At 35.8% G+C, this 70,811-nt stretch overlaps 8 protein-coding genes across 11 annotated transcripts in view; 5 read left to right on the forward strand and 3 right to left on the reverse strand.

The window, feature by feature from the left end:
• The first annotated feature begins 3,512 nt into the window (after window positions 1–3,512).
• aqp1a.2 (aquaporin 1a (Colton blood group), tandem duplicate 2) lies at window positions 3,513–13,657 on the forward strand. Its single transcript, XM_051095328.1, has 5 exons — window positions 3,513–3,894; window positions 5,403–5,567; window positions 5,721–5,801; window positions 6,870–7,047; window positions 13,389–13,657. Exons 1-5 carry the CDS (start codon window positions 3,529–3,531, stop codon window positions 13,406–13,408), a joined length of 810 nt encoding a protein of 269 aa, XP_050951285.1. The 5' UTR covers window positions 3,513–3,528; the 3' UTR covers window positions 13,409–13,657.
• A 2,098-nt stretch (window positions 13,658–15,755) lies between these two features.
• LOC127153961 (zinc finger protein 271) lies at window positions 15,756–20,379 on the forward strand. Of its 3 annotated transcripts, none has more exons than XM_051095290.1 (4): window positions 15,756–15,805; window positions 16,505–16,584; window positions 16,808–17,014; window positions 18,371–20,379. In XM_051095290.1, the coding sequence occupies exons 3-4, from the start codon at window positions 16,957–16,959 to the stop codon at window positions 19,624–19,626; spliced, it is 1,314 nt and encodes a 437-aa protein (XP_050951247.1). In that variant the 5' UTR covers window positions 15,756–15,805; window positions 16,505–16,584; window positions 16,808–16,956; the 3' UTR covers window positions 19,627–20,379. The 3 variants fall into 3 exon arrangements, with proteins under 3 accessions (XP_050951247.1, XP_050951253.1, XP_050951262.1); XM_051095296.1 differs by having other exon boundaries at window positions 15,760–15,800; XM_051095305.1 differs by lacking the exon at window positions 16,505–16,584 and having other exon boundaries at window positions 15,771–15,805.
• A 1,203-nt stretch (window positions 20,380–21,582) lies between these two features.
• On the reverse strand, window positions 21,583–22,692 carry LOC127154002 (heat shock protein 30). The gene has a single exon (XM_051095351.1). It carries the CDS (start codon window positions 22,597–22,599, stop codon window positions 21,952–21,954), a length of 648 nt encoding a protein of 215 aa, XP_050951308.1. The 5' UTR covers window positions 22,600–22,692; the 3' UTR covers window positions 21,583–21,951.
• A 1,587-nt stretch (window positions 22,693–24,279) lies between these two features.
• On the reverse strand, window positions 24,280–25,138 carry LOC127175106 (heat shock protein 30). The gene has a single exon (XM_051125973.1). The coding sequence runs from the start codon at window positions 25,038–25,040 to the stop codon at window positions 24,393–24,395; it is 648 nt and encodes a 215-aa protein (XP_050981930.1). The 5' UTR covers window positions 25,041–25,138; the 3' UTR covers window positions 24,280–24,392.
• A 1,914-nt stretch (window positions 25,139–27,052) lies between these two features.
• Window positions 27,053–27,927, forward strand: LOC127180184 (heat shock protein 30-like). The gene has a single exon (XM_051134158.1). The coding sequence runs from the start codon at window positions 27,152–27,154 to the stop codon at window positions 27,797–27,799; it is 648 nt and encodes a 215-aa protein (XP_050990115.1). The 5' UTR covers window positions 27,053–27,151; the 3' UTR covers window positions 27,800–27,927.
• Window positions 27,928–28,755: 828 nt separating this feature from the next.
• Window positions 28,756–43,631, forward strand: thoc1 (THO complex 1). The gene is made up of 21 exons (XM_051134138.1): window positions 28,756–28,908; window positions 29,348–29,421; window positions 29,514–29,574; window positions 29,696–29,765; window positions 29,866–29,984; window positions 31,467–31,515; window positions 31,749–31,844; window positions 31,948–32,030; window positions 32,162–32,235; window positions 32,364–32,472; window positions 32,643–32,777; window positions 32,891–32,991; window positions 36,545–36,611; window positions 36,706–36,756; window positions 36,905–36,975; window positions 38,442–38,537; window positions 38,629–38,694; window positions 38,776–38,859; window positions 38,948–39,095; window positions 40,936–41,020; window positions 43,258–43,631. The coding sequence occupies exons 1-21, from the start codon at window positions 28,858–28,860 to the stop codon at window positions 43,533–43,535; spliced, it is 1,968 nt and encodes a 655-aa protein (XP_050990095.1). The 5' UTR covers window positions 28,756–28,857; the 3' UTR covers window positions 43,536–43,631.
• A 34-nt stretch (window positions 43,632–43,665) lies between these two features.
• usp14 (ubiquitin specific peptidase 14 (tRNA-guanine transglycosylase)) lies at window positions 43,666–53,855 on the reverse strand. The gene is made up of 16 exons (XM_051134150.1): window positions 53,670–53,855; window positions 51,963–52,108; window positions 51,841–51,873; window positions 49,881–49,985; window positions 49,673–49,776; window positions 49,520–49,578; window positions 49,256–49,386; window positions 49,067–49,147; window positions 48,847–48,929; window positions 46,700–46,814; window positions 46,546–46,611; window positions 46,351–46,443; window positions 46,126–46,257; window positions 45,973–46,033; window positions 45,753–45,860; window positions 43,666–44,462 (listed from the first exon to the last, which is right to left on the reverse strand). Exons 1-16 carry the CDS (start codon window positions 53,683–53,685, stop codon window positions 44,326–44,328), a joined length of 1,470 nt encoding a protein of 489 aa, XP_050990107.1. The 5' UTR covers window positions 53,686–53,855; the 3' UTR covers window positions 43,666–44,325.
• A 10,973-nt stretch (window positions 53,856–64,828) lies between these two features.
• rock1 (Rho-associated, coiled-coil containing protein kinase 1) overlaps window positions 64,829–70,811 on the forward strand; it is a 68,432-nt gene continuing 62,449 nt past the window's right edge. Inside the window, exon 1 of one of the 2 annotated variants that reach the window (XM_051126438.1) lies at window positions 64,829–65,697. In XM_051126438.1, the coding sequence (XP_050982395.1) occupies window positions 65,605–65,697 (93 nt within the window). In that variant the 5' untranslated portion in view covers window positions 64,829–65,604. The remainder of the gene's footprint in view (window positions 65,698–70,811) is intronic. The other variant, XM_051126446.1, reaches the window with a different exon arrangement.

Raw genomic sequence — 70,811 nt, forward strand, 5'->3', positions numbered from 1 at the left:
ATTTTGCCATAACATTTTGATGAAAAGTTACAAAGGAGAGAACAGTATCAGTGAAGAGCGTGATTGAGATATGTGACATGCAAAGTAAACAAAGTAAAATTAAGGTAAATAACTTGTGAACAGAATGTTTATGACATCAACAGCTCTGAAAAAAGACTCAAATCAATGCAGTTTATCCAAAATGTATTTCTTATCTGTTTTAATCCAATAATAGTGTTTGCTTGATGCCTTTGTTCCCAAGATATAGATGTTAAATCTCTTTGTTTTTGTTGTTGTTGTTTTGTTTTTCATTTTCCTTACACTGTAAGTGTAGTATGTTGACAACATCTTAAATATCATAGGGTCTAATTTATTTTTGGATGTCCTAAAGGAGATCAGAACATTTTGTCCACGAAAGTGTGAAACAAGTTTCTTTTGTCAACTACTGCTGTTTAATCTCTTATCAGTGTCTAGATTTGTGTGTGTGTGTGTGTGTGTGTGTGTGTGTGTGTGTGTGTGTGTTCCCTTTTCCTAGGTCTACAGAGGTAGTCCTTTGTGTGGTGTATTTGTTTTTCTAAATGTAAGAGTTTTCCTGGTTGGCCCAAAAGTCTTGTTTTGTGAGATAAAAATCTCAGGCACTGAGACAAACCTTACTTTAAAAAACCTGGTGTGATAAGAAATAAAACTAAATAAAAAGATAGCTGAGGAAATGTGATGCAATGTTACATGTGTATCTTGTGCTTGAGTAAATAGATTAAACTTTGCACTTTTAAGTACCCGACCAGTGGGTGCAATGAAGATGCAGGCCCACTTTTGCAACCAGGGTACAACCTAACAATCATATTCACTTAATAAAGTAAGTTCATTTTGTGCAAGTACTACTGAACGTTCATTGTACTTAAAAGAAAAAAAGTTATATCATTACAATTCTGTGAAATTTTTAGCATGTTAATGGATATGACATTGTTAACGTATTTGGCCTTGGCAGAATAGATCTGCTACGCTGCTGAACTGCTGCGCTGTTGGTTATTGCTGTTGCTGTAGATTATTGCTGCTGCTGATGCAAAACAAGTACAGAAACTTGCTACTGCCAATACATTGGCAGACACAGTGCTGTGAGTGTTTAAGACACACTCCTGCTGCACAAGTAGCATATATAATAACCTAGCAGATATATACAGGTGGAGCTGGGGAGGAGGAAGAGCTCTAAAAAGCACACTGCGAAATGTTCTAGTAGATGCTAACCAGTCATGTAACCCTTGTGCATCAATAAAAAAGTTACACATAGGTCCTTAGTGGACAAAAATGTCCATGTCAAAAAACCGTCATAAAAAATTAAGGCTTAGGAGCACAGAGTTAAGTTTGGTCTCATTTTAAAGAAGACCCATGGCAGATTATTGTTGAAGTAGAAAAAGTTTAAAAGATGAAACCAAAAAAAAAGTTATAGAGGTTTAAGTTTATGAAAATGCTTTATGAACAATATTTTATATAAAATATATATTTTATGAAATGTTGAACTCGAAACTTGCCAGAAAATCAAAGCCATAAATCTAAACAAGTTGGATTCCAAATTTGAGGTTGATATCTCAAAAAATTAGCTTTCAGGAAGATTTTGTTTGGGCGCAGTACCAAATTTTCCCCATTAGATGCCAGCAAAACTCCTCTGGTGCACACAGAGTATTTCTCTCTCAAATATGTGACCCTGGTTCACAAAACCAGCCATAAGGGTCATTTCTTCAAAAGCTGATTAAAGAAGCTTTCCGTTGATGTATGGTTTGTTAGGATAGGACAATATTTGGCTGAGATACAACTATTTAAAAATTAGGAATCTGAGGGTGCAAAAAAATCAAAATATTGAGAAAATTGCCTTTAATGTTCTTCAAATAATGTTCTTAACAATGTATTTGACTAATCAAAAATTAAGTTTTCATACATTTACAGTAGGAATTTTACAAAATATCTTTATGGAACATGATCTTTACTTAATTTCCTAATGATTTTTGCCATAAAAGAAAAATCAATAATTTTTACCCATACAATGTATTTTTGGCTATCGCTACAAATAAACCCCAGCGACTTAAGACTGGTTTTGTGGTCCAGGGTCACATATTATAAGCACACACGCAATTGTTTTTTTTTTTTTTGTTTGTTTGTTTGTTTGTTTTGTTTTGTTTTTTATGACACACATGCAAACCACACTCTGACATCCATACCAACACACCAACACAATTTTAGCTGCATTATTTATCCAACTGGCTCTATTATACACAGCAGAAAACAGGAATAAAGCAAGTATATGCTTTATTGGCCACAACCTAAAAAAAAAATGACACCATCTGGTAAAAAATAGTAAAAAAAGAAATACAATTTTAAAGCTTTGACAACAGAATGAAAGCCTGTTCATTAAAATTGCATCATTTTACAGTTAAATGGCACTGTGATTAAAAACATTTTAATGGGTTTCAATGGGGACATTTTTGTCCTTAAGGTCCTGTGAGGAACAATTTTGTGTACCTGGTGCAAAAAAAAAAAAAAAAAAAAAAAAAAAAAGAAAATGAAGTTTGGGAGCACAGAGTTAAGTTTGGTCTCATTTTAAAGAAGACCCATGGCAGATTATTGTTGAATTTAAAAAATGTTTAAAAAGTGAAACCAAAAAAGAAGTTATAGAAGTTTATGAAAATGCTTTACGAAAAATAGTTTATATAAAATACATATTTTATGAAACGCTGATCTCTAAACCTGCTAGAAAATCTAGCACAAGCTGTGTTCCAAATATCTCAAAAAATGAGCTTTCAGGAAGATTTTGTTTGGGCGCAGTACCAAATTTTCCCCATCAGATGCCAGCAAAACTCCTCTGCTGCACACAGTGGTTGGATTTGTGATTTGCAGTAGAGTTTTTCTCTCTCAAATATTACAAGCACACACACAATTTTTTTTATGACATGCACGCATACCACACTCTGACATCCATACCAACACACCAACGCAATTATAGCTGCATTATTTATTGGCTGCATATGCAACATAAACCAATACTTGTGCCAAGTAGTTTAACACTGCAAACATCATCAGTTTGCATTAACAACCCATCAGCCTGTGCCATCTAGAGTTTTACACTTCAATTATAAAAAATTGACAGCGCAGCTTTCCATTTGTGACCAGAAAGGAAGACATATAGTATTTGCATGTTTTAAACAGCCGTGTGAACGTCTTAAACCCAGAAACATTGAACAGTGTGTTCATTATGCACCATATACATCAGTGCAGCATAGGATCTTGCAAGTATATGACTCCCAAAAATGCAACATTCAAAGATCTTGATTTGAAAACTGGATCTACTGGATCTTAATCTTCTTGTTATGTGACATTAGCTTTTAGGCAGATAGCAATTAACTACCTTCTTCCTCTTGCCATTTTCTGTTCTAAAACTGTGGTTGCTTTGTTAAAACCAGTTTCCTGTCAACCATCTTTCACCAAGTGTTTATAAGTGGTAGCTTAGCTGGCATTTTCATTTACCAACTAAAAAGCAGAAAAGGAACAACACTCGTAATGGCACGGGAGCTTAAAAGTTGGTCGTTTTGGCGGGCGGTATTGGCCGAGTTCGTTGGGATGACCGTTTTTGTTTTTATTGGCATAGCCTCTGCCATCGGAAACAAGCATAACAGATTTCCCGACCAAGAGGTTAAAGTAGCTTTAGCTTTTGGCCTGGCCATTGCCACTTTGGCTCAGAGTTTGGGGCATGTCAGTGGAGCCCACCTGAACCCAGCTGTTACTTTAGGACTTTTGGTCAGCTGTCAGATCAGTGTCTTCAAAGCCTTCATGTATATCATTGCCCAGATGGTGGGAGCTGTGCTGGCAAGTGGCATTATGCTCAAAGTTAGTCCTGACCCTGAAACAACACTGGCACTCAATATGGTAAGTTGCGTTATACATAATACTGAATCACAACCACTAATAATACATTCAGAATTCTATTACATGGTTAGTTGTCACATGGGGAATTTGTTAGGGGCTGCTATAACACAGACGTATTTTAACTAGCCATGAATTTGAATGTTGGTTTCAAAAATGTAAAAATGTCTTAAATTTGATTCCAATATCTTTTCTTTCTTTCTTTTTTGCTTGTATAACAATAAAACCACACTGGCATATATAAGGGCAAGGTGTGCCAATATAAGGTGTTTTTAACGGCATCCAGGGCAGCAAAAAGTTTTTGGGAAAAAAAAAATGATGACATTTTTTTTTTAGAAAATGTATTTTAAGGGCTGTCAAGGCTAACATGTGCATTTAAAATATAAAATATGTTTAATATTTTTTATACATACACTACCAGTCAAAAGTTTTTGAACAGTAAGATTTTTAATGTTTTTTAATGTGTTTTTTTTTTAATGAATTCTCTTCTGCTCACCAAGCCTGCATTTATTTGATCCATAATACAGCAAAAGCAGAAGAAATTATAGAAATTAATACTTTTATTTACCAAGGATGCTTTAAACTGAACAAAAGTGATGAAAAAGACATTTATAATGTTACAAAAGATTTCTATTTCAGATAAACACTGTTCTTCTGAACATTCTAATCATCGAAAAAAAACAGAGCAAATTCTACTTAGCTTTTTTCAACATTATAATAATAATAATAAATGTTTTTGAGCAGCAAATCAGAATATTAGAATGATTTTTAAAGGATCATGTGGCTAAAGTAATGATGCTACAAATTCAGCTTTGAAATCACAGGAATAAATTACATTTTAAAATATTTGAAAACAGTTATTTTAAATATATTTAAAAATGTTAGTGTTTTTGCAGTAATTTGGATCAAATAAATGTTTGGTGAGCAGAAGAGACATTAAAAAACATTAAAAGTCTTACTGTTCAAAAACTTTTGGTAGTGCAATATTATTTCATAAGCTGTTAACTTAGTAAACAATGTAAACATTTTCCAGATGATATTTTAATACTTTGCTTTAGTGCAATGATAATATAAAATGACAATAATCTTGATTTAAGAGCACAGTTAACAGTTTTTTTCTTGTCTTTTCTTTTAATGTTTTAATCACAGTTTCCGTTTGCAAAAACAACTGTTTGCTGTTTGTGTATATAATCTTTTCTTTTTTTGCTCTTTTGTGAATTTTAATTTGCAAGTGTTTAAATTTTGCAATAAAAAGTCTACAGTATGTTACCGTAGGTTCCCATTCTGACAATTTATCCCATGTAGTGTGATTAATAAGGTCAGTGTTTGTTAAATGTCTTTTTCTTCTGACAATAATGGTGCAGTTGCTCAAAATTCAACCAAAAGTTGGGACGTATTCTTGAAACTGCATTTATTATCCTGTCTTGCTATTGTAATATGACTGTAGTATAATCTTTTTTTGCATCTTCTCAATATAATCCCACTATTTATATTTTGTTATTTTCCTCTAGCTCAGCAACGGGGTGAAAGCGGGTCAGGGATTTGCCATTGAGCTTTTTGCAACCTTTCAGCTGGTCCTCTGTGTCTTGGCCTCAACAGACAAACATCGAACTGATGTTGCAGGCTCTGCACCCCTAGCCATTGGACTGTCAGTTGGTTTAGGGCACCTGGTTGCAGTAAGCACTCGATAATTTACTTTTCATCAACCAAAAGTAATGACCTTGGAATTAGATGAGCAGACTTCAAACCAAGTTTAGTCAGGTCTCTATTCTGCTTTGTGTCAGCTTGCTCATCATAAACTTATATAAGCTCATCATTCCCGTCCCCAGATCAGTTATACCGGGTGCGGCATCAACCCTGCTCGATCTTTTGGACCAGCCGTTGTTCTTGAAGCATTTAAAAACCACTGGGTACGTTCTTCCCACATTCTTTGATTGTTCTAAGAACAAATAGTAACATTTTAGACATTCTACTAACTATTCTACTATTCTACTAACTTTACAACTGTCATCTAGCAGTCATTGGAGTATTAATGCTTAAGCTCTGCTAGCACTTTATTTTGATGCTCCCTCAACAGACACTCAACTGACTATAAGTAGGCTAACTTTTCAAGTACATGTCATGCTAGTGAACAAGTAGTTACAAAAGTTATTTATAGTTACTAGTACATCTAAAGTGGACTTTTGAAATCGAAGTTTAACCAGTGCTGGATAGTAACCGATTACAAGTAATCTGGATTACGAAATCAGGTTTAAATAATTAAGTACTAGATTATAGTAGGCAATTAGATTACATTACATTTTAAAAAACATGTAAGGTACTTTTTTATTGACTTTATATTATTCACATGGTCACATGACATGTAGATACATTTTTTAAAAGTTTTTATTAAATGTTTTATTATTGCAATTTTAAAAATATTTATTTAAATGTAATTTTTATGATTTAATTAATTATTAGCTTTTTATTTAACTCACAAACCCCCTGAAGTTCCTTCACAAACTCCATTTTGGGAAACTTTAACGTAATATAGTGTTTAATGCATTTTGTGTTGTTAATAGCAACACATATAATATATATTTACTTTCTCTTTGTATTTTATGTCAATATGATTTAAACCAATGTGACCAGTTAGCTCGAAAGTAATTTAAAAGTAATCAAAAAGTAGTCTGATTATATTACCTGAAATGTGTAATGTAATGAATTACGTTAAAAACTAACATTTTTGTCATGTAATTTGAAATCAGTAACAGACTACAATTTGTAAGTAATCTACCCAGCACTGAGTGTAAATGAACAGATCACAATTGCTTTTTGAATACAATCAAAAATTAATACCAGTTTATTGCTTTATGATTTGATTATATCCTAGGTTAAAATGCAGTGGCAAAAACATTTTTTCTTTTGCAAGAAAGTGCAAAAACAACAATTTCACTGCTTTGTTATCTCTCAAATGTAATAGTTATTTCCTCACGTAGATCTACTGGATTGCACCGATGTGCGGTGGAGTGGCTGCTGCTCTTGTGTACGACTTCTTGCTCTGCCCAAAAAAGGAGCCGTTTCGCAAGCGTTTGGATGTTCTGAAAGGCGCAGCTGATCCAGACCCGTCTGCGACAGAAGCCCTAATCGAACCCCGAACCCCCAGATCTAGTTCTGGTCAGTGGCCCAGGCCCTGAAATGTGTCTTGTAAATACGCCTGCTTGTTATGTCCTTGGTTTTGGTATGTAGATACCTGATAACTATAACATCTGCATACAACACCAAAATATGCAATAGCATTTCTCTTGTCGTTGCCCTAATAACAGTTTTGTCAGCTTCTTTTCTGGCTAAATTGACTACTTGCACAGCTACTTCCGTGTTCTATATAACATCTCAGGAATTTCCTGTAATTCCAGGCACTTACAGATTTATTCATTGGAAGGCTGATTATTTCTGCTTTAAGGACTGGTAGATGATTGAATAAATTAATCTTGTTTTCAGCATTAATGTGACTTATCTTGACTTTTGCAGCCCTATACTGTACATACAGTTGTTGTCTTACGTTCACATGCACCTTGCAGAATAAAAACTGTTTTTCTCTCAATAAGCTATTTCACATCATCCCATCGTGTGGATTCTGCAAGGTGTATGTTAACTTAGAAACAACTTATAACTATATATACAACCGGTGAATAGTTTGGAATAATTATTTTGGAATAATTTGGAATAACTGTTGTTGAAAGAAGTCTGTATTGATCTGATCAAAAAATAACATTGTGAATTATTATTGCAATTTGTAGAATTTAATTTATTTCTGTGATGCAAAGCTGAATTTTCAGCATCATTACTCCAGTCTGCAGTGTCACATGATCCTTCAGAAATCATTCTAATATGCTGATTTGCTGCTCAAGAAATATTTCTGATTATCAATGCTGAAAAAAGTTTCTGCTGTGAAATATTTTTGTGGAAACCATGGTATAGAAAACGAAATAATTAATACATTTATTCTGCATTAAATTGATTGAAAGTATCAGTAAATATATGTATAATGTTACAAAAGGTTTACATTTCAAGTAAAAAAAAATTTTAACTTTATAGTCATAATGTAAGAATCCTAGAAAAATGTACCACGATTTCCAAGAAAATTATTAAGCAGCAAAAACTGTTTCTCAAAATATTCAAAACATTAAAAATCTTAATTACTCCAAACTTTTGACTGGTGGTCTGTATATATATATATATTCTATGAAGGGATGAGTTTCGATCTTCTGTTCTTCTACGAAGCAAACCACATTATGTCAAACTGGAAGTACGTAGGTTATTGAGGCACTAGAATACCGAATTTGCAAAAAACGGTTTCCCTAACACTATCCCCATTTGCAGTTTACTGAACAGCTGGTCCAACCAGGCTATAGGGAATGTTGTTGTGTTTCTGGATATTATATAGAGGAAAGAGTTTTAGTAGAACCTTGATAGAGTTACACAACTGATCTTTAAGCATTTGCAAATCTGTAGCAAAATATTCTCAACATCATACTGAGTGTTTTATGAGAACACTTCTGCAAAGCAGAAGTACAAACCGACCTGATGTCAACTTCTGTGTCACCTCCAGACTAACTGATATTAGAGTCAGCAACTTGTTGACTGTCACAACTTACAAATAATTTAACAATGCTGGCTGCTGGACGATGTCACGACCTGAATGTCTCTCTAACTCTTAACATCATTTAAAAATATAATATCCACTACAGTTTGAAAGGAAGGATTTGGTTTTCTTTTTGGCACAGTCAGAGTTATTGTATGCATCCACTCACGTATAACAATTTTAATTAGCACTACACCAAACCCTATTATGTAACTGCAATTAAACCTCTTAGGGGACAGCTTTTTGTTAATCAGAATCGATCAACTAGCATCTGTTTTAATGTTTTAACACCACTGAAAAACAAGGGGCCGTACCAAAATGCATTGAAGTGGAACTGCATTGAAAGGATGCAAAAAATTTAATGTGCATGACTAAAATTCTTGGCTGTCATTCAAATAGTAATCATAAGATTTGGCTTGGTTTCATTGGAAAATGATGATTTATGTTCAGTGCATTTTATTGTTCCATGTAGCAGATGAAATAATCAGTGAAGGAGATCTGTATTATTACTATTATTAGAGACGGCAGTTTATTAAGTCAGTGTTAGTCTTATTCCAAATGATTTCTGACAACAGAATGTAAATCTGGTAATCAAGTTTACTGAACATACGTGCCCATCAATTGGATACCAAGAACGATCAGTGTTGGGGAAAGTTACTTTTAAAAGTAATGCATTACAATTCAGCCTTACTCCCTGAAAAAGTAACTAATTACATTACTTTGTTACTTTTTATGCAAAGTAATACGTTATGTTACTTTTACGTTACTTTAAATCTGGACATGGCTTACTTCTTTGTTTTTACTATAAAACAATTCTAATGTAAAAGCCCTTTTACACCAAAAGTGAAATGAATTCACCTCAGGCTGAAAGAAAAGTACATTTATGCTGGAGATCACTCTTCAGCTATAAAAAGAAAAAATGAAGCACAAATGTTAGTTTATCTAAAGTAATTTTTGCTTATTAGTATGGTTGAATTGCATCATCTAGGATCAGCAGCAAAGACACTGGTTAATAAAATGGGATTAAATACATAAAGGATATTTGTTTTATTTAACATATTTAATTATTGCAGGGTTGCATCATATTCTGAGTTTGCATTTCACTGCTTTTATTCATTTTGAGGAATACTGAATCTGTTTTTTTTTTGTTTTTGTTTTTTTTTTGTGAGTGAGATGAATTAATGCATGTTCAGATTTAGTCTAGAATACAGTAACATCATGTTTACTCCCAAATTCCCAACAGGAGATTTGTCAATCAATAAATGGGGGAAAAAGTAACTGGCGTTACTTATTTGAAAAAGTAAATCAGATATTTTCTTAGAAATTCAAAAGTAATGCTTTACTTAGTTACTTGAAAAAGTAATATTATTCCATAACTCGAGCTACATGTAATGCGTTACCCCCAAAACTGAGAACGATAACTTTAAACATGAACTTATAAAAGAAAATAGCAGAATCCACACCACAACTATATTGAAACAATATAGTGGAGCGATATCTTTGGAACATTTTTTATTATTGTTTTTATGAACAATAAAATTGACAGCCCCTCAGAATCCATTCAAATTCAAGGTTAGACGCCAGGCTAGTAAACAAGGTCACATAAATGCAAACTTAAAATATGACGCAAACCTGCAATAATTAAATATGTTAACACACATATACTTTATGTATTTAATCCCATTTTATTAACCAATGTCTTTGCTGCTGACCCTTGATGATCCAATTCATCCATAATTATCAAAAATGATAAACATAAAGTGTTTTTTAATTACTGAAGAGTTTGCGTCCTATTCTTCATGCAATCCAGAAAGGTAGCACAAATGAAAGATTTGTTTGAGCTGCACCCTCTACTGTACAGATGTGAATTTACATTTCCTTCGGTCTGATGTTTATTCATTTCACTTTTGGTGCAAAAGGGCTTTTACATTTGACAAAAATAGAACTTTTTATATAAAAAAACAAACAAGCAAGCCCAGTTCAGATGACAAAAAGTAACACAAATGTAATGTAAAATAACATTACTTTCTATAAAAAGTAATCAAGTAATGCAATTAGTTACTTTTTTAGGGAGTAACGCAATATTGTAATGCATTATTTAAAAGTAGCTTTCACAGACAGACACTAGATAGATTCACTGTTTAGATGTGGTCGCAACATTAAAGCGGTGAAAATGCAACAAGAACAGCAAAAACTAAAAATAATACAGGCTTTTATTATCTTAGGTTATTGCTGGCTGGTGTGGACGCAAATATAGTTATCGTTATAGTTACCTTTATCGTTCTTGGTTTGAATGGGCCTTAATGGACAAGTGCTGATCAAATACCTTATTGGGCCTGATTCATAAAATATGTTGCATGTTTTCACATGTACTCTGAATAGTGAATTGTGATTTCGGTTACCACTGTACTTTTTTTTAATGTATTCTTTTAAATGCATTCAAAGCAATCTGTTTGTCAGACAAAAAAATGAGTTTCATTAAGTGGGTTAGTTCATATTTATGGCATTAAAAGACAACTGGTTGAATTTTAGAGTAGTGTGCATTTGATTAAAGGAGAAGTCCACTTCCAGAACAACAGTTTACAGATAATGTACTCACACCCTTGTCATCCAAGATGTTCATGTCTTTCTTTGTTCAGTCGTAAAGAAATTATGGTTTTTGAGGAAAGCATTTCCGGATTTTTCTCCATATAATGGACTTCATTAGTGCCCCAATTTTGAACTTCCAAAATGTAGTTTAAATGCAGTTTCAAAAGGCTCTAAATGATCCCAGCTGAGGAAGAAGGGTCTTATCTAGCAAAATGATCAGCCATTTTTTCCGAAAAATACAAATTTGTATACTTTTTAAGCACAAAAGGTCATGTAGAACAGGCTCTGGGATATGCGTCCACGACACTACGAATCACGTCTAAGTTCATTGTCTGTGTACTCCGGCTCAAAAAGGTAGGGTATGGTGAAAAACTCATCTTATTTTCTCCTACAACTTCAGAATCGCCCAACATCGTTGTACCTTTTTGTTTGTAAACAGCGTTTGACTTACTTGCACTTCCTTAGTCTGCGCGTTCGCTTTGTAAACACTGGGTCTGTAGTTCCGCGTGACCTTTCGACGTGATTCAATAGTACGTAGCGTCGTGGACACGCATCCCAGAGCCTGTGCTACACAAGCTTTTGTGTTTAAAAAGTATAACATTTTTAATTTTTGAAAATAACGACTGATTGTTTTGCTAGATAAGACCTTTCTTCCTCGGCTGGGATCATTTAGAGCCTTTGAAGCTGCATTTAAACTACATTTTGGAAGCTCAAAATCGGGGCACCAACGAAGTCCATTATATGGAGAAAAATGCTGAAATGTTTTCCTTAAAAACCATAATTTCTTCGCGACTGAAGACAGAAAGACATGAACATCTTGGATGACAAGGGGGTGAGTAAATTATCTGTAAATTGTTGTTCTGGAAGTGAAGTTCTCCTTTAAGTATGTTTAGTTTCTGATGGCACGCTCCTGTTGGTCTGTCCATCATCAGACTTTTCACTATTTTTCATTCCGCTTTGCATAATTTCTTCAGAAGCCATGCAGTAATGAAATTTTGTAGATGTTAAAATTAACACAAAAAAACTAAGCCAACTCAGAGATAATATAAATAAATAAATAAAATCATTCAGCAATTGAAATAAAAATGTCAAAAAAATGTGTCATGAAAACCTGCTGGCGTAAGAGCTTTTAACTTCCCCTGTGGCAATCGAAACACATACAGAGAGAGAAGAGTATAGCGGGTGGCTTTGTTGAGGGTGGGGTGACACTTCTGAACAGCAATTATCGAGTGACAGAACTGCAACACCCAAAAGTTCAGTTATCAGTTTCCTCACATTGTGCTGATGAGACATAAACAAACACATGCCGCCGATCTCCTCAAGCCCAGCTGTATTGCCAGACAAAAGCCAATTCTGAAACAAATTAAAGAAGTTTGCTATGATGTAAAAAGGAAAAAGACATCATCTCTGTTAACATCAGGACCGAATGTAAACTCTATTTGACAGTAATGTCTAGCTTATCTTACAGTGTGATTCTTTTAATGTCTGTTAACTACTGGGAATTCTAAAATCAGTGAAGGTTAAAGATTAACATGAAAGTGTTTCTATATGGAAAATCATACAGTTGTATTATGGTAGAGCATTTTTACATTTGAAAATGACATTTTCTTCATTTTACTCTGCAAAAAAATACTTTTCTTACTTAGATTTTGTCTTGTTTCCAGCCAAAATATCTAAAAATTCTTAAATCAAGAAGGATTTTCTAGACAAGTAAAAATTATTGTCTTGTTTTCAGAAAAAAATAAGTCAAAATTAAGTGTGTTTTTGCTTAGAACAAGCAAAATAATCTGCCAATGGGCAAAGCAAAATAATCTTATTTCAAGCAAAAAATAAGATTATTTTGCTGACCCCATTGGCAGATTGTTTTGCTTGTTTTTCTGAAAACAAGACGATAATTTTTGCTTGTCTAGAAAATCCTTCTTGATTTAAGAATTTTTAGATATTTTGGCTGGAAACCAGACAAAAACTTTTTTATGTGCTAAGTGCCAGCTCTTCCAAGGACAACACATCCAGTCATTTTATTTTATAATAGATTACATATGGAATCGGAAAAAGGTGGATTCATACTTGGATGACTGCATCAAAACACCTAACCCACATTCACTATCCTTATTCTACACACCACTATTCTTGTAACAGGCACACACTTTTTTTTATTTTACAGAAATACAATAAAACTGAATTTAAAATTAAAACTTTTTTCTGGGTTCTGACTTGTGTTTGTCTTTTTTCTTTCTTTCTCTCTCTCTTTCTTTCTTTCTTTTTTTATTTATTTATTTTGCAGGAGGTCTGGGAGCTGAGTAAAGCGGAATTACATGCAGAACCACCAGGCAAACTCCTCTCTTGACTTGACAGATATAACTTGACTGGATATTAGAGCTGCAGATCTGTATAATATGTCAATTTTAAGTAATACTGTATTGATGGTGTATGTCAGGTTAATTATATACTATCCTTTAATCATTTTTGATGATTAAAGCTCTGTCTCCATTACCATTATTGTATGATGAACTTAAGAATCCACTGTCTTACTACAAACACATGAAAAAAAACTTCACTTGACCCTGAGCTAAGAAAGTGACATTAAAGTACAGACAAATTACACGTTTTTATATTAGTTTATTTAAGGACAAATTCTCACTATTAACTAGTTGCATATCAGCATGCATATTACTGGCATAATATGGCTGTTTATTAGTAAAGCACATATTAATGCAAGACCATATTCCCTTAATCCACTCCCAAATGAGAAATGAAAGAAATATAAATATATAAAAATAAAATTAGTATTTACATCGACTTTTTAAATAAAAGCCCCTTTGTAATGTCACCAAGCTACCAAGAGTAACCATGCTTTAAGCTTGAAAGACTGACATCTGCTGGACATTTGTAGAAATCCACACAATTCAGGCACAAGCAATGGAAATATGCTGTGGAGTTCGTGCACACCTTCCTCAGTTTATTGATGGTGGAGTTTGGCAAAATACCACAACAAAAGCTGTAGAAAAGATCAGTTTTGAGTAGGTTACTGGTGATGTAGCAATAAAAAATGGGTTAAGATTATTATATTTACACATCATATCACTGTGAATTATGCCTCAGTCAGCTGTTGATTTAATATTGTTGTTTAACAAATTTAAGGCAGCAACTTGTTGCTTTATTGATGATGGTAAGAATGACATTTAATCATGGTTGGGCGTTGACTCTTTTTCAAATCAAATTTAAGCCTTTTTAAGAGTTTTCTGACGACATGCACAAATAAAATAGACATTGCATGAGCAGCAATATCTACTCTAAAGCGACATTACACTGTAAAATGACAGTTAAAAACATGACTTAATCAACTTTACAGTTCAAATACAGGTTTTCACAAAACCAAAAACTTTGATAATATTGTAAACTTTTTAAGAAAAAGCATTAGTCAAATGTATAAGTTATTATACCCTGGTGAAAAAAACAGCATATGCTGGTAGGTATGTTTTAATGTTGGGATGCTGGTTAGGTAGGTTTTGATGCTGGTTTAACTGGTCCTTTGCTGGTTTATGTTGATCCTTGACCAGCAACGTGAGCTGGAGTGAACTAGGAGACCAAGGCAAGAGCGTCCCTGTCCCAAATCGCACCCTAAACCCTTGCAGTCCACACTTTCTTGACGCAATGCCACTTTGACTGCCAAGCAGAAGTCTGCTGTGGAGCTCGCCCCAGTTTAGGCACATAGCGGGCGCAAAGGGGGCGCTCACGATGCTAAAATGATGAATGGGACACCCTGTGGTCTCGTGGACAGGGCCAACATCTACAGGAAAACAATAGGAACAGAAGTACATTACAAAACAAGAGCTCCAAGAGACACACAGGCAAAGACCATAACATTTAGGCTATAATATTTCATTCTATTTCAGCTAGTCATTAATAGACCCTAATTATAAACACTAGCGGTGTTTCGTTTAATTTGCACAGTTTTAAAATGTAAATAAAATAAAACATTAAAAATAAAATATTAATTTATCCATTTCTGATACTCCCAGGTTGCTATGGACACTTTTTACACATTTTACAAAATTATGAATGATGTTTGTCTACATTAGTACAGCTGAATTCTGTTTTATGTGTTTCTTTATATATATTTTTTGTCGTTTTAAATAGAATTTGGGACTTTTTGATGATATGTTCTTTTTTTTTATTGAATATAACAAAAAATATTACAAATTTACAAAACAAAATGGCTTACAACTTACATTCAAGGTCATCCATTTTAAGAGGGGCTTAGACTTAGAGTACAAAACAAACATAAATAAACCAATACAATACAAAAAACAAACAACAACAACAAAATAAAATAAAAATAAATAAATAAATAGATAAACAAACATTCGAAATTTAAATCAACCATATTAATAACTATGAATAATACATAGGGGATACAAAAAAATTATAATAAATTATTTTATTAAATATAAATATAATAAATTATATTTATTAAATAACTCTAACAAGATTCCAGCTTTTTTGTTTTTGACAAAGCTTTTACCCATTGTCTCAAATAATTCTTAAATACTATAAACGGGGGGTGATTTAAAAAATCTACATTTGTGAAGCTTTTTTGATGATATGTTGTTGATCTCGCCTCGCGGCGATGACGTCATCACTAGCGCGCGCTCCCTCAGTCAGCGTCGATTTAAAAAGTGAGCAGTCTTCTGGGGTGAGGTGAGCAGTTTATGGTATTTTTCATATATAACCAACTGTAAAATACATTTTAAACATCTTGCTTTTGTAACAGTGTGCGAGGTCGTTTTTGCATTGTTTTCACCGAGTACAACGCTTTGTGTGTTTTCTGACTGAAACACTTAGAACAAGCGTGTGAGGAAAACATGTTCAGTTCATTCAGCCCTGCGCGATTTGTTTTTGTATGTTCGTGTGAATCATAGTTTCGATGTTTGGAGTAATAATGTTGCTGTTACTGAATGTCTCGTGAAATGTGAGAGGAATGGATGCGAACCGATCGTTACTGCTGTGATTTTATGTTATTTTTCTAACCTATATCTTTATTATTGTTGCTTTACATTGTTAAAATGAAGAACAAATACTGCTAAATACTGTATATTGAGCCTAGATGAGCCACGTGGGACATTTAAAATCTATAAATATGAACAGAATAATAGACACTGCTTGTCAGATTCTGCACATATAACATGTTAATCATTTCATTAATTTATTTCTCTGATTAAAGTTAGGAACCCAAATTATATTTAGATATGTGCTCTAGTGTAGTTATTTACCTGTAGTTTTTAAAGATGAGTGATCAAATTTCTGTTTATGCTGTACTTTTTTCATTCTGTCGCTTATAATTTACATTATATTCTTTTCTGTATTTCTATAAAGATACCTTCTTTTGTGTTAATATAGGGGCAGAATGAAAAATATGGATAGAAATGTTAGTAGAAAGACAGACAAAACAGAAATGCACAGAATGTGAATTTACACAGGTAAGTCAGTGCATTTTTAAATGGATGTGATATTGTGTCAATGCTGTTACTTTAATATAGTAATATAATGATTTACAAAGATGCAGCACTTTGTACTTGTTAGACTGTGGCCTCTTCAAAGATCTCTGCTTTACTTGCATAAATGCTTGAATATGTAAAATAGTTTTTAAAAACTCAGTAAGTCATGTATTGTTGGTTTTGGCAAATCTGCTTTTTCCCACAGAAATTCATTTACAGTGAAGCTCCTGAACAGCAATCACATTGTCAGTGATTTTAACAATAAGTGCTGGAATATTCCCATCAGTTCACAAGTGCAGATGAGCATCAGACCATCAGGAAAAATTAAAGTTTATTAAAGAGGACAGAGAGAACATGAGTGATCCAGAACCCTGCAGATTGCAACACATTGAAGATACTGAAGAACAAACAGGTTGGTGTTTATTCTTGTTTCTTCATTAATAATGCTGAAGGTTATGAAGCTTTCAAAGCTGATTTAGATTTGTTGTAATAGTAAAAATCTTTAGAGCTGCACAATAATATGTGACCTTGAACCACAAAAACCAGTCATAAGGGTCAGTTTTTTTTTTTAAACTAAAATGTGTACATCATCTGAATAAATAAGCTTTCCATTGATGTATGGTTTGTTAGGATAGGACAATATTTGGCCAAGATACAACTATTTGAAAATCTGAGGGTGCAAAAAATCAAAATATTGAGGAAATCGCCTTTAAAATTGTCCAAATGAAATTATATAGCATATAACTAATCAAAAATTAAGTTTCAGTATATTTACCGTGGGAAATTTACAAAATATTTTAATGGAACATGATCTTTAGTTAATATCCTAATGGTTTTTGGCATAAAATAAAAATCGAAAATTTTGATCGGATTTGAATAGCTGTACTAATTAGGACTGGTTTTGTGGTCCAGGGTCACATATAGCATCACATAAAAAAGGACACTTTCTATGGACTGGGTCAGGGGTGCCCAACCCTGTTCCTGGAGATCGACTTTCCTGCAGAGTAGGGCTGTCAACGATTAATCGCATACAAAATAAAAGTTTGAGTTTGCCTAATATATGTGTGTATAATGTGTATAGTTATTATGTATATATAAATACTAACACATTCATGTATATATTTAAGAAATATTTACAAGCATATGTATTTATTATAATTTTTATATAATTTATATTATATATAAATAAAATCATTTTGTATATTAATAACATATTTCTCATATTTATACACATTAATTTGTGTGTATTTATATATACATAATAATTGCACACAGTACACACACATATATTAGGCAAACTTAAACTTTTATTTTGTATGCGATTAATCGCGATTGCCCTACTGCAGAGTTTAGTTCCAACCCTAATCAAACACACCTGTCTGTAATTATCAAGTGCTCCTTGAGATCCTAATTAGCTGGTTCAGGTGTGTTTGGTCAGGGTTAAAGCTGAACTCTGCAGGAAAGTCAATCTCCAGGATCAGGGTTGAGCACCCCTGGACTGGGTAGTTTTTTTTTTTCCAGTAAGATGTATGTTAGATAATTGTGTAGTTGGTCAAACATATTTAATAGTATACAACATGGGATGGTCGGCACCAATAGCCTTGTGGTTAGTTGTATATGTATAAATTACATAGTTAGTATAAATTATAGAAATGCATCAAAATGATAATTTTGTATAGGAATTGTCTTCTTTTTGTTGTTATATCAGGGTTCGTTTTATATCCTTTTACAAAGGTACTGAAAATGAACTTTTTACTTTTACTTTCAGAGTTGGTTGAAGAAAACGAGGATAATGAAGAATTAAGTGAAGATGAGGAGAAAAGAGGTGCTAAGAAATCTTTCAGCTGCACTCACTGTGAGAAGAGTTTCACATACAAACACAGTCTTAATGTTCACATGGGAGTTCATACTGGAGAGAAACGGTACAAGTGTTCACACTGCGACAAGAGATTCAGTTGGTCAGGACACCTGAAAGCACACGAGAGGATTCACACTGGAGAAAAACCTTACCAGTGTTCACACTGCGACAAAAGATTCAGTCGGCCAGGAGTCATGAAAACGCATGAAAGGATTCACACGGGAGAGAAACCATATGCATGTGATCAGTGCGGGAAGAGTTTTACACAAAAAGGACAACTTACGGCACATATGCGGGTTCATACGGGAGAGAAACCATTCACTTGTGATCAATGTGGGAAGAGATTTGCACACTCGGCGCACCTTAAGGTACATATGAACATTCACACTAGAGAGAATGTGTGCATATGTGATCAATGCGGCAAAATGTTTTTGCGGGCTTCAGATCTGGCGATGCACCTGAAGGTTCATACAAAGGAGAAGCCACATTCATGTGACTTGTGTGGAAAAAGTTTTTCATGTCTACAAAATTTAAAAGTACATCAGAAAATACATACTGGTGTGAAAGAGTACATGTGCTTTTCATGTGAGAAGACTTTTATTTCAGCGAACAATTTAAAACTGCATGAGAGGATCCACACTGAAGAAAGACCTTACGAGTGTTCACACTGTGACAAGAGATTTAGTTGGCCAAGAACCTTGAGAAGACATGAGAGGAGTCACACTGGAGAGAAACCTTATAAGTGTTCACACTGTGACAAGAGATTCGGTGGGTCAGGAATCCTGAAAAAACATGAGCTGATCCACACTGGAGAGAAACCTTACAAATGTTCACACTGTGACAAGAGATTCAATCTGGCAGAAAACCTAAAACGACACGAGATGATCCACACTGGAGAGAAACCTTTTAAGTGTTCACACTGTGACAAGAGATTCAGTCAGAGAGCAAATCTTATAATACATGAGAGGATTCACACAGGAGAGAAACCTTACAAATGTTCACACTGTGACAAGAGATTCAGTGATTCAAGAGATCAAAAAAGACATGAGAGGATCCACACTGGAGAGAAACCGTATCAATGCACTATATGTGGGAAGCGTTTCAATAATTCATCTGCTCTACGCAGTCATACAAAAAATGTTCACAGATCATCTTCAGATTCATAACTTTCAGGTCTGATGTCACGTCCTCACCAAATGCACAACAATAATGCATCAAGCAATACAATATCATCTGGATAAATCTGTCCTAACCAGCCATTACAAGCCACATGACATGCCAAGCCAACATTATCTGAAGTTTTGACAGCGAATATAAGTTCATTGTCATCTTCAAATCCAGCACGTTTAACTGTGAGATTCAGACCAACTCAAAGATGGAGTTCCTCCCCAAAGAACAATGTCAAAAACTTTTACTCTTGTGTGTCATTTTGTTTCATGATATAAAGGATATGATTGTGCTTTCTTATAAGTTTCATATCATGTTCAAACGATTCTTGTTCAGGAAGCTGGCAAAGAAGCAGCAACACTTTACGGAGATTAAGTTTTAATTTCAACACTGTTGAGGCTTGATGTATGTAGAAAGATGCAGATGCAAGATATAGGGGCTGTCTACACAGAGACGCATTTAGCTGTATCATAAAAATTTTGTATGATATAGGTGTTTCATCCAGACGGAAACTGCTTTTTTTTTTTTAAAGTGGATAAATCTGAAAACAGCACCCTTGCGTTTTTGTGTGTATAGGCAATCCGTATGTTTTGTGAAACGATGATGTCATCACCCCACGTCTCAACCCTAGTCAGACACTGCTACATCACATAACAACAACATGTCATGAACAAACAATGAACGACTGTATTTTTAATAACTAACATTAACACAGATTAATAATTAGTGTAATAAATGCATTGTTCCATGTTTGTCGTTTTGTTGTTTTGTTAAGTTTGTATACAGCGCACAAGGTTTACAAGTCTTGTTCTCCGTTTTTTGTGTATCTCTGTGGCAGAATTACAGCAATTTAAAGGGGTCATCGTATGCAAAACTCACTTTTATAGGTTATTTGAACATAAATGCGTATTGGCAGAGTGTGTGCACAACCACCCTATAATGATAAAAATCCACCCAGTGATTTTTTTTTTTTTAATCTTTATAAGTAAAATCCCCTTTTTCAAATCAGGTCATTCTCAGCTAGTTGTCGTGTGACGTCACACAGACCAAGGCCACTCCCCCAATAGTTGATTGACATGATCATCTTACCTTAGACCCGCCCTAAATGAGCGAGTTGAGAACAGTCCGAACGGCATTGTGTCGACTCAGGTGCAGGGGAAGACAAGAATGTCTCCGACTGAGCAATTGACGTGTTCTGTTGTTGGATGTAGTAATGAACATAGCAGTCATCATTTACTCCTGACATTGGAGCCACTGAAGACGCAGAGGATTAACATTACTTTCATAATGTGCAACAGAACGGCTCACTCTAAAACTCTGAATTTGACAAGGTAAAAAGGGTGTTTTTTACACTACTACTGAGACATTTTAACCAAAGTATGTTATAGACTTCTCATTTAGACCCTAAAGAATCATTTTCCACAGGTTAATATGGGCATCCGATGACCTCTTTAAAATACCAATTTGACAGGCAGGTCACAGTGAGGTTCTGTATATCTTAATTCCAACATTTTTATTTTTATTTTTCAATTACAACTACATGTTCCAGATATATTTATAAAATGTCTATATAGTATGGTCACATACAAAAAAAAAAAAAAAACTAAAAAAAACAGTGTAGTGATGATTTGCAACAACAAATAGACACAACTTTACCTGGAGGACCATTAGAAGTGCACAGGTGTGGGATTGTTTTGCACACAAATTTAAATGTCTCTGAAAATTCCATGATCCCACAGTAAATTCCCAAAACGCAAATTTTAAAATAGGACTTATATTTTTATTTTTTTATTTTTATAAAATATATATATAGTTGCAGAAAGCACACACTTTCTGCTTAAAATCAACCTAAAATGCAGAGTACACCTAATTACAGTTAAAGATCCGTTTCCAATAGCACAAATATAAAATACCATACATAAGAAACGTAAAAGGTAAAAATGAGGGACAATATATTTGTGTATGTTTTTATTTTTTTAGTTCCAATGTTTATGCAACTAGTCTTACATATTTTGTCTTTTCTTTCCACTGTTAGCAAATTCATTAACATTTTTTATGGTGACATTTGTAAATTGTCTTTTATAGTTTTAGACAAGTATTTAATTTTTTGAATAATTAATTTTGGAGATTTTATTCTACAACATTTCTTTATCATGTAGAGAAGTATAAAAAAAAATCAAATAAAATAAACAAAGAAAAATGTACTTTTATGCTTATTTTTTATTTAATTCAGTGAAGAATATAAAAAAATCCATCTTTTTGTTCATGTAGAAAACAATTAACTAGGACACAAATTTTTTTAAATTAAAATAAAACATGATTGTTTAAGATTGTCCAGCAGAAGGTTGTACTCTGTATTCAGAGCTTTCAGGATTGTCGAGTGTCTTCTGTGCTGCGCTGGCGTCGTGTTGTGTCTCGTCTGTCTCTGGCTGCGTTGTCTTCACGGTTTGACAGTTAATGGGCAGCATCCTCTCAGCTGCTTCAGATGGCTGATTTACTGGTGCCTGTATGTAGAGCTTTCCATCAGCCATGGAGCAGGTCACCGCGTCAGGATTCACTCCTTGAGGCAGATCAAACACTCGTCTGAACTCTTGGATTCTGTAAGAGTACGAGCCTTTCCCATCCTCCTGCTTCTTCTCGCTCTTTCCGCTGACATGCAGCTTCCCGCCCACCTGTCTGACCGACAGCTCTTCTGGGGAAAAGTCTTTAGTGTCCAGCGTCAAAGCAAAGCCGCTTCCCTCTTTCTCCATTGCGCAGGCGACTGGGTAGATCTCCTGTGAGGGTGGCATCTGCTGGATCTCCTCAGAGATCTTGTGCTGAAGTTTCTCCAGCTGCTCCAGGCTGCTCTTCAGCTCCTGCAGTACCTCTGCGTGTCTGTAAAGAGGTGTGATCTCCTGCCAGAGACTGCGCACTGGCCAGTCAGTTCCCATGAATGAGCTGAGGGAAGGCTGGAATCCATGCAGGCACAACATTTTCAGTGGCTTTTGTGGTTTTGTTTTGCTCCTCAGTCGTGTTGTTTCTCTGGTGGTGTTGTAAGGCTTTTAGATTTGACTCCAGTTCTGTGAGTGGCTTAGCTTTATACTGCGTGTTCATCAGCACCAGCAAGTTCATGAACTTTCCAGGCAGTTCCAGATTCGTCCACTGGGGGCAGCAGAGAGAGAACTGATGACACCTCACCAGACACACTCTCATTTTAGACGATGATGAATAAACATCCATGATGTGATGTAATGACTTTCACTAAGTTACAGATAAATACAGAATTCTTTGGAATCTTTTTTTTTTTGTTGTTTGTTTTTTGTGGTTATTCACAAGCTCTCCAGTCTATTAAGTTTAAGTCCATTAAGAGTGAAAAAATTATTCACTCTCCTCATTCTCTTCCATCATGTCTAAAATTAATTTTAAAGAAGTTTAATTTCATTTTCAGTACATTATAACAATTCAAAGAAAAATTTTAAGTGAAAGGACATAAAAGTGATTGATGTTATTTTATTTTACTAAAACCTTTAATTATTAAGGGCCTGTTACACTAAACACTTTCTTCCACTTACTTCTATTCATACGCATATGAACACGGGACACCAGAAACACAAGTGAATTTCTCTGTGAGAAAGAACACAAACATTTTTGAAGTAAAATGGAGTAGATTGTATTTTTTGACATTTTGGAATCTTTATTATTTGTTATGTATACTTGTAAGAAAAAATGCCGCAGAACATCATATCATGATCATTGCAGTGTCTATTTATTTATTATTATTATTACTTTTTTTTTTTTTTTTTTTTTTTTTCATTTTTTTGCTTTTCCTTCATATTTTCCTCTTCTATCTGATGCAGTATGGCTCCCATCATAATCCTTTAAACAATTTAATGTACCAATTTGACAGGTCATTAACAGCGAGGTTCTTTATCTCTTTATTCCAACATTTTTTGTTTCATCAGTTACAACTACATATTCCAGATGTATTTATAAAACGTCTATATGGTATGGTCAAATAAAAAAAAACTAAAAAACAGTGTTGTGTAGTGATGATTTGCAACAACAAATGGACAAAACTTTCCCTGAAGGACCACTAGAAGTGCACAATTGTCATCAATTATTTGTTTCAAGTTTTGCACAGAAATTTAAAGGTTTCTGAAAATCCCACTATCCCACAGTAAATTCCCTACACACATATTTTAAAACATTTTTTTATTTTTATTATATATATATATATATATATATATATATATATATATATATATAGTTGCAGAAAGCACATACTTTCTGCTCAAAATCAACCTAAAATCCAGAATACGCCTAATTACCATTAAAATTTCAAAAGCACAAACATAAAATAACATTTGGAAACATTAAAAGTAAAAATCAGGGCCAATATAATTGTGTATGTTTTTGTTTTTTAGTGGCTATGTTCATGCAACTGGTCTTAGATATTTTGTTTTTTCTTTCCAATGTTAGCAAATTCATGAACATTTTTATGGTGACCCTTCAAAGTGTCAACAAATTGTCTTTGTAGCTCTTCTACTTGTTTTAGGCAAGTATTACATTTTTTGAATAACTAATTTTGGAGTATTTATTCTACAATATTTTGTCATGTAGAGAAGTATAAAAAATAAAATAAAATAAACAAAGGAAACTGTCCATTTATGCGTTTTTTATTTTTTATTTAATTCAGTGAAGAATATAAAAAATCCATCTTTTTGTTCATGTAGAAAACAATTAACTAGGACACAATTTTTTTAAAATTAAAATAAAACATGATTGTTTAAGATTGTCCAGCAGAAGGTTGTACTCTGTATTCAGTGCTTTCAGGATTGTCGAGTGTCTTCTGTGCTGCGCTGGCGTCGTGTTGTGTCTCGTCTGTCTCTGGCTGCGTTGTCTTCACGGTTTGACAGTTAATGGGCAGCATCCTCTCAGCTGCTTCAGATGGCTGATTTACTGGTGCCTGTATGTAGAGCTTTCCATCAGCCATGGAGCAGGTCACCGCGTCAGGATTCACTCCTTGAGGCAGATCAAACACTCGTCTGAACTCTTGGATTCTGTAAGAGTACGAGCCTTTCCCATCCTCCTGCTTCTTCTCGCTCTTTCCGCTGACATGCAGCTTCCTGCCCACCTGTCTGACCGACAGCTCTTCTGGGGAAAAGTCTTTAGTGTCCAGCGTCAAAGCAAAGCCGCTTCCCTCTTTCTCCATTGCGCAGGCGACTGGGTAGATCTCCTGTGAGGGTGGCATCTGCTGGATCTCCTCAAAGATCTTGTGCTGAAGTTTCTCCAGCTGCTCTAGGCTGCTCTTCAGCTCCTGCAGTACCTCTGCGTGTCTGTAAAGAGGTGTGATCTCCTGCCAGAGACTGCGCACTGGCCAGTCAGTTCCCATGAATGAGCTGAGGGAAGGCTGGAATCCATGCAGGCACAACATTTTCAGTGGCTTTTGTGGTTTTGTTTTGCTCCTCAGTCGTGTTGTTTCTCTGGTGGTGTTGTAAGGCTTTTAGATTTGACTCCAGTTCTGTGAGTGGCTTAGCTTTATACTGCGTGTTCATCAGCACCAGCAAGTTCATGAACTTTCCAGGCAGTTCCAGATTCGTCCACTGGGGGCAGCAGAGAGAGAACTGATGACACCTCACCAGACACACTCTCATTTTAGACAATGATGAATAAACATCCATGATGTGATGTAATGACTTTCATTAAGTTACAGATAAATACAGAATTCTTTGGAATCTTTTTTTTTTGTCTGTTTGTTTTTTTGTGGTTATTCACAAGTTCTCCAGTCTATTAAGTTTAAGTCCATTAAGAGTGAAGAAATTCTTCACTCTGCTCATTCTCTTCCATCATGTCTAAAATTAATTAAAAAAAAGTTTAGTTTCATTTTCAGTGCAACACAAAGAACACAAACATTTCTGAAGTCAAGTGGAGTAGATTGTATTTTTGGAAATTTTGGAATCAATGTTATTTATTATATATTACTGTCTATTTATTTATTATTATTTATTCATTTATTTTTCAGTTTTTTGCTTTTCCTTCATTTTTTCCCTGTCTATCTGATGCAGTATGACTCCCATCATAATCCTTTAAACAATTTAATGTACCAATTTGACAGGTCATTAACAGCGAGGTTCTTTATCTCTTTATTCCAACATTTTTTTGTTTCATCAATTACAACTACATGTTCCAGATATATTTATAAAACGTCTATATAGTATGGTCAAATAAAAAAAAACAATAACTAAAAAACAGTGTGTGAAGGGAATGATGATTGTGAAGGGAATGCGCCTCCCGATCTACATAATGTGTCTATGTTCACGTAAATCATTCCTGATTCAACTTCACCTACAGCAGAAGTGAGTATAAGGTTTTTTTTAAGAATCTCTGCAATCACCTTTCCTAATAATGTGCTAGTTAGCAAGTTTTGCCGCTAAAGTAAACAATCTCAGAGAGAAGAGAGGGGCGGGGCGATGATAGCTCATTTGCATTTAAAGGAACAATCCCTCAGAATGTGATTTTGCAGAGCTCATTTTGACATGGTAAAATGTTGTTTTAAACTACCATTGAGAATTTATATCAAAGTATATTGTAGACTTTTTTATTAAGACCCTAAAGAATCATATCAACTTGTGGAAAATGGGCATCCGATGACCCCTTTAACTACCTTTAAATTAACAACTTTTATTAGTATTATCTGTGCCCTGCACATTTCACTCAACCTGTTACTTATGACATGAGTTTCCTCATTTGAAGAAAAAAAAACTTAAAAATTGTGGCACCCAGGAAGTGACATCATCTGGGCTCTTTTTACAGCACTCTTGACTTTCTACTGACATTGCAACGGGCGTGATATGATGTTCTGTGGCATGTTTTCTTACAAGCTCACGTATGAAAAAATAATGATTCCAAAATGTCAAAAAATACAATCTATTTGACTTTATTTAAGCAAAATTAACTTGATCTTGTGTTTCTGGTGTCCTGCGTTGATATGCGTATGAATAGAAGTAAGTGGAAGAAAACATCTAGTGTAATTACCTATTAATAATTAAAATGTTTTTAGTAAAATAAATTAAACATCAATCACTTAAAAGTTTTTTCACTTCATATTTTTCTTCGAAATATTCTGATGTACTGAATATGAAATTAAACTTTTAAAGATTAATTTCAGACCAGATGGAAGAGAATGAGCAGAGTGAAGAAGTTCAAAAAGTTCAGGTTAAACAAAAACAAACAAAAAACTTGTGAATAACCAAAAAAAAAAAAAAAAAAAAAAATTCCAGAGAATTCTGTATTTATCCATGAATGTTTATTCATCATTGTCTAAAATGAGAGTGTGTCTGGTGAGGTGTCATCAGTTCTCTCTCTGCTGCCCCCAGTGGACGAATCTGGAACTGCCTGGAAAGTTCATGAACTTGCTGGTGCTGATGAACACGCAGTATAAAGCTAAGCCACTCACAGAACTGGAGTCAAATCTAAAAGCCTTACAACACCACCAGAGAAACAACACGACTGAGGAGCAAAACAAAACCACAAAAGCCACTGAAAATGTTGTGCCTGCATGGATTCCAGCCTTCCCTCAGCTCATTCATGGGAACTGACTGGCCAGTGCGCAGTCTCTGGCAGGAGATCACACCTCTTTACAGACACGCAGAGGTACTGCAGGAGCTGAAGAGCAGCCTGGAGCAGCTGGAGAAACTTCAGCACAAGATCTTTGAGGAGATCCAGCAGATGCCACGCTCACAGGAGATCTACCCAGTCGCCTGCGCAATGGAGAAAGAGGGAAGCGGCTTTGCTTTGACGCTGGACACTAAAGACTTTTCCCCAGAAGAGCTGTCGGGCAGACAGGTGGGCGGGAAGCTGCATGTCAGCGGAAAGAGCGAGAAGAAGCAGGAGGATGGGAAAGGCTCGTACTCTTACAGAATCCAAGAGTTCAGACGAGTGTTTGATCTGCCTCAAGGAGTGAATCCTGACGCGGTGACCTGCTCCATGGCTGATGGAAAGCTCTACATACAGGCACCAGTAAATCAGCCATCTGAAGCAGCTGAGAGGATGCTGCCCATTAACTGTCAAACTGTGAAGACAACGCAGCCAGAGACAGACGAGACACAACACGACGCCAGCGCAGCACAGAAGACACTCGACAATCCTGAAAGCACTGAATACAGAGTACAACCTTCTGCTGGACAATCTTAAACAATCATGTTTTATTTTAATTTAAAGATTGTGTCCTAGTTAATTGTTTTCTACATGAACAAAAAGATGGATTTTTTAATATATATTCTTAATTGAATTAAATAAAAAATAAGTAGTGCATAAAATAAATTTCCTTTCTTTGAGATTTTTTTATACTTCTCTACATGATAAAGAAATGTAAAAAAAAAAAAAATCTCCAAAATTAATTCTTAACAAAATTAAATACTTGCCTAAAAGAAGTACAAGAGCTACAAATACAATTTACGAATGTCACCATAAAAATGTTAATGAATTTGCTAAAATTGGAAAGAAAAGACAAAATATCTAAGACCAGTTGCATGAACATAGACACTAAAAAACATACACAACTATTATGTACCCAGTTTTTACTTTTTACATTTTCAAATGGATCAGTAATATTGTATATTTTGCATTTTAGGTTGATTTTGTTCAGAAATTATGTGCTTTCTGCAACTATATAAATTTAAAAATAAAAATATATTTTAAAATTTGTGTTTAGGGAATTTACAGTGGGATGGCACAATTTTCTGCACACAAAAATTAAAATTTGTGTGCAAAACAATCCCACACTTGTCTAGACCCTGTAATACAGTACATACAAATAGCATTACTTTAATTTATCCTGAAGAGTAAATATGTGACAATATGACAATTGTGCACTTCTAGTGGTCCTCCAGGTAAAGTTCTGTCCACATGTTGTTCATGTGACCATATTTAACTAGGTTTAACATATCTGGAACATGTAGTTGTAATTGATAAAACAAAAAATGTTGGAATGAAGAGATAAGAGAACCTCACAGTTAATGATCTGTCAAACTAGTATATTAAATTGTTTAAAAAGTTATGATGGGAGCCATACTGCATCAGATAGAAGAGGAAAAAATTGAAGGAAAAGCAAAAAATCATAAATAAATAAATAAAGAGAGCGCAGCAGTCCAGTAGGTGGAGATATGCATGTGTCTCCAATACATTTAAACTAACGAAGAAGAAAGAGAACCGGAAGTAGAACGGGTCAGACAGACAAAGCGCCAGTAAAGATGTCTCCGCCGTCTCACTTCGACTTCATAGAAGCCAGAGATAAATTTACGGTAAATTATCAGTACAAACCTTTCCCGATAAACGTGCTTTGGCATTGGCAGTCGATTTGATAGAGTGTTTTGTTTCTATCTCTTGCCTGCCAAGTCTTTCCTCCAAAGTAATATGTAACGGCAGATATTATCATAATATAGTTAGCATGCAGTAAACATATATGACTACACATTTGTGTACAGTAGTTTGTTAGTGAATGCTTTAAAATAGATGGTGTTTGTGGTACTGTGATGGAATCACATGTTAATACTGTGTTACTGAATGAAAAAAATAATATTACTATGCTACATGAACAAAAATAACGCCCTTTGACTGTACTTTAGTGTTATTATGTCTGGAAACCACCTAATATCATGCTACATGTAGTGTTTTTGTCAATAAATACTATAACCCCGTACTTATTTTATTCCACTTATGTCAACCTAACTTTTTTTCCAGACTGCCACTAAAAGTGCTGTAGACATCAGGAACTGTAAACCTCTGACCAACGCTTTCAGCCACCTGCCTGGAAAGTAATAATTGCTCTTTATTAAGATTTACAGTCAGTTATTGTATATGTGGCGCTGTTGAGATATTCTTTGTAATCTTATTTAATTCTTCACAGTGAAACTGAAAAGAAAGCCACTCTTGATCAAGCCCTGCGTGGAGTTCTCGAAGAGCAGATCGTGAGTCCGCTGCTGCTTCTTTCTGCATTATTTAGTGTATTGTTTATTTTAGAACACTGGTGTACTTGTATTTATTTTACATTTGAGTTATTGTGTATAATGCTTTTACTTTATTTTGCAGGTGAAGCAAAAAGTGAACGTTGAAGATTTCCTTTCTCTGATCTACATCAGTATAGATGGCGTGACTGAAGGTACACGTGCAGTAGCAGCTTTTAATATAAATATTGAAGTGTTAAGAAAATGATTTCCAGATCATTAATCTTTTTGCATTGATTTATTGTTTTCATAAAGGCATCTGTTCTGCTACCACTCCTTTTCTTCTGCTGGGAGATGTTCTCGACTGTCTTCCTCTGGACCAGTGTGACAAAATCTTCTCCTTTGTTGAAGAAAATGTCTCCACATGGAAATCTGTGAGTTTGGAACTTGTAGTTGGTAGGGTGTCGTTTTTGTTGTAGATATGAGTTGGATAAATCAGTAGGAGCAAAGGAGTGTAGGCACCTATTTTAATTGTTACTTGCAGCCCAAAAAACCACTTGCATGAAAGTTATGAAATTTTGCACACAGTTAGAGGACATTTACACCATGGCAAATATGGAATCGCCACCAACAGCTCAAATTCTCACACATATTTATGCTAATAACTTAAGAGCATAGTTGTTTGCTTCTATTTCTATCACTGTTGCTGAATGAACAACATAGTATTGCTATGCTACATGACCAAAATAACCATAAAAACTGGTGTTACTTTGGTGTTAAAGGAGAAGTCCACTTCCAGAGCAAAAATTTACACTTATGTACTCATCCAAGGTGTTCTTGTCTTTATTTCTTTAGTCGTGAAGAAATTGTTTTTGAGGAAAACATTTTAGGATTTTTCTCCATATAATGGACTGATATGGGGCCCGTGACTTTGATCTTTCAAAATGCAGTTTAAATGATCCCAGCCAAGGAAGAAGGGTCTTATATAGCGAAACGATTGGTTATTTTCTAAAAAATATATACTTTGATATACTTTTTAACCTTAAACGCTTGTCTTATCTAGGACTGTGTGTTCTCCCTGTAATCCAGTTCAAGATAGAGTATGTCGAAAACTCCCATCTCATTGTCTCCTCCAAATTCAAAATCGTCCTACATCTCTGCAGAAGTACTGATCCAGTGTTTGCAAAGTGAATGTGCAAAGAAGATCAAACAGCCTTTACAAAAAAGGTAAAACAGTGATATAGGATGATTTTGAAGTTGGAGGAGAAAATGTTTTTTGACATACCCTAACTGTCAAGAAGTATATAAATTGTACCTTTTTTTATAGAAAAAAACTGTCATTTTGCTAGGTAGGTAAGACCCTTCTTCCTCGTTTAGATTGTTTAGACCCCTTTGAAGCCGCATTTAAACTGCATTTTGGAAGTTCAAACTCAGGGGCACCATTAAAGTCTACTATATGGAGAGAAATCCTAAAATGTTTTCCTCAAAAAACATAATTTCTTTACGACTGAAGAAAGAAAGACATGAACATCTTGGAATTGTTGTTCTGTAAGTGAACTAATCCTTTAATATTGTCTAGGAACCATGTGATGTCATGCTACATTTAGTGTTTGAAGTTTCCATTAAAAAAAAAAATACCTTTTTGTACTTCGAGAAGTTTCAGGCAATCTTTACCAAGGTTGACTCACATCATTAGTGTCTTCACTTTTTTGGTAAATAGATATAGCTATGATAAACTGAATGAGATATTTACAACATTTTTAACATTAAGTTATGTTAATAGATTTTGAATCAGCTGTCTAAAACCATCATCAGAATGGTTTGTTTAGTCAGTCTTCTTACTATTAGCATGTTCGACCTCTTAATTGCTGCTTGCATCTGTATTATTAATGTTTGCTCTTTGCTCTTTTTTACAGAATACGTTTTACTCTGCTGGAAAAAATTACTTGTTACGAATGTGCAATGGTGAGTTTTAATTGTCAATTTGTATAACAAAAATGTGTATTATAATCAAAATTTATTATATTTTTTTAATGATATAATGACGTTTCTGCTATAGTTTGTTGAAATGTAAAAATCTAAATCAAATTGTGAATTTTGTCTAAATACTCAGCCCTAATGTGCACATATTTGGGTGCATAATTCTTTACTGCAAATGTGCTGGAGTAGCCTAACGTTACCACTGTGTTTGCCTACAGATCTGCTCAGGAGACTCTCTAAGTCTCAGAACACAGTGTTTTGTGGACGAATCCAGCTGTTTTTAGCACGTCTCTTTCCTTTGTCAGAAAAATCAGGTATGTTTTTTTTTTTTTTTTTTTTACATTTCTTATTTTTCTTGGTTCTTTGTTCAGTGGTTATTTTTACTTTGTTGATTTATGTTTTTCCCTTGTATTACAGGCCTGAACTTACAGAGTCAATTCAACCTTGATAACATCACAGTGTTCAATAAAAATGAGCAGGACAGCACACTTGGACTGCAGGTAAAGTCATGCTGACAGATGATTGATTTAATCTGATATTTTCGAAAGTACATGCAAGCAGAAAATGTGAATGAAACTGACAGACGCCTATAGGCGATTTTGCATTAAATGTCATATTTTTTTTTTTCAAGCACACAGAAGTTAAGGAGGATGGGATGGAAGTGGAGGAGGGAGAGATGGGTGATGAAGATGCACCTGCTCCCTGGTAAACGATATTTGTATTTTCAAAACCTCAAAGTTATAAATCAGTGTCTTGCTTTTGCTATATTTATTCTGTTAGCGAACACTTAATTGCTGTATTAGCGTGTAATTCAGAGGGCTTTTGTTTTGTAGCTCCATTCCTATTGACTACAACTTGTACAGAAAATTCTGGACATTGCAGGACTATTTCAGAAACCCTGTGCAATGCTACGACAAGTTCTTATGGATGACTTTTCTTAAGGTATTTTAACATTTAATTATCTCATGGTTTTATCCGAATTAAAATCTTCCTCCAAGGAAGTCCTTTTGGATTCATTTGAGGTTAAATGTATTTATTAAGGTCAAACTGGTGACATGCTTGACCCACCTGTATCTTGTTTTAATGTCCCCTCGATTGTGTTCTCTGTGCAGTTTTCAGATGAGACACTAGCTGTGTTCAAGAGCTACAAACTGGATGACATGCAGGCGTCAAAGAGAAAGCTGGAGGAGATGAGGACTGCTGCTGGAGACCACGTCTACTTTGCCAAGTTCCTCACCAGTGAGAAAGTTGGTTTTTCCAGTCTTTATTAATCAGTTGTTCAATAAAACAATCTAGCTGTTATTTGTACACTCCAGTCAGTGACCTGGTAACACAAGGCAAATTTCCTTTCTTTTTGCAGTTGATGGATCTTCAGTTGAGTGACAGCAACTTCAGACGACACATTCTGCTTCAGTATCTCATCCTCTTCCAGTATCTCAAGGGCCAGGTCAAGTTCAAGAGGTCAGGGGAAACATCAAGCATATTCAGCATCCTTTTTAGTCATAATGCAGACTTTTCAAGCTGTAATGATAACAGTAAAGTACAGTTTGCCCTGCTGTTTGCCAATAATTGTAAGGTTGGCTTAAGAAAGTTCCGTTCTATGTACTATTTCTAATCCATTTAAACTCATTCAAACTTCCATTCTAATATCTCTAATCTAGACAAGACTATCAACTACAATCATGCTAGTAAGTTGCTAATCATGCTAGTAACATGTTAATAAAGCTAGCAACATGCTAGTAACTTGCTAATGATGCTAGAAACATGTTACTAACTCGTCAACCATACTGGCAACATGCTAGTAACTTGGTAATAATGCTAGCAACATGCTAGTAAGTTGATAAACATAACATCATAACAACATGTTAATAAAATGCTAATCATGCTAGAATCATGCTAGTAACCTGTTAATCATGCTAGAAATAGGTTAGCAACATGTTAAGAACATGGTAGTCATGCTGGTAACTTGGTAATCATGCTAGAAATATGTGAGTAACACGTTAATGCTATCAACATGCTAGTAACTTGCTAATGCTAACAACATGCTAGTAACTTGCTAATCATGCTAACATGTTAGTAAGCTGTTAATCATGTTAGAAACATGCTAACAACATGCTAGTAACTTGTTAATCAAGCTAAAAACATGTTAGCAACTTGTTAATCGTGGTAGTAACTTGTTAATCATGCTAACAACACATTAGTAACTTGTTATTCATACTAGCAACATGCTAGTAATTTGTTAATCATGTTAGAAACATACTAGTACTTTGGTAATCATGCTAACATGCTATGAACATGCCAAGCATGTTAACAACATACTAGTAAGTTGATAATCATAACATCAAAACATGTTAATAAAATGCTAATCATGCTAGAATCATGCTAGTAACCTGTTAATTATACTAGAAATAGGTTAGCAACATGTTAGGGACATGGTGGTCATGCTGGTAACTTGCTAATCATGCTAGAAATATGTTAGTAACACGTTAATGCTATCAACATGCTAGTAACTTGCTAATGCTAACAACATGCTAGTAACTTGCTAATCATGCTAACATGTTAGTAAGCTGTTAATCATGTTAGAAACATGCTAACAACATGCTAGTAACTTGTTAATCAAGCTAAAAACATGTTAGCAACTTGTTAATCGTGGTAGTAACTTGTTAATCATGCTAACAACACATTAGTAACTTGTTATTCATACTAGCAACATGCTAGTAATTTGTTAATCATGTTAGAAACATACTAGTACTTTGGTAATCATGCTAACATGCTATGAACATGCCAAGCATGTTAACAACATACTAGTAAGTTGATAATCATAACATCAAAACATGTTAATAAAATGCTAATCATGCTAGAATCATGCTAGTAACCTGTTAATTATACTAGAAATAGGTTAGCAACATGTTAGGGACATGGTGGTCATGCTGGTAACTTGCTAATCATGTTAGAAACATGTTAGTAACATGATAATGTTAACAACATGCTAGTAACTTGCTAATCATGCTAGCAGCATGCTAGTAACTTGTTAATCATGCTAAAAACATGTTAGCAACTTGCTAATCATGGTAGTAACTTGCTAATCATGCTAACAACACATTAGTAACTTGTTATTCATACTAGCAACATGCTAGTAATTTGTTAATCATGTTAGAAACATACTAGTACTTTGGTAATCATGCTAACATGCTATGAACATGCCAAGCATGTTAACAACATACTAGTAACTTGATAATCATAACATCAAAACATGTTAATAAAATGCTAATCATGCTAGAATCATGCTAGTAACTTGTTAATCATGCTAAAAACATGTTAGCAACTTGCTAATCATGGTAGTAACTTGCTAATCATGCTAACAACACATTAGTAACTTGTTATTCATACTAGCAACATGCTAGTAATTTGTTAATCATGTTAGAAACATACTAGTACTTTGGTAATCATGCTAACATGCTATGAACATGCCAAACATGTTAACAACATACTAGTAACTTGATAATCATAACATCAAAACATGTTAATAAAATGTTAATCATGCTAGAATCATGCTAGTAACCTGTTAATTATACTAGAAATAGGTTAGCAACATGTTAGGGACATGGTAGTCATGCTGGTAACTTGCTAATCATGCTAGAAATATGTTAGTAACATGTTAATGCTAACAACATGTTAGTAACTTGCTAATGCTAACAACATGCTAGTAGCTTACTAATCATGCTAAAAAAATGTTAGCAACTTGTTAATCGTGGTAGTAACTTGTTAATCATGCTAACAACACATTAGTAACTTGTTGTTTATACTAGCAACATAAATAACAAGCTAGTAATTTGTTAATCATGTTAGAAACATGCTAGTACTTTGGTAATCATGCTAACATGCTATGAACATGCCAAGCATGTTAACAACATGCTAGTAACTTGATAATCATGCTAATAACATGCAAGTAACTTGCTAACATGATGTTAGCAACATGTTAGCAAGTTGATAATCATTCTAACAACATGCTAGTAACATGCTAATCATGCTAGAATCATGCTAGTAACCTGTTAATCATAGGTTAGCAACATGCTAGTAACATGGTTATCATGCTGGTAACTTGCTAATCATGTTAGAAATATGTTAGTAACATGCTAATGCTAACAACATACTAGTAACTTGATAATCATAACATCAAAACATGTTAATAAAATGCTAATCATGCTAGAATCATGATAGTGACCTGTTAATTATACTAGAAATAGGTTAGCAACATGTTAGGAACATGTTAATCATGCTGGTAACTTGCTAATCATGGTAGTAACTTGTTTATCATGCTAACAACACATTAGTAACTTGTTATTCATACTAGCAACATGCTAGTAATTTGGTAATCATGCTAACATGCTATGAACATGCCAAGAATGCTAACAACATGCAAGTAACTTGCTAACAAGATGTTAGCAACATGCTAGTAAGTTGAAAATCATTCTAACAACATGCTAGTAACATGCTAATCATGCTAGAATCATGCTAGAACCTGTTAATCATGTTAGAAATATGTTAGTAACATGATAATGTTAACAACACGCTAGTAACTTGCTAATCATGCTAGCAGCATGCTAGTAACTTGTTAATCATGCTAAAAACATGTTAGTAACTTGTTAATCATACTAGTAACATGCTAGTAATTTGCTAATCATGTTAGAAACATGCTAGTAATTTGGTAATCATAGTAACGTGCTATGAACATGCCAAGCATGCTAACAACATGTTAGTAATTTGCTAATCATGTTAGAAACATGATAGTAATTTGGTAATCATGCTAGCAGCATGCTATTAACATGCTAACAACATGCTAGTAACTCGATAATAATACTAGAAACATGCTAGCAACAGTATCAATGTAATCTATCTAAATTTTCAAACTTCAAGCTTTTACAGCTGCTTTAAGCTTTCAGCCTAGGCTTTCTCAAGTCAACCTAAATTTTTCATCTAGTTTTTCACTGCAATTTCTCTCTAACCTTTGCAGTTCCAGCTGTGTTTTGAACGACGATCAGTCTTTGTGGATTGAGGACACAACCAAACTAGTCTATCAGGTTAGTCTCAGCCTTAAGAATCACTGATTGGTTTGTGTTTTACATATTAATTACACTGTTATGTCACGTTTTATTACCTTTCCTACCATTTAAGTTACTGAGAGAAACCCCTCCAGATGGTGACAAGTTTGCTTCTATGGTTGAGGTAAGTAGTATCTGCAAATCATACGCTCATATGGTCAAAGAGGTTTTAGCTTTCTCTCTTATCTTGTGATGAATATATAATGAAATTGCAGCCTAGTGCTCTCTAAAAGTTTTGTTTCATCTTCATTTATTCATTATATCTCCCAAAGCACATCCTGAACACAGAAGAAAACTGGAACTCTTGGAAAAATGAAGGCTGTCCAAGCTTTGTGAAAGAAAGGTATTAAATAAACAGCACAAGAATCCAGCTTTTGGTAATGTAGTTGAAATGAGCTAGTTATAGTAATGAACTGATTCTGAAGAAGCATGCACAGTTTGGAAAAGACTAGACATGTTGACATGTAAACAGATACCACAAATATACCCAAATGTTGTAAAATCAGTTTAGTTTTGCTTTGTTAGTTTATGGTACTAATGAGATTTTATACAATTAAAATTTTACATCTGCATAATATGTGCATATATTACATATGTGACCACAAAACCAGTCATAAGAGTCAATTTTCTGAAATTGAGATTTATACATCATCTGAAAGCTAAATAAATGAGCTTTCCTTTGATGTATGGTTTGTTAGGATATGAGGGTGCAACAAAAATCACCTTCATTGTCCAAATTAAGTTCTTTACAATGCATATTATTCATCAAAAAGTAAGTTTTAATATATTTACGGTAGGACATTTACAGAAAATCTTTACTTATTATTTTTGGCATAAAAGAAAAATCAATCATTTTGACCCATTCAATGTATTGTTGGCTATTGCTACAAATACATCCATGCTACTTATGACTGGTTTTGTGGTCTGGGGTCACATATGCTTAAGATTTAAATGTTCAAGTATGATATGCATGTGTGCAAACATACAAAATTTCAAGTACAAAACAAGCTGAAAAAGCTTCAAAGTGGTTTCTAATAGAGCTGTTGTGGAAATGACTTTCCCCCCCCTGTTGCTGTTGCAGCAAATTGCTTTCAAGTGGTATTTGCTTATAATTTATATCAGATTATTGATTGAACATTGAGAATTTAATCACTGTATTTTATCCTCCTTGGAAGCTTGGCTTATTTATTTGATGATTTGAGGAGTCTTAAATAGGCAGAATTTTGCAATGAGCAGCCAACAGTGTATAATGATTTAATTTTGTAATTATTATATTTATAATAAACCGCTTTGCTGCTCTCAAAATGCACCTGAAAAATCAGTAAGAGCCTGCAAATAACATCTTTTTAAGAAAAGCTATTGCAAATTATCTTTTTGGGCTGCATTAATCCAAAAAGTATATCTATAGGTCATTTGCTTGATTAGAGTCCTACCAGTGTAAAAACTTCTGCTGGAGACCCAAAAACTGTAATAGTCAAAGAAGAAAAATAAAATTTCACTTACAGGCATGATGGTACATCAAAACATTAAAAACGAGCATGACCACTTTACTTAAATATCTGTAACTGTATAAAGAGAAAAAGATTTCACTCTGAAAAATCTTCAAATAACGTCTTAGTTTTTGTGAAAAGCTACTGCAAATTATATCATTTTGGGCTGCATTAAATCAAAATGCTTAATTTGCGTAAATTAATTGCTAACGTTTTCACTTCCTGTCACTCTGCTGACTTCACTTTAGGTTTCATGTGTGGTCACTGCTCTTTATTTAGTTATGAATGGATATGTCAATAAAGTTATGTGTTTCCTCAGACCAGCAGAGACCAAACCCATCCGTCCCAGCAGAAAGAGACAAGCACCAGAGGAATTTTTGGGGAAGGGACCTGATCGCAAAATCCTCATGGGAAAGTAAGATGGTATTTGTGTATCTTGTATAACAGAGGTTAAGTTTTCAATTCAGATCTGATTTTGCATTTCTGCCGTTCTTGACCATCAACAGTGACGAACTCACAAGACTCTGGAATCTAAACCCTGACAATATGGAGGCCTGCAAGTCAGACAGCAGGTTTGTAAGCATCTTTGCTGAACGCTTGCTTAAAGATGCTTAACGTGAGAAATGCTGCATTAACACATGTGTCTGTTAAAGGGAGTTCATGCCATCGCTGGAGGAATTTTTTGAAGAAGCTATCGAACAGGCAGATCCTGTAAACATGGTTGAGGATGAATACAAGTACAGTCTCACAAATGATCAAACTATGCATCAAATTCATCAGAATTAGTCACTGGAATAAATGAGTTTGTTTGTCGTCTTCCCTCAGAGTGGTGCGTAACTCCAACTACGGCTGGCGAGCCTTGCGATTGCTCTCCAGGAGGAGTCCTCACTTCTTCCAGCCCACCAACCAGCAGTTCAAGAGTCTGGCAGACTATCTGGAAAACATGGTCATCAAATTGGCCAAAGAGCTTCCTGTGAGTGGATATCCCATCTGACACTAGAGAGTTTTCTAGAATGTAGATAACATCCAAACTAGTGCTTGACCAGTATAGGCTTTTCAACGGCTGATATATACAGTGCCGTCAACAGATATTGGCACCCTTGGTAAATATGAGCAAAACAGTCCATGGAAAAAGTCTTTTGGTCTTTCATTGACATATTCACAACAGTCTAATTATTAAAGTAACTGAAGCCTATTTGTTTTCTGAAATACATGCATTCCACAATTAGTGGTACCCCTCACCACACTCCTAAAAATAAAGCTTATGAAATGTTTTTTTTTTTTTTTTTGCAGTGATGCATTTTGGGAACCATTCAGTTCTTAAAAGAGCAGTTTTATATTAATAACCTAAAGAAGCCTTTCCTGCTGTAAAGAACTAATTGTGTAATGGAAAACTTAAGTGGATGTTACGGGTTCTTCATGAAACCATAGGTGCCAATAAGGAACTGTTATTTTTGAGCATGCACAAGCATCTGGCATGCTTGAGTATGTGTAGTAGACAAAATGTGGAACAATGAAAAGTTGTACTCACCCCCTTGTCATCCAAGATGTTCATGTCTTTCTTTTTTCAGCCATAAAGAAATTGTTTTTTGAGGAAAACATTTCAGCATTTTTCTCCATATAATGGACTGATATGGTGTCCCGTTTTTGAACTTCCAAAATGCAGTTTAAATGCGGCTTCAAACGATCCCAAATGCGGTTGTAAGTGATCATGGCCGAGGAAGAAGGGTCTTATCTAACAAAACGATCGGTTATTTTCATAAAAATAATACAGTTTCTATACTTTTTAATCTGGACTGTTTTTTTCCAGTTCATGACAGTTAGGGCATGTCGAAAAACTCCCATCTCATGTTCTCCCTCAACTTCAAAATCGTCTTATATCACTGTTTTACCTTTTTTGTTAAGGGTGTTTGATGATCTTTGCATGTTCACTTTTATGAAGACTGGGTCAGTACTTCTGCAGTGATGTAGGATGATTTTGAAATGATTTTTGAAGAAGAGGGAGAAAATACGATTGGAGTTTTTCGACATACCCTAACTGTCTTGAACCAGAATACACAGAGTTCAGGGAGAGCGAGACAAGACGAGCATTTGAGAAAGTCTTTAAATTGTGTTTTTTAAATGAAAATAACCAATCATTTCGCTAGATAAGACCCTTTTTCCTCGGCTGGGATCGTTTAAGGCTGCATTTAAACTGCATTTTGGAAGTTCAAAATCGGGGCACCATATCAGTCCATTATATGAAGAAAAATCCTGAAGTGTTTTTCTCAAAAAACATAATTTCTTTCTAATTTCTAAGAAAAAAACACATGAACATCTTGGATGACAAGGGGGTGAGTACATTATCTGTAAGTTGTTGTTCTGGAAATGGACTTTTCCTTTAATAAATATAGATATCAGTTTATCATCCAGTCCTAGTTTAAACAGGGAGCTGCTAGAAAGGTGATTCATAATGCTTGAATTTCTCAGTGAGCAAGACAGAGGCAACTGTGGCAAGAAAGCAAAAACTTTTTCTTTTACCTTTAGAATTTAGTAATAATTTTGGTGCATATTTTGGAGAAAAAAATTATTAAATTCCCATTTGGTTTGTGTAATTGAATTTTAAAGGGTAGATTTAAAAATATATATATTATTAATCCATTTTGCTCACATTTACCAAGAGTGCCAATATTAATGGAGGTGTGCAATATAATTAAATTTTACATTTAAATTACAAAAATCACTCATATATTGAATATTTTAAGCAATAGTTTAAAACCCAGAAGCTCTAATGAATCTGTGTTTTTTTTTTTTTTTTTTTTTTTTTCAAACAGAAAGACCTTCCTTCTGAGGAGATAAAAACAGGAGAGGAGGATGATGATGAGAATGGAGATAACCTGTTAAAAGAGAGCAATGACAGTGAGTTTGTTTTTTTTTTCAATCAGAACTACTGTTGCACTTCTTGCTGGATTCTGTTGACACTATTTTTTTTGGATCAGAACGAGGGGGTTTTTGCAACAATGTGGCAGTAGTTGCCAGGAAATGACTCAATGGGAGTCGTGTTGATCGTCTCACTTTGCACTTTTGGTTTTGTTTTCAAAGCATCATCACAGAACGGCACGTAAATGTAGGATAAAAGTTTCAAGGACAACAGGAGTTCATTTTTGCTTGAGGCAAGCAAAGAAATTAGGGGGAAAAAGTACCACAGTTTACAGCAGCTGCAGCCACATATTGTAGCACATAACGGAGGTAGTCAGTAGCAGATTGTAATTATTTTGGGAAATGTTTTGAGTGTGTCAGTTAAAGCGATAGCTCACCCAAAAATGAAAATTACCCCATGATTTACTCGCCTTCAAGCCATCCTAAGTGTATATGACTTTCTTCGTTCAAACGCATACAATCGGAGTTATATTAAAAAATGTTCTGGCCCTTTCAAGCCTTATAATGGCAGTGAATGGCTGTTGAGATTTTAAAGCAAAATAAAGTGCACCTATCCATCAGAAAAAGTGCTCTGCACAGCTTCAGGGGGTTAATAAAGAACTTCTGAAGTGAATCAATGTGTATGTGTAAGAAAAATATTTAAATCTTTATAAACCGTAATCTCTAGCGTCTGCTAACTGTTGTACTCATGTGAGAGTGGTGTTCCAGTGGACACAAAACAAGAATGACATAGGACGTAGCCAGTGAGAATATTCTAGTATTGCAAGAACCAAGTTTTGTTTACAGCAAAGGAAATTTGGATTATAACAAAATCTTCCCAAGTTTTTCTTTAAAAGTCCTTTTTTTGTGTCTTTCACTTCCACATTTGTCACCATGTTCACCTACATCCTACATCATCCGCTGGAACACTACTCTCTTGTGAACGTGTGTACGACAGGTAGCGGAAGCTAGAGATTGTTGTTTTTTTTTTGTTTTTTTTCTAACACAGTCCCATCGATTGAATTCAGAAGGCCTTTATTAAGAAAAACTTTTTTGTTTGTTTGTTTGTTTACTTTTGACTTTGTAGGGACAACAGTTCATAAGCAATTCCATTTAATAAAGCTTATATTTAAAAAAAGCTTTTATTTTGTTAAAAATGTGTTGGCCAAATTGGCCAAATTTTGTAATCATTTGAAATCACAGGATACACCCCCCCATATATTTTATTTTTATTTTTTGGGACAATTTCATTTACATCACGTTGACAACTTTGTGTGTTGCACTTGAAATAGAATTTTCTTTAACTGGAGGTTTAATAAATTAGTTACTTTAATCGTGTTGTAGTTACATTTTCAAGTTGACTAGTTAAAAATTGTAAAAAAAAAAAAAAAAAAAAAAAAGAATCCAAAAAAAAAAAATCAAGATTTACTTTTTTTTTTACGTCAAATTCATGCTTTAGTAGTGACTAAACATCGTAGGTAAGCATCAAAGGTCAGTGCATTGATAAAACAACTTTTTATGAAAAAATTCAAAATGATTGACACTCAACTGCGTTGTTTGATTTATTCTGCACTGAATCTAAAGAAACCAGTCTAGTGATTTTTGGCCAAGTATAATATGTGATGGTAATCACAATATGCCTAAGCATTGTGGAGATGCAGCCTCACATCCACTTTGGTCTGCATGGCATGAAATTCGTCAGAGCGTTATAGGAGAACAGTTTGGTGTATGATTTTCACTACTTGTTGACAGAACAGCCTTAGTTATGATATCCCATTATTATTATCCCATCTTCAGAATTGGCTAAAATTCTTAGAACTGTCATGCATTTAAGTCAGAAATTGCATTACTAGGCCTTATGGTTATAGCATAAGCGTAAGTAAAATTGTAAGCAGTTGGTGACGCTTCAGATTGGTTTGGTTTGATTGTATAGTAAGGTTACAAGGTGTTTGCCTTTGTGGCATGACCCCTAAAAATGTAGTAAGAGCAATGTGGATACTTGTAGTGTGCCTCATGGTCTTCTCAACTTCTTTCTGCAGGTCAGTTCTATAGGTTGTGATGAAATCCAATTATAAGTGGTCACATCAGACGCATGTCAAGACCTGCCGTGTAAACTACTGTCCGTTACCGGATGCCTTGCAATGTTGTCAATGTTTGCAACACTAGATTATGCATCTGAGCTAGCATAAGAGCATGTCAAAGCTTGTTCGATGACTCAAAGTAAACTCTTTTCCTAGGTCCCAGCATTCAGAGCAAGACAGTGACCAACAGTCAGATGGATGAGATCGCGGCCAAGCTCGGGTCCCAGTGGAAGACGTTGGCAGACCATCTGGAGATGAGCGAGAAGGAGATCCGTGTGATAGAGTCTGACAGCGAGGATGTAGAACTACAGGCCAAGATGCTGCTGGTGGCCTGGCAGGACCGAGAAGGCCCTCAAGCTACGATGGAGAGCCTGGTCACGGCTCTGAACTCGGCTGGTTTCAGTAACGTTGCAGAAGGTCTCAGTGAAACATAACTTTATATCACTTTCTTGTTTGGTTTTAAACTCTTGTCTGTACTTCAATGAAATGCATTCTTTACATTTTTGAAATAAATGTTCATTTGAAATGGATTCAATAGTTTTGTTTGTAAAATACACACGAGAGTGTCAATGGCATGTTTATTTCACGGTTTATGAAAAGCCAGTAGTCAATAACTTATTACAGAGCTCAAGTTCTCTTACTCTGATTGTATTTGAGTATTTAAGGACAGATGAGTTTACAGTGGCATTGTTGCATGGTAGCTAAAGACAGAAGCAGTAATTGAGCATAAAGACATCCTCTCAAAGTGCTTTGATATGAAATCCACCTTTTAAGTTTCAATTCACTCACACACACATAACATCTTTGTAAACTGTTTGCATTTCTTTTGGTGAGATCCCAGTATCATACAACCTCTTCTTGATGTATTTTTAAGTGGCCAAGAACATCTTTATATACCAAGTCACTACTTCTCCTGCGACGGGATACTGTCTATTGAGCGTGAACACCTTTTCACAGGCTTAAAAAAAAAAATATTCAATGCATATAGAAAACATTTATAAAACCATTGCTCCAAGTCCAAACAAGGATCGGGTCCAACAATCTATCATCCAAAAAAAGGGAAGAAAAAAACACCCTCAAACATGCCGCTTGTGTTGATGCATGAAGAGTTCAGGAAATATTAAGGTCATGTTTTTTTTAAAGACACCAAAATTTATTTGCACATCTATACAGACAGTGCTCTGAAATGGCAATTATGGTTTAAGTTTCCTCTGTGAACCGCTGTTACTCCAGTATCTCCAGGCGTCGAGGGCCGTACAGAAGGACGTATGCTATATGCCAATCACCACCACCAGACAGCTTCAAGATGTCCTCAGGGGTCACAACGCTGACCTTATCATCATCAAACTTCACCCATTCATCTGTTCAGAGAAAGAGAGGGGGAAAAAATTAATAAAACACCTGAACCAGCTAATCAAGGTCTTCAGGATTAGTAGACACTTCAGGAAAGTATGACAGCAGTTTGGATGTAAACTGTACAGGATGTTGGCACTAGGATTGGATAGCCCCGCTCTATAGAAATGGCATCAGAAGTAATAAATATCCAAAAATAAAGTCACTCAAGTTGCAGATTTTTAATTTGATGCATGCTTTTATATGTATGCCAATGGCAATGTTGTGGGGTAACGTTCCAAATTAGATTGTTAGAGCGTTAGATTGATCAATTAGATTACTTTTTGTAACATGTAAAGTAACATTAGAAGAGTTCATTTGCAAAAACAATGTCTTTAAAAATGTTCAAAAATCATGTTTTTTAATTCTGCATTCCAAATAATATCAAACTGCAGTTGGGTTATTTTGATTAAATAACTCAAAATACAACTAACACAAAAGACAAAGACAAGATAACAAAAAAAACATGATTTCTGAAAGGTAATAAAAGCTGAGTTATCCATATTTGCAAATGAACTCATTCATTTGCAAAAGTATTCATGAATCATTACTTTTTAAATTTACAACAAAATACTAAAGTTAGAAATAAAGTAACCCTCATTATTGTTTTTACATTTATTGACTGACTCTTCTACTGTCCCCATGTTAAAAGAAATTAACAAGATAAATATGATTCTTATTTGAATTTAATATGTATGTTGTAGTGTTTTTATTGTAAAATAAGGTACTCTTAAATATTAAAGATTGCTTATGTCCTTAAGAAGCAACACACTTCCATCAGATGTTTGTGATGTCTGTCTGTTTGAATGCATTCAACCACTATTCAGTCGCATGAGGTTTCACTACCTCTGGAAGTGGTCAAAAGTAGACAAACTGAAAACATTTCAGATGCTGTTTACTCCTGTATTTAGTGTCATCCACTTGTGATTGGATCAACAACAAAACGTTTCAATACCAAGTGTTAACAAAGCCAAAAATAGTGAGAGAGCCTGAGAAGAATGCAAAAGTAACAAACTTTTAGTAATGCATTGCTTCTAAAACTTGTTACGGTGTTACTAGTAAAGTAACATTATACTGTTACTATTAAAATTCCTGGAATACTCGCCCAAGCACGCAATCAAGATGCATTTTACAGTAAATAGGCAAAAAGCCATGCATTGCATTTTACAAATGATTTCATGCAAAAACGTGCTCTTATTTAAATGCACAAGGTCTATGATTTTTGCTTTGGTGTTTGAGAGATATTGACAATACTTGACCTTCTTTCCTTTTAACCCAGGCGACGTAGTGGCCAGATGAACTGGATCGCCCCTGATGCGTCAGAACCGCTTGCAGGTCGTAGTAACCACTGTTGTTGGAGCCCAAGTCTATAGAGAAGAAAAAGTTGTCAGTTTATAAATCCACCAGCAGAGAAAACTTTCAGAGCCATGTTAAAATGGAAAAGATCTTGCCTTGAGAAGCTTTGCAGGAAGTACTTACCTTCGGAAAAACAGAAAGGTTCGTATTTTGTTTCCTTTGGAGCCACAATCTTCTGAGTCTCCTGTTAAACAAGAAATAAAATAAAAACAACATTTTACAGAAAGCTTTTTAACAATGCATGATGCATTCAGTTTGACATCAAAGGGCACTTGCTTTCGGCTTCTGCTGCATCTCCAGTTTCTTGTCTTCAACCTCCTTAAACTTTGACCTCACAGAAACCATCTTCTCCTGCAGTTCAGCAGTGCACAGCTCATAGACGTCCAGCATAAGAGGAAATTTGACATCCTAAATGCAGCAAAATTAAAATGCATACAAAATAAATCAATACACAAATATTTTACATATGCTGACTCACTCCAGAGACTCCACATGACCTACCTTAAGGACTTTGGCATTCACAGACTCTTTTTCTTTGTAAAAGAACCGGACCATCTGAACCGTGAGGTATGCCGGGAGACGGCTGATTTTGGACTTAAATGCAAAAACATAATGAGTGAGTTCATTTTATTGTTGCACAGAAGAGAAAACACTTGAACAAAAGAGCATTTCTCCAAGTCAGAAGATAAAGCATACCGATTTGATATAGAGGGCATTTCTTTGTAAGGATGGGGAGAACTTTGTGATGTCCTCCTGTAGCCTCTAGATACAATGAGGAAAAGGTAAAGGTTAACAGAGATTCTGAGCACTGGTGGTACATCCAACTGTATCTACAGGACGTCCCACTCACCAATCTGAGTCCAGTGGCGAGATATTTGACTTCCTGATTGATGAAGCAGCTAAGCTGCAGTTGGCTCTCTGTGCCTTTAGTCGGATCCTCATCCTCTGACTCAGTGCACTTCATACTGGACACACGCAGGTTAAGGAACGTAAAATATTACAAGTGTTCATATGTATGGAATTCACCTTTCACCAGAGTTTGATTGACAGGCAACCTGACCAATCATAACGCTGAATCTGGCATTTTGTCCGCCAAACAAACCAGACAGGAAAGTAGATTAATATTGGTGGACTTGAACTTGAAAAATGGTGTATTCATGTCTTTCTACGGCTGAAACAAGATACCTTCTGATTTTCATTCATGTTTATTTTGTGCTATAACTGGTAAACATAAAGAGATCATCAGTCCACGTGCCACTTAAACTGAGGCGCTACAGCGATCTGTCATGACACATTAAAGGAATACTCCACTTTCTTGAAAATAGGCTCATTGTCCAACTCCCCTAGAGTTAAACAATTCAGTTTTACAGTTTTCAAATCCATTCAGCCGATCTCCAGGTCTGGCGGTGGCACTTTTAGCATAGCTTAGCATAGATCATTGAATCTGATTAGACCGCTAGTACCTCGCTCAAAAATGACCATATATAATGACGATATTTTTCCTATTTAAAATTTGACTCTTCTGTAGTTACATCGTGGACTAAGACTGACGGAAATTTAAAAGTTGCGATTTTCTAAGCTGACATGGCTACGAACTATACTCTCATTGACTGAGTGTAATAATCAAGGAACTTTGCTGCCGTACCATGGGTGCAGCAGGCACAATGATATTACGCAGCACCTGAAAGTGACCGCCACTAAGTTTGTGTAGATGCAGAGTTGCAGCCAGCAGAGTTGACGGCTGCGTAATATCATTGTGCCTCCTGCATCCATGGTACAGCAGCAAAGTTCCCTGATTATTACGTCAAAATGAGAGTATAGTTCCTAGCCATATCAGCCTAGAAAATCACAACTTTTCATTTTTCATCCATCTTTGTACATAATGCAACTACAGAAGAGTCAAGTTTTAAATAGGAAAAATATTGAAACTCTTTGATCATTTTTGAGTGAGATGCTAACAGTCTAATCTGATTCAATGATCTATGCTAAAAAAAAAAGTGCTTCTGCCAGACCCGGAGATCGGCTGAACGGACTCGAAAACCGTAAAACTCAACTGTTGGAAAATTGGAAAATGAGCCTATTTTCAAAAAAAGTGGAGTGTTCCTTTAAAGAGCCACAAAATGCTATTTATTGTTTGAATTTCCTGGAAAAAAAAAAAAAAAAGGAACCTGCTCTGTTTTGTCTGTCACTGTTTTGTCAGTAATCTCTTTGCTCCATGATTGCACAGAGAGTATATAGGAGCACAGCATTGCACCCTTAATGACTTTTGTAGTTTATTTTGCAGTGTTTATTATATATGACCCTAAACCACAAAACCAGTGATAAAGGTAAATTTTTCAAAACTCAGATTTATATGTCATCTTAAAGCTGAATAAATAGGCTTTCCACTGATGTTATGATAGGACGATATTTGGCCGAGATTATTTGAAACTATTTGAAAAGTGAATCTGAGGGTGCAAAAGAGGAAAAAAAAAAATAAATATTGAGAATATCGCATTTAAAGATGTCCAAATGAAGTTCTTAGCAATGCATATTACTATTCAAAAATTACGTTTTGATATATTTACGGTAGGAACATGATCTTTACCTCATATCCTACTGATTTTTGTCATAAAATTTTTTTTTTTCATTTTAACTCGTACAATGTATTGTTGGCTATTGTTACAAATATACCCATGCAACTTTTGACTGGTTTTGTGGTCCAGGGTCACATATATCCATTATATCAAGGAGCTGTAAATAGGTGCTGTATTGCATTTGCAATGGAAACTTAATAGTATTTGGAAGAGAAATTATGCCACGCAGAAACAAACACTCACTTTCAATCAATGAGCACACCTCTCACTGTATGTGTAAAATATCACTTTAGGATTACTTTAACAGGTCAACATTTAAGCAAACGGTGCAATGCAACTTATTCAACTAAAAAAAACACAGCACACAGAAGAAAAACCTGAGAGAGCACATGCTGGTATAGATTTGCACAACAAAGGATACGTAGTTTCAAATTCAACACCAAAATACTGATCGATGAAATTCTTCTTTTTTGAGGCGACAACAGCTCCACTATCACCGTCAGTCTGTTAATCAATCAAAAATACACAGATAGAAGAAAATTGCAAATGTTTATGTTAAAAGAAAAAAATATACATTTTCTGTTTTGTTTTTTTTTAAATAGCTGATGAAATAGTTAGAATATATAATACGATATTCTTGCCTCCAGTGGGGTTTCTGGTTCTTGAGGTTCTAATTTTTGCTGAAGCACTCGCATAATCTGAACCCAGCACTCATTGGCATCCTGGGTATTAAAAAAATGAATATTTTATAACTTTCCATTTTTAACAGAAATTCAGATTAAATGCATTCCAGTTAAAAATACATGGCCAAAAAAAAATTATCTCCTGACCTGCTGGAGGTACTGGCCCTGGTCTCCTTTTTCGGCAAACTGTGGGAAGGCCATGTGCAGGAACTGCAGCAGAATGATTGGTGGAATGCTTGACGAGGTCTTATCCATGGACTCGTACAAATCACGCATAGCTAAGAGAAGAATTCACTTGATCAAACATGTGCTGCATGCCGTTCGCAAAAAAAAAAAAAATGCACTGAGTTCATCTTGCATCCAAGTAGCAAAAAATTGAGACAAAACTAAGATACAGTGAAAGTTTGTCACCTGCTGTGATGTACTGAGAAGGCGCATTAGCTCCAGAAGACCTCAAGGCACCAGAGTACCTACAGATGGAGGACAATTATCACAAAAAGACATTGGCGCATTATGTAAAATAAAACCTCTGAACTTTACATGAAGGACATGCCTAAATTGTACCTCCTGAGAGCATCTTTGAGCTCAGGCACAGAGCGTAGACACTGCACTGTTGCGTTCATATAGCATGTGTTGCCCAGATTTGTCAATCCGCATGGCAGCTCCATCTGAACATGACAAAGATTACAGAAATAAGTTCACAGCTGTTAAATCGTGAAGGCTTGGTTCTGTGATTCCAGATCATTCTGATCCAAGTTGGCTGAAAACGTACCGCGGATGCAAGCTGCTCCTCCGTCATGTCCTCTACAAACATTGGTCGCACTACAGGCTCTTCAGGCAGAGCATCAGCAGAGCCCATCATCAGAAGAGTCATCCCCTACATGGATCAAGAAATAACATTTAGAGTCAACATAAAATAGCATTTGCAACCCACTGATATTTGATAGTGTGATGCAGTACTCAAGGAGGAAAATTGGTTGAACTTGATTTTAACCATCTAGAGTTTATTGGATTATGAAAAATGGGTGTCCTATAACAGAGTGGAGCCAGAAATTAGTTCGCACAGGATTTTTAAGGATTGAAATACTGCTGACACATACTTTTAAGGAGGTTTTTGGAAGTTCACAGTTCAGTGTGCAAACAAAAGTGTACTATATTGGCTACAAGTGCGGCATGAGAATGTACATCAAGCATGCACTACCTAGTGAACGTTTGAGCATGTGAATCTTAATGTTTGTTTTGCAGATTTGCAGTGATTGTTTCTTGACCTTGTTATTCTAGTATACAGCATTAGATATGGTTTTCTTTTCTTTGTTTGGGTATATTGTCTAGTCCAGAATTTCTCAATGATGGTGGTACTCACCAGTGGAAGCAATATTTTTGGTGTTGCGGTTTGGTGTCAGTTGGCTGCTATTGTTGTCAACAATGCATACAATAACTAAATAGGAATCACCACTAATTTTAAGGTGTGCTATCGGCAGGACTCCATGCTTGCTTTTCTTTTTTAGGAGCACAGTCAAAATTTTAGGAGCATCTTTTAATCTATAATCAAAACATCTGATCAAAAATTAGTCTTCCCATTATGAGGTGATATTTGACTCCTTAAAGTGATTTACAGCGGAATTTTGTTTTTACCTTTGCTTTTTCTAACTTTATTAAAAGTGTTTTTAAAAATTATATTTCATTAGCTTTTTAAAATTTCTAATTAAAACAACAGAATAGGAACAAGTAGAGTAACTTAACAATCAACAGAAATCAGTATTAAAATTAATTTGTACTACAGAGGTGGCACAGAACAACACAAAAGTGGCTTGGAGGTGTATTTTCATATGATTAATGAGGCTCAGAGGTGGCATGAGTGCAATCAAATTCATAAATTCATGTTGAGATTAATGTTTTAAATCTAAAATTTTAAATATAGAAATATTAAATGATTTAAATAACTGAAAAGACACTTTAAAAATGAAACTAATACTGCCAGTAGGTGGTGCAAGGCACTGATGTAATTACTGAATCGTTCATTCATTTGATTCGTTCGAACAGCTGATTTATTCAAGAATAAAGCAAGTGACTGTCTTTATGAATGGGAAATTGCCTCACTGACTCACTAGATTAGTTTAAAAATGCACATTCATTCATAAATGTAACACCACTGTGTTTGAATGGAGATTGAGCAGTGGCTCAGTTGTTTCAAACTATTTTTGATGACAAAATAGAGCAAAATCAGGCAACAGTGTTATAGTCAGACAATGCAAGTCACTTAATATTAACTCCTTGTTTATTTAACTGCTGCATGAAATCAATAACTCATTTACAAACTCCCTTAAAATCATTAAACGCTGTCACTCATCTTAGTTTCTCCATTATAATCAACAAAGCTCTCTTCACTGCACAGTGAATCTCTTATTTACACTCTCTCAACACTTCATTTATAAAAGGATTGGTGAGATATGTCTGTGATACATTACTTAACGTTGCAAAAACGCATAGAAACCTTTGAAGCTCCTCTTAGCGCAAACACAAATACGCTGATCTGGTCAGTTGCACTGGTGCTCTTAAATATTTTTTCATAGTCGCACGCAGTAGTTTTGGGTCGCACTGTAGAGCCCTGGCTATCAGATAAACCCATTTGGATCATATTCTTAAATGTTTAACTAATCACTGCTGAATTCTGATTACAGGACAAAACATTTTCAGACTCTTCCAGAAAATAGATTTAGCCACACACTTACATTTTTCAACTTGATGTTGCCCCACTCGTCATCCTGGTGAACAAAAGTAAAACAAGTCACACACCTGCAATAACAGAGGACAGCAAATAGTAATGTTCTCAATTACAGTTCACAGCCAGTACCTTAAGCGTTCCACCTTTCACCATGACTTTCTGTCTCTCTGGCTGAACCCCCGTCAGAGCGAAAAGCTGGGCTTTGAACACCATGGGCGGCTCCTCTGTGTTCAGCTCCACTGCATCAAACTTCTCCTTCCCCCATTTCACATTCACTAGATATTCCAAAAACAAATGAAGGCACATCAGTGACACAGCAAAATCATATATGCATAGCTGCACATAGAGAAAGAAATTTGTAGCGTTTTAAACCAGGGGTTTTTTAAACCATCCATGTAGCTTCCACAGGACTGTGCATTTTGGATGCCTGCGTTGAATGAACTTATGAGTTCAGTACTGCATAAACTGAGCTGGGTGTGACCAATGGACCCTTTTCACCGACAGTGATTTACACAATTATCAACACAGTTATTAATTATTAACTTGGCGTTTTAAGTTAACACTAATGAGGGGGTGTTTCTAATACAAGGTCTGAAGCAGTGACAATAAATCTGCGGTAATCGATCTCTTTATATCATTCCCCTCTTTTTTGCGGTTAGAGTGAATTGGAATGTCAAAAAACATATTTCCTGTAGTAAAGTCTCTCATCATGACACTCGTTTGCCCGTCTCTGGCGACTCAGGAAAACCTGGAAATGTGTAAAGCGTTCATTAGGTGAGGCTCCAGGACCAGATTGAAAACACCTGCTATAAAAGTGACAGCTTATCCAAGATAGAAAATTCAATCTCCCATTTACCTTCATGTCTCTAAACAATAAGATTCTTTTCTGCTTAGCGGGATATAAATATTCCTAGTATAACTGCCTGAAACTGCATGTGCATCATTATTTGTTATGTGGGATTGCACTGACATGTCAACAAAATATGAAAGCCAGGAAGAAAAGACAAGAAAACTAACATTTTCTGCTGTTCCTCATATAAAACTAACTTGTACACAAGTTGATTAAGATGCATTTTCCCCATTTCTGCCCATTATTTTCAAAACAAGCAGGTTTAACATTTTACAAAACATGTTCCATGTAAGAAATTTAGTTGTGGAACAAAATCAGGGTAAGTAGATAATGACAAAATTGACATTTTTCAATGTACCTTTAAATGTTTGTTTGAAACCACATTACTACAACAGACCAAAGTAGTCTACATACAAGACAAACTAACCACATGAGAGACTTACTTTGATCTACAAAATGACAGAAATAAATACAGCTTTAACAGATCTATCACTGGAAATACATTGAAATGAACTAGAAAATCTATAATGTAGTACACTAGATACTACAAGCTAGCCATGATGCATCAAATTTAAAATCTACAAGCTCTTCCATAGTCAAATCTGCATAAATATAGGCGTAAAGTCTGTATATAATCTTCAATAACACTGTCTGTTAACTGAAAAGTGCTATAAGTTTAAAAAAACACATTTTAATAAAGTGTGAGCCGCCTAGCCGGCATGATAACATGCTGCATCACCACTGCTTAAGTCTGATCATTATATTTCAGACGATTTAAAATAAACAATTCTCCTAGATAAAAGGCACGCCAGAACGCTTGCCGTGGGATTTCTGCTTTTTGTTTAGCTTTTCCCCTGTTTTAAAACAAAAACTATCAATCGAGGCCTGAAGCTAATGTCTAATGCTAACGGCGCTGCCTGTTCTCGCGCATCTTTTATCGTTTAAAGACTAACTATGATTTATGTAAAATCATATTGTAAACAGACCTGTAAATACGGGCATCTTTCTGTCTACTTGTCCTTTGTTCAGCTCAACTCCAAAGGCCGGGTTTAAGTTGGAGTGCGGAAGATTTGAGTGTCTTCTAACTTCATTCAAACAGCAGCCCACAATGACGCTGCAACTGCATGATGACTAGATCGATGAGCTCGGCGAGCGACTAACTAAACTTCAGGCGAAAATACTATGACGAAGGTTTGGGTTATAAATATTAATAAGGTCTCCAAGACGCTGCTTGGTGCACGATGGAGGCCTTTTTCACTATTAATTACATAATGTTGAATTTGCTTGGTTACTTTCCAATGGTCAAGGCTTGGCTAATGAATATTAAAACAAGAAATTCCATTTTATTCACAGCTTTTGCCACTGGAGGGAGACCGTCAATTACCACTATGTGCCTAATAGAGCGCCAGTCAACGTGGAGCTATACATTAATCACACTATAAACGTCTACAGTAATACTGTATAACTAGATGAGTAAAAGTTTGAGAACACACTTTAAGTTGGCTTGAGAAAGCCTAGCCTGAAAGTTTGAAGCAGTTGTGAAAGTATGAAAGCAGCTAGCATGATTTAACACATTGCTTACATGATTTAACATGTTGTTAACATGATTTAGCATGATTAGCTTGTTGCTTGTATTTTTTTAGGCTGATTACAATGTTGTTAGCATGATTAGCATGTTGTTAGCATAATTAGTAAATTACTAGAATGTTGATAGCATGATCAGCAAGTTACTAGCATGTTTCTAGCCTGATTAGCATGGTGATAGCATGTTTCGCGCATGATTAGCCTGTTACTAACATGTTTCTAACATGGCTAACATGTTACTAGCTTGTTGTTAACATGTTTCTAGCATTATTAGCATATTACTAGCATGTTGTTAACATGATTGGCATGTTGCTAGCATAATTTGCATGTTACTAGCATGTTGTTAGCGTAATTAGCAAGTTACTAGCATGTTGCTAGCATGTTGTTAATATGTTGCTAACATGTTTCTAACATGGTTTGCATGTTACTAGCATGTTGCTACCACAATTAGCATTATACTAGCATGTTGCTAACATTGTTCTAGCATGATTAGCAAGTTACTAACATGTTGGTAGCATGATTAGCATGTTAGCATGTTATTAGCATGTTGTTAACATGATAAGCATGTTAGTAGCATTTTGTTAACATGTTTCTAACATGATTACCATGTTGCTAGCATGATTAGCAAGTTACTAGAATGTTGCTAGCATGATTAACATGTTGTTAGCATGTTTCTAACATGATTAGCATATTACTAGCATGTTGTTAACATGATTGGCATGTTGCTAGCATAATTTGCATGTTACTAGCATGTTGTTAGTATGTTGCTAACATGTTTCTAACATGGTTTGCATGTTACTAGCATGTTGCTAGCACAATTAGCATTATACTAGCATGTTGCTAACATTTTTCTATGATGATTAGCATGTTACTAGCATGTTGCTGGCATGATTAACATGTTGTTAGCATGTTTCTAACATGATTAGCATTGTACTAGCATGTTGCTAGCATGATTAGCAAGTTACTAACATGTTGGTAGCATGATTAGCATGTTTTTAACATGATTAGCATGTTGTTAGCATGTTGTTAACATGATTAGCATGTTACTAGCATGTTGCTAGCATGATTAGCAAGTTGTTTGCATGTTTCCAACATGATTAGCATGTTACTAGCATGTTGCTAACATGATTAGCATGTTGCTAACACAATTAGCATGTTACTAGCATGATTTAGATAGCTAGACAGATTAGAAATATTAGAAATATTAGAGTGGAAGCTTAAATGAGTCTAACTTGATTAGAAATAGTACATAGAAGGGAAGCTTGATTGAGCCTCAAGGGATTCTGGGAGTTTAGATTTGAATTTTGTCAGTTGGAGTTTGAAGAGTGTTGCTCATTTGAACATTCCGTCAATGTAAGTCTATGGGATTTTTGGTGGGTTTGATAGTCTGGTTTACGAAAACTGAAAGCCGGATCAGTCTGAAAAGATACAGCACACCGAGTCAGACCAGTCTGAGGGTCTGGGCAGAGTTTGGTGGTTCTAGCTTGAAAGCTCTAGGAGGAGACAGATACCAAAATTTGGCTCAGAAGAAGAATAATAATAATATTCTTAAACAGTAGATCAGTAAGTTGGCTTTCTCAAGCCAACTTAAATACTGTGGTCGCTAAACTTTGAAAAACATCAATAATACACACCCTGACATTTACCTCAGCAAAGCCGTTAGCTTCTTCATTAGCTAGAATAAACTCTAGAGAGAAGCTTATTGCTAAATATATGCACTAGACCTATATTTGAAAGCTAAGACTTGCCCTTCTCATTAACTCAGTAAAACATAAATGTGTTTCTGTGTCCAAGCAACTCAAAAAAGCATTTTGGAAGAAACATTCAAGCTTTTATTTAGTCTTTTAAATAGTTCGATTTTGTGGGTTCATGAAAGCCCTAAGTGTAATTCAAATGTTTATAAACTTATAAATTTTAAGTGTGTATCCACCTTTTCCTTAATGTAAAAGTTAATGGCGCGGCCATTTGTAAAATTTATGGGTGTGACTTCTAGTATTATCCCCAATCTAGCTATTTTCAGCTGTACAAAACAGCTGGTTTTGCTGCTTGATATTACAAATTATTATTATTTTAATGTATTATCTTAATTATGAGCACACCGGTTTGTAGTGCAAACAGTATTACCATTTATTGAACGTGATTATATCTGAAAACATAGCAACTGAATTTGACCTCTGTTTTTAATTTATCCTTTATATTATACCAATGTACTTATGTCACTGGGTTCACTGCTATAATTTTAAAGGTTAATGAATTATTAAACTGGCATGTATGTATTCATTTATTTAGATTGGCTAAATAGCTGTCAGCATTAGTTTTTTGTTTGTTTTTAATGACTACATGAAATATTTTGAAATAAATTGATATTAAAGCAACTCAAGAGCTTGTGAAACAGAATCTAATCAAATTTGTGAAATATGGTGCATCAGTCAAGGACACTCAGCCCCAGTCCATTGGCTAAACTCTAATAAACTCCACTTTCAAGGGGCAGTTGTGGCTTAATGGTTAGAGAGTTGTACTTGTAACCCCAAGGTCATGGGTTTGAGTCTTGGTACTGGCAGGGATTGTAGGTGGGTGGGAGTGAATGACCAGCACCCTCTTCCACCCTCAATACCACAATGTCAGACCCTTAGAAATCTTGAGAAAAATGACTGCTGTGTGTATGTGTGTGCGTGTGCACACTTGGATTGGTTAAATGCAAAGCACAAATACAGAATATAGGTCACTTTCACTTTTCAATCACTCTCTTGGGAGTGGCACCTGTAATGGTGCCATTATTTTCAAGTTGCAGCCATCGTTTCCTATCTACAGGCGTCAGCGAGGCCCGCAGCCCTTTCTGTTCCAGTTACTCTTCATTTGTTGAGAAAATCAGATTGGTGTTTAACCATCCACTCGAAGGAGCTTCTGTCCATCCAGCAAGGCAAATGCAGTGTAGCAAAGAATGTGGGACTGAATGGCACTACACCATCGCAGCACCAAGTGGCTAGGATACAGAGGCACTGTGTTTGCAAACTGTTCTCGCATGGGTCACGCAGGATGAGCTTGCCACCAGGGACTGGATCTGTAGGTTTGTGATCCCAACACCTATATACCCTGTGGTTCAAATCTCCCAGGAACCTACATAGCTGGGGAGTACCAGGATTTCTCCCACAAGGATTCCCAGCCACATGACGGAACAATACTGTCTTTCAAGTGACCTGTCCTGAGCTTTTGTGAAAACCCCTGTCCTCTGCAGTTACCCTATTTACCCTAATTGCAGGGGTCTCTAAACTCAGTTCTGGAGGGTTGGTGTCCTGAGGAGTTTGCAAAAAAGATGATGATCTTCACCCATGTATTTATTGCAGAGGCCTCAATGAGATCACTGTCCAGAACGCTACACCATACCTACTCAGGTCCACTTTATTCAAGTTGCTTCAAGTAGCCTTGATCCTAATAAAACTCAACAAAGAAACTTGTAAGTGAAGTCCTGCAAACTGGCCCAGTGATATATCGGCCCATTCCATATTGCAAGGAAAGTAAATCCTTGTACCTACCTAGGTCTCTCAGAGTTCATCCCACTTTCCATGTGTCTGTGTTGTGTTATCTCATTTTGTTCCTGCAGTCAGACATTCGCCTCTATCTTGCATCGTTGGAGGCCAGCTGGTGTACAGTGTATTGGATACTGGACTCTCAACAAGGTGTCTTCAACCACTCCTGGGTTTCTTCCTGAGGCCTCCTGGACCCCAGGAGTTTCAGGGAGTATCAGTTATTCAGGGAGTATCTTGACATTCACCCTAATCACCCTGGAAGGAGCCATTCTGGTCTTTTATTAAAGAGATGTTTTTAAATGTACATCCTGACAGTCTGTCGTCAGGATTCCATTTACGACTGGCCAAACATGTGGACTGATCAGGATCTCAAGGGAATGACTGATAAGCCACTCGCTCATCAAGGAATTCCACTGTTGCTGGACCTCACAACCACTTGTCAGGATTCAGGTTTGATCTTCTCACCTCTCTTTTTCCTGCTTTGATTTTCTTTTCCTGTTCAACTTTTCAGATGATCACGCTTTGCAGTTGATTTCTTACGTGTGTTCTTGATTTTGCTGCTGTATCTTTTCACTCTGCTCTCTGTCTCATTTCCAGAGAGTGGATCTTCTTGTCTGTCAGCCATTAGTGTTACTCTCTGTTTTGTGTCCGTCTGTTGGAATGCTCCTTTGATCTGCTGTCTGCCTCTCTGGTTATGATCGTCTGCCTACCCTGACTTCACTCATATTCACTCCTTTGGACTATTCGCTTACTTTTTTGTAACCCAACCCTCCACTCGTTTCACTTGAGAATACTGTCTGAAAAGCCGTTTATGAGCACTATTTATTCAGAGCACAGTTCACTTTCACTCTACATGTAGTGTGAGTGCTAACTGTGCCCGAGCATGGAACTTCTGTTATAAGCTATAGATTGGATAGGGCAGTGTGTCACCACGTCCCAAACGACTCAAAATAATAAACCACAAATTAACAAAATGATAGACTCCATTGTGCTGAGTGAGAGTGCATCTCTTTCTGTTTACCTCAAAACATTCACATCATAATGACTTATGCTGCCTTCACATGCTATCGGAAAACATCCTATTTCCAGATCATGATTACGAGTTCATCACATTCAAGTGATTTGTTATCAGAAAGAATAAAATGTAATATTCCACTGGTCGATGATCGTAAACATTCAAGGCACTAGATAGTCAGCTTGCTGACAGTTCTAGAATTTCGATCAAATACATACTTATTTCACTGTTTATGTAACCGGCCTTCATCTGACACTGTTACGGTCTGCGTTGTGTTACAAATGAAGAGACGGACCACGGGAACTGCTGCTGCTGGAGGGTTTATTAATATGGAACATGCAGATGCTGGATGGAGTAGAGAGAGAGAGTATAACCATGAAGAATGATTTTGTTCTGTGATTTTTTTCCCACCTCTCCTCAGCGTGCTCAGTGCGTTCTGAGTAAGCATTACAATAATAACATATCAAAAATAAAATACATGAAACCATGCTACAAATAACAGTGCAAAATGTATTGTTACAACCATTTATCCAAACACATGGATCTTCTGCATCTCGTTTTAGATCAATCGTGAATTAGAATAGAAACAAATTAATCATTAATCAACAAGCATGAATAGTAAATCGAATGAACAAAAAACTATACCTGGATGGAGTAGAGAAAGAGAGTACAACAATGAAGAATGATTTTGTTCTGTGATTTTTTTCCCACCTGGACAGATTAAACACGAGTCAATCAACCAATCAAAATCACCATGCTCTTCTGACGCACATACATACTCTCAAACAACTGCACTCGGCGACAAAACTGTTAAATCTCATCCATCCACTAATAGAACACCTTCTAGCACATTTATAACACTCTTACAAATAATATTTCTGCATATTAGGCACTTAATAAAACTTGTGACGTCACGGCATAACATGAATATAAAACTCTTTTCGAAAAAGGACAAAAATAAGATACAAAACAAAATTAGAATGTTTTCATGAACATACTAATATAAAATTTATGCATGAAAATTGAAAGGAAGGGTTATTAGTGAAATACATTAACTTACATTATGAGTACACACTCTTATTAACATCCGTCACATTCACCCCTCCTGTATTTCAACAATATCCTGAACAAAATGACACAAAAATTGATCCAACAGAACCAGATTTCCAGCGAATCTCATGCGCAGTTCAACATTGTAAGTTACCCTCTTGATAGGTTAAAAAAAATCCAAGGTTGATCAAGTCTTGGACATTCTCAGAATGGTATGCTGCCTTGTACAACATACAATAATCTGGTCTGTTACACTTGATTAAATTCATACATTGCACATACCCTTTCTCTATATTACATTGGAAAAATAAAATATATATTTAAAATAAAGATAGAATTGATCCTGAGCTCTTTGCCATAGATGGCCCCACTCTCTGAATGTGAAATGGCCTGTGTGCCATGGACTCAATCAAACGACTAACTTTTTTGACCACTCTTCCTGCATGGGTCCTAACACCCTGTATGTCAGTCGGAATTTGTGCTTGTGTGTCAGGAATACTGTCAGCATGAGGGTCATTCACAGTTTGTGTTTGTGAATTAGGGTCATCAGCAGGAGATTCAGTCTCTATGCCAGATACCTCATCAGGATAACCCCCAACAGCCTCATTTTCAATGAGATCTTGTTCACAGACACTTCTTTGACTTTGGATTGAATGATCACATTTCAAATCATCATCATCCACAGGTCCTTGACCTTCAAATTCATCTTGTCCATCGAGCACCCATGCCCTTGTGCCATCTTCAGAGCTCCCTTCTTCCGATGACCCAGACAACTCAGATCTACAAGACTCCGTCTCCATATTCTCGGCATTAAACTGGATGTCCTTGTCATCCGGAGGTAGTTCAATTGGTAGAAAGCTGATGTCCAGAATCAAATTTCAATGCACAACTTTTGATTTCCCATCCTCGTCAATCAGTTTGTATATGTTTGTCTGAAGGTTTCGATCCTTTACAGTATAGATAGTTGGATCCCACTTATCCGCAAGCTTTTTCTTTCCTCTTTCACTCTTGTTTGCAAGGAGCACTCTGTCTCCAATGTTCAAACATGTGCCCTTGACCTTCCGATTATAACTCTTAGCCTGCTTTTTCTGTTCTTTCTCCGTGTGTTTCTGGGCAATGCGAGCTGCTTCATGGAGGTAAGACATAAGTGTTTTCGCATAACTGCCATGGTCAACAATCACAGGGTCATGCAACACCTGCCCCAAAATGACATCGACAGGTAGCTTTGGAATGCGACCAAACATTAACTGGAATGGGGCATAACCAGTGGTCTTGTTTACTGTGGCATTATATGCAAATGTCAGAGTCTGTATCTGTTCAGGCCACTTGTGTTTCTCCTTGAGAGGCAGAGAACGAAGCATACTGCCCAGGGTCCAATTGAACCGCTCAGTTCCACCGTTCCCCATCGGATGGTACGCGGTAGTGTGCGACTTCTCAATTCCTGCCAGCTTGAGCAGCTCTGCAATGAGTGTACTTTCAAAGTTGGTACCTTGATCCATATGTATGCGTGTTGGGAAACTGTAGATGCAGAAGACATGATTACACAGCTTCTTCGAAATTTGTTTTGCTTTCTGGTTTACACATGGGAAGGCATGGGCCAACTTTGTAAAGTGATCCGGCATGACTAATACATCTACAGAATGCTGCTTGCTGTCTGCAGCACTCCAAAAATCCAAACACACTAATTCCATGGGGGCTGAAGTCCTAATGTTCTCAAGTGGGGCTTGATGGCTCTGGTGTTTTGGCCAATATACATCTCTGACAACACTTGACATACTTCCTTATGTCACGCTCCATTCTGAGCCAAAAAAAGCGTTGTCGAGTTAGCTGGAGAGTTCTTGACTGTCCCTGATGTCCAGCAAGATCATGCACACCAGCTAAGGCTTTAGCCCTGAGACTAGAAGGAAGCACAAGTTGGAACCTCTTATGATTGCTTAAAGGATCTTTGGAGACACGATAGATTACTCCACCTTGAACCTTCAGCCAATCCCATTGCTTAAGAAGAACTAGAGCCCCGGCATCCATTCCAGCCACCTCTCGTCTTGATGGTCTTTTCCTCTGACTCAGATAGGGTATTATTTTTGAGATTACTGGATCTGATTCTTGGCCCTGTCGGATATCCTCAAGAGGGATTGCTGAAATTGTGTCAGGTCCAGTTGTTGCTATATTCTGAAATGACTGGACTGTCTGCATGGCTCTTAGCTCAGTTACTGTCTCCCACTGATTATGGAGGTTCAAAAGATTTCTGACTGTTGTGTGATCACAGAATACTGGGCTTGACTGAGACAATACATGAAGACTGTTCACTTGTAAACGAAAAGTGTCCTGAACACCATCCTTATCAACACCTTCAGCCTCAGTGAGTAGACTGCCATATCGCTCTGTGATAAGCCTGTGACTGACTGATTTTGTGAAAGGATCACGACTCAAAGCATCAGCCACTGTGTTCTTACTTCCTGCAATATGCTTAAGATCAAAGGAATAAGCAGCAAGCTTAGACACCCAGCGCTACACAAGCATCGAGTTTAGCCTTCATTAGTATATAAGTGAGTGGGTTATTGTCTGTCCATACGGTGAATATGTGGCCCTTTAGCCAATGACTGCATTTTTCACACACACTCCACTTCAAGGCTAAAAACTCGAGCTTGTGTGCTGGATATCCTCTCTGAGAGTTACTTAAGGACTTGCTTGCGAATGCAATGGGGCGTGCTTTTTCCTCGCCTGCTGGTATCTGCGATAGCACAGCACCAAGTCCTTCCAGAGAAGCATCGATTGACAAAATTAATGGAAGAGAAAAATTGGGATGCGCTAGAACCACACTAGAATAGTGGTTTGGCTACGGAAGAGCAATTAGGGATAAAGTGCTGGTAGTAGAGGATCATTCCCAAAACTGACTTAATCCTCCGTACAGATGGAGTGCACCCATCCTCTTCCATGAGGTCAGCTTTTGACAGTTTGGCTATGGCTTCAACCTTTGAAGGATCAACAGAAACACCGTTCCCATTAATGATGTGGCCTAAAAACTTAACAGATGCTTGCATCAGATGGCATCAGATCTCATGAAGACCTACTGGAGTTTCAAACGCGATGTACTTCGATGATCTTCTTCAGCCATGGGGATGTTATAAAGCCTGATGTTCAAATGATTGTTATCAACAAGATAAGGTGATGTAGTTGTTGTTGAAAAAACAACTAATAAAGAATAGCATTGACAGCACCAAATATTGCACCCACCCTCCATGTTTAAAGTTTATGGCCCACCTAACTTGGAAACTTGAGTATCAAAATAATCTTAGAGTTTCCCAATAGAAAATACCACTTGAGAGACCGTTCATTTCCAATTTATGATTAGGAAACTCATATTTACGATAAATCTTATAGCACTTGAAGACAGCATAAAGTGTGCTCCAGGCTACAATGTAAAGTGCAATGTGAGTGCAGGCCAGCGGGGGAGGCCAATCGTACACCCTTAAAGGATTAGTTCACTTCCAGAACAACAATTTACAGATAATGTACTCACCCCCTTGTCATCCAAGATGTTAATGTCTTTCTTTTTTCAGTCGTAAAGAAATAATGTTTTTTGAGGAAAACATTTCAGGATTTTTCTCCATATAATCGACTGATATGGTGCCCCAAGTTCCAAAATGCAGTTTAGATGCAGATTCAAACGATCCCAGCTGAGGAAGAAGGGTCTTATCTAGCGAAACGATCGGTTATTTTCATAAAAATAATACAATTTATATACTTTTTAATGTCAAATGCTTGTCTTGCTCTCCCGGAACTCTGTATATTCTGGCTCATGACAGTTTGTGTTTTCTCCCTCAACTTCAAAATCGTCCTACATCGTTGTTTTACCTTTTTTGTTAAGGATGTTTGATCTTCTTTTTTTTTTAATTAACTGATCGTTTCGCTAGATAAGACCCTTCTTCATCGGCTGGGATCATTTACAACTGCATTTGGGATTGTCTGAAGTCGCATTTAAACTGCATTTTGGAACTTCAAAATCGGGGCACCATATCAGTCCATTATATGGAGAAAAATCCTGAAATGTGTTCCTCAAAAAACACAATTTCTTTTTACGACTGAAGAAAGAAAGACATGAACATCTTGGATGATAAGGGGGTGAGTACATCATCTGTAAATTGTTGTTCTGGAAGCTAAAACCAGCTCAAAATCAGTTTGGCCAAGCTGAGAGACCAGCTAAAACTAGCTACCTTGAGCTTTAACCAGCTAAGACCAGCCAACCACCTTAAGCTAGTTTTGGATTTTATTTTTTTTCTTCAGATTTTTAGGCTTTATTTTTAACATTTTATGTGATTACCCTGGTGAAAAAACCAGCATATGCTGGTAGGTAGGTTTTGATGCTGGTTTAAGCTGGTCCTTTGCTGGTTTTTGCTGGTCATGTTGCTTGTCAAGGACCAGCATAAACCAGCAAAGGACCATCTTAAACCAGCTAAGGACCAGCTTAAACCAGCAAAGGACCAGCTTAAACCAGCATCCCAGCATCAAAACATACCTACCAGCATATGCTGTTTTTTCACCAGGGTAAATGCAGTGCATTTGACATTTAACTCCTATTATCTGTGTCTTTAAGTACAACATGAACATGAAGGAAATATTATCACATGATACAATCAAATAGGAAGCATTTTGGGTTATATTTGTTAACTACATTGGTTAAAAATAATGTCAACACACTGCTTATAGCATGTGTTAATTGGTTAAAGATGTATTATTACACTACGTAATATTAAAACGTTGAATTTTTATTAGTCCAAGCAATATGAACATGAAACACGATTGCATTTTTTAAAAAACGAGTCTGCTCTACTGTGTTTAAACTGCTGGCGCTGCGGTTCTGCAGCGGATACTGAAACACGTTAGTTCGCGACCCGCCATTGAGAGCTCGAGCGAGCGAGTGAGCGAGCGAGTGAGTTTCTGCACATGCGCAGTTGGAGACATTTCGAAGTTGATTCTCCGGGGTGTTTCAACAGGAAGGCGGACATGTTGGTCAGGCAGTGGGAGAAAATCGGGCACCCAGTATTTTTTTTTTTTTTTTGAATAGCAGCATCGTTAAAGCTTGATTTATCCGCATTCCCAAAGCATCGTGGATTACATACTTGTTGGAAAAGTAAAAGCCGGCATGCGGACTAAGAGAGATTTATCACGGGAGGATTTGTAAAGGATCGTTTTAACCAGGATTTTGTTTTAACTCATCGAAATTTGTAAGGCGAAGTTTTTTGGTCGCCACTTCTCACTTTGCAGCTGTCAGACTCGTTTGGCCTGGCAAGCTTTTATGGACAGAGGCCTGGAGAAACTTCATTTCGTGTGGCCGCATGCTAACTCTGCAGCATTTGTTTTATCGCTTGTTTTTGCGTGAATGTGATCGGTTTGTATGTTTTAAACGAGCCCATTCCCTTCATATCTCCTGAAGCTAAATTAGCTTAGCGCAGTATAATCTGTTGCTGCTGCTTTTTGTGTTTGCCAAGTTGTCATGGACTAATCCGACACCTCGTCCTGTTGTTGTTTTGTCTCGAAAATGTGGCTTTTCGTCCTCTCTCGGTGTTGTATACGATTCAACGAGAGCGATATTAAGGTAGTAAGGCACAAAACGTTGCTTTGATCAAACTGGTGCTTATTGCTTTGCGAGGGCAGAGGAAGTTAGCGAGTTAATTTGCTAATCTTAGCCAGTAACTCGCATCTCCTCCACACTTCTGAATCAAATTCGTCTGATCAGCTCCAAACATGTCTGCTGGAGAAAGTTTGACAGCTCGATTCGAGAAGATCGATGCCATGCTGAAGGATCCCAAATCAGAGGTCAACACAGACTGTTTGCTGGTAAGTCTATCTGCTTTATTGTGGAGATATCATTGTGTTTTGTAAATTGCATCCACGGAGGTCAGCACAAACTCGTGTAAAACGGGACACGCATGCAGTACAGTACAATAGTGCAATATATTCTGTATTTCTGCATAAGTGGTGCAGTGATGCTTCATGACGTTGGCCATGCAATGCATGCCAGCTTGTAATCACTTGGGTACAAGTTGCTGGATTTAAACTTGATTCAAGTTCTTTCTGATTTCTAGGATTTTGATTGTAATGGTGATACTTATTTGCCATGATTTAATTATTAATTACTATTTTAAAAAAAGACTTTACTTTGCAGTACACTCATCAGGATCATAGCTACAGAATGGTGATAGTTCATTGCAGGGATAAACCAACAACCGTTTGGTAACCTGCAGGGTCTTTTACCACTAGGCCACACCACCCATATTGCACGCTCAGATTTTTCAACAAACTTACTTTTGATCTGCATTTGCACCGTGTGTGTGTTCACCTGCAGTTTGCATTGAGGTGAAATTGAGTGTATTAGTTATTTCAGCAATTTCATCATACATCTGTGTTTATTTTTTTTCTTCAAGAAGTTGAGCTCTCTTGCATACACAGGCACACAGATTCTATGCATTGATTTCCTTGATTTTTTTTTTTTTTGGAGCAGTTATACTGTTAAATCTCACTTTGCAGTAAAAACATTCTCACTGAGAGCTTTAGTTATTAATAGTGGCATCAATAACACTTCCTGTATAGTCTTTTTATGTAGTCTTCAGTCTCACATGTTTTGACAGCATCTGTAGTAAGTACAGGTCACAGGATTTCACAGTAATGCATTGCATTGGGGTTTGTGTGTGTATGCATATAGATATATAATTACATATATCTGTGACCATTCATAAGCCTTTTTAGTTTTCTGTATGTAACTATAAAATGGATAGTTCTGGTCCTTTTGATTTGTCGATACAGCGTTCCAGCTCTGCTAAAGTCTATAATAATTCTTTACATAATTTTCATTTATGAATTTTGCAGATGCTTTTGGCAACTTGCGTTGCATTCAGTTGTAATATCAGTTCACACTGCTCTTCATGCTATTGTTAGAGCTACAGGAAGGCTATATAGTTTTTTGCATATCTATAGTCTAATGTTTAATGTCAGAGACTATATCTTCTAGCATGAAATGAGTGGTAGTAGTGATTTAGTAAGTGGGTATACTGCACTCTCAAAAAAAAGGGTATAAAAGCTATCACTGGTGCGGTAGGCTTTTAGAAGGTACTAATATGTACCGTTTAGATACCAGCATGAACCCTTTACAGGTAAATAAAGTACAAAGGTGCCTTTTGAACAGGTACCGCCCCAGTGACAGCTTTTGTACCTTTTTATTCTGAGAGTGTGTGAACTTTCCAGTGTCCCACCTGTGTACACCTGCACCTTCATACTACTGTCATATAGCTACACCAACAACCCGGACAGATCTGTGGACAAAAATTCTGAAAAGTCAAACAAAAGTTGGGGATTTTAAATATCTTTATGCTACTTACATGTACTAAATAAGATAAAACACACCATTGCATGATAATATAATAGCAACATGCAGGACCATGAAAAGAACATTACATTTACATTACAATTCCATGTTACCAAAATAAAATATTAGCCTCAAAGGCTTAGGTAAGACCAGGGGTGTGGGATCTGTCCATAAAGTGTAGGAAATGCTTTTTTAAATACTCTTTTAACAAAATGCAATATTATTTTAAATGTTTTTTCAAGATGCATACATATAGCATGTAATTTGAAATCATAGCAACTAAACATTTATGATGCATAAGTCAATAAAGCATTTTGTAAACAAGTGGCACTTAAAAAAATAGAACTAAAATGTTTTTGTCACCATATATGAATGAAAATGCATATTTTCATATTAAAGTTAACTTAGTATGGCTTGCTGGTGGTGCTTGAGACTTTATTGGGTATTTTGTGTAGACTAACAATGCTTTTATTATTTAACAACTTTTCCACTATATCTGAAACATTGTGAAATATAATGAATTGAGCTACCAAAAGCAATGTAAGGGAAAGTTTTCATTTACCTGTGCGGTTGACTTACCACGTTCCTCATTATTTAGAAATGAAGAAATTGCCGCCCCCTGTGAGTCACGATTTGTGAACAAGCTGAATCTTCCCAATGAACCTGCTAAATTTGTTCACAATTCTCACTGAACGATTCATTCATGAAATATACTGATCTAGTGTTGTAAAAAGTACCTGTGCTTTGGAACTACGAGTTGTTACTTAGAGTTTTAAAATGATACCAGCCAGTCACAAACATGTTTGTTGAGCATGTGAACGCTGTGGCCAATCAAAGGCTTTTATGTCAGAATCCGCCGGAGTTTGTTCAGTGTGAGCTCTGCACACGTGCAGATCAATTTATTATAACACGGTGTTAAATGTGAAGTAATTAAGATTCATTGTGCAGTATAGACAGGTTTTTTGATTACAACAGGAGGTTTTCACTCAGTCAGTGAGCATTTACTATGAAGAGAGCACTTTTTGCTCAGTTTCTATATATAACCCATTCATAATTCAAATAAAAGTTTTATTTTTTTATGGTTATCATTATTGTGATAACTGTCTCAGCGGACAAATGGACAAAATGGGTCTGTTACATTGTTTTTTTTTTTAAAAAAATAAAATTAAGAGCTGCATTAAGCTGTTCTGCCATAAGAAAACAATAAATAACATAAGCCATTTTACCACAATAGTTTGATTAGTTTGCATGCCACAAATTTGTATTTTGATTTAGACGTGTCTAGCTCTGCATTTCCTGCTAATAGTGATACACCAAAATGAATTTATTTATTTATTTTCACCAATACCAAAAACGGGTTAATTAATGATCATCACTCAAATAAAAGTGCTCTCTAGTGTTAGGTTTTCTAGCTAGCTATAGAGCTGTGAACATTGAATTGCTTTTAGGAGGTAAATGTGGCATTATTGGACATGGTTTAAGTTTTATTGATGTCTTTTTGAAGTTGAAGCACTTCAGACATAATATATTTGCATGCAAGTTGTGCTGTATCTTTCAGGATACCTTCTGATGTTTATTTTTGTGCTATAATTTGTAGTAAATAGGAAGAGGTGTTCAGTTCACATGCAGTGCAGAGACACGATAGCTCAGAGTGGATTATATGTGCGAGTCGTTGCAGAGCACAAAACATACCGGCCCTGTTTGAATTCTACAGAGAATGTTATTTTATAGCGATATGGATGAGGAAGAGAAACAGCACCAACGAGTAGAAGAGATAACACTGGTGCCATGCACTAACACACTTTCTAAGCTACGCATTAATAACAGTTTTATTTTGCGTTAGTAACCGTTTCATATTGAATGTGAAGGGGTAATCTGTTAGACTGTCGCTGTCATAAACTGTCAAATGCGTCATTATCAAGCTCAACGGCTCTGTAATATAAACTAAATGCTATTGGCTATTTAAACGAGTGGCGGAGCCCCCGCCCTGTCTAATGTCCCACCCGGTTTTCCTGTTTCAGTTGAAATTACACATCAGTGGACCTTTAAAACATTGATAAATATTTTCTAATCCATGCTTCAATTTTCAATTTACCATACTTCATTCTTACAGACAAAACAATGAGAAAGAAAATCTTTTGGAGACATGAGCAAACAATTTTCACATGACTCTTGCATGAGTTTTTGTGTGCATGAGAGGGACAATGTGAAATAACTTACATCTGTAATACCACTTAATCTTGAGCAAATATTGCACCTCTGCCAAACCATGTGATTGGGATATTATTAAAACAATTTAATTTAATTTGTTTGGTCATATGAAACCATTTTTGAGAAATCAAATGAACAAATCAAACTCTTGATAATTTATCCTGGTTGACTTTACAGAGGTTCAGGTTTAGACTAAAATGGTACAGTTCTGTCCTCTACTCTTATTTTATTAACAAATAATATTTGATTCCTCAGATGAGTCTGACAGATGGGCTCACTAAAAAAAGAAGGATGAATTCCTCTACAGGAGAGTCTTGGAAAGAAAATGAAATGCTCCCAGGCAAGATGTGGCCTATGCCACAGTCAGCGGAGCTCATTATGTTGTTGTGGTGTTGTGTGGTGTTGTAGTATATAAAGTTGTTACATAATCCATGTATGTTTCGCACAATAGGTTTATCTTATCTGCAAACAAGGCAAATAATTTTCTACTCTGTTTTTGCATTGATAGTCATTGTTACAGCTCCCATTAAATAAACACCACACATGATGAGAGTCAACATGAATCATCTATAATGATTCTAAGGGCTTTTAAGCTGTTCTGCCACCGACACACATAACTGCATGTTCAGCATTGCAGATTCATGGACACACACATCCCCACTGGAGTTCATAAAATAGTCACTGGTCTTCCTGGTTTCCATATAAAAGTGTTAGCGATGCACCGAAATAAAAATTCAGGATGTACTTGGCCGAACACCGCAAATACATTTTAATAATCAGTTAGTTAATCCTTTTATTTTTTTAATTAATTTTCATTTGGTGCATCTCCAGCATTTTTTAAACTGAATTGTACAAACATTTAAATTGCACATAAGGCAGTTTTTATGTCAGCTTTTTAATAACAGAGTTATGTTTATACTTCAATTTGAAGTCTTTGAAATATAAACATTTAAATGGTGGCTGTAAAAACATATTCATGACAGGGTTATTCAGGCATGCATTACATAATGAACAGGTAAAGTAAAAATGTAATAAATATGCAATATAGTTGCATATACTTATCAAAATGCTTCTCTCTAACTGTTGAGTAAATGGACATTGAGTGTCTTTCCTAAGGCAAATGTGGCATTGCGTGACAGTTTGTTTAGCCGTTTCATTGACATCTTTCAACACTGATTGAGCAATTACATAAGGTGCGAGACAGTAAGTTTTTCTGTTTCTTTCAGCACACTTTCTGATGTTCATTCATAATATTTGGTATAATTAGTAGTAAAAGTTAAGCGATGTTTAATTCACACAGTCAACATATGCCATTGCTAATTAAATGTCAGTGATTTTGGCCCTCCAGAACTGTGTAAACTGAACATTTCTTCCAAAA

The sequence above is a fragment of the Labeo rohita genome, chromosome 2, assembly GCF_022985175.1.
Source record: "Labeo rohita strain BAU-BD-2019 chromosome 2, IGBB_LRoh.1.0, whole genome shotgun sequence".
NCBI lineage: Eukaryota > Metazoa > Chordata > Actinopteri > Cypriniformes > Cyprinidae > Labeo > Labeo rohita.

What these genes read in the sequence shown, in the direction of transcription:
- usp14 (XM_051134150.1), bottom strand. An exon ending in AGGGCCAGTACCTCCAGCAG is followed by an intron (nt 49,148 to 49,255) that starts GTCAGGAGATAA and finishes TTTAATACCCAG; the next exon opens with GATGCCAATGAGTGCTGGGT. An exon ending in GGTGTTGAATTTGAAACTAC is followed by an intron (nt 46,815 to 48,846) that starts GTATCCTTTGTT and finishes GCGTGTGTCCAG; the next exon opens with TATGAAGTGCACTGAGTCAG.
- LOC127180184 (XM_051134158.1), top strand. Translation starts at nt 27,152, where the DNA reads ATGTTGTGCCTGCATGGATTCCAGCCTTCCCTCAGCTCATTCATGGGA.
- aqp1a.2 (XM_051095328.1), top strand. Translation starts at nt 3,529, where the DNA reads ATGGCACGGGAGCTTAAAAGTTGGTCGTTTTGGCGGGCGGTATTGGCC. An exon ending in CAACACTGGCACTCAATATG is followed by an intron (nt 3,895 to 5,402) that starts GTAAGTTGCGTT and finishes ATTTTCCTCTAG; the next exon opens with CTCAGCAACGGGGTGAAAGC. An exon ending in AAGCATTTAAAAACCACTGG is followed by an intron (nt 5,802 to 6,869) that starts GTACGTTCTTCC and finishes TTCCTCACGTAG; the next exon opens with ATCTACTGGATTGCACCGAT.
- LOC127153961 (XM_051095290.1), top strand. Translation starts at nt 16,957, where the DNA reads ATGAGTGATCCAGAACCCTGCAGATTGCAACACATTGAAGATACTGAA. An exon ending in AGATACTGAAGAACAAACAG is followed by an intron (nt 17,015 to 18,370) that starts GTTGGTGTTTAT and finishes TTTTACTTTCAG; the next exon opens with AGTTGGTTGAAGAAAACGAG.
- thoc1 (XM_051134138.1), top strand. Translation starts at nt 28,858, where the DNA reads ATGTCTCCGCCGTCTCACTTCGACTTCATAGAAGCCAGAGATAAATTT. An exon ending in TATAGATGGCGTGACTGAAG is followed by an intron (nt 29,766 to 29,865) that starts GTACACGTGCAG and finishes GTTTTCATAAAG; the next exon opens with GCATCTGTTCTGCTACCACT. An exon ending in ATGGTTGAGGATGAATACAA is followed by an intron (nt 38,860 to 38,947) that starts GTACAGTCTCAC and finishes GTCTTCCCTCAG; the next exon opens with AGTGGTGCGTAACTCCAACT.
- LOC127175106 (XM_051125973.1), bottom strand. Translation starts at nt 25,040, where the DNA reads ATGTTGTGCCTGCATGGATTCCAGCCTTCCCTCAGCTCATTCATGGGA.
- LOC127154002 (XM_051095351.1), bottom strand. Translation starts at nt 22,599, where the DNA reads ATGTTGTGCCTGCATGGATTCCAGCCTTCCCTCAGCTCATTCATGGGA.